We start from the raw sequence: 72,089 nt of genomic DNA, 5'->3' as shown, positions 1-72,089 counted from the left end.
AACGACTCCCACAGAACCTCCATTGAAAGCTGGCAGAAGGCCTCAGACTTCCAAAAAGGCAAGAAAATCTCCACGTAACCAGGTAGGGCAAAGGAAAAAAGAAAAGAAAAAGAGACAAAGGAATCAGGATGGGACCTGCACCTTTGGGAGGGAACTGTGAAGGAGGAAAAGTCTCCACTCACTAGGAAGCCCCCTCACTGGCGGGGATTGGGGGGGAGCTTCAGAGCCTCAGAGGAGAGCGCAGCAACAGGTGTGTGGAGGGCAAAGCAGAGAGACTCCTGCACAGAGGGTCAGTGCTGACCGGCACTACTCAGCCTGAGACGCTTGTCTGCTCGCCCGCTGGGGTGGGTGGTGGCTGAGTGCTGAGACTTGGGCTTCGGAGGTCTGAGGTTGGCTGTGTGAAGACAGCCTGAGGGGGCTTAATGCACCACAGCTGAGGGAGTCTGGGAAGAAACCTCGGCCTGCCAGAGAGGCAAGAGACCACTGTTGGGGGGTGCGCAAGGAGAGGAGCAGGCCTGCCATAGGAGCTTCTATCTCTGTGCACTCACAGGTGGCAGGGCACTGCCTACACAAGCTCCAGGGGCAGGCGTGAGCTGCGGCTGCTATCTTGGACCCCAGAGGCAGGTCTGCTGCTGCCCCTGCCACCAAGGGTCCTGTGAGCAAGAGCAGGCCACTGCCCACACCTTTCCGGGAGCCTGTGCAGCCTGCCACTGCTGAGGGCCCTGCGATCTGGGGCCAAATTCCCCAGGAGAGCGCACAGCACGCCTCAGGCTGTTGCAACTTCCTGCTGGCCTCTGCTGCCACAAGGCAGTCCTCACACATCCCAACTGTGACTGCTGTATCTCTCCCTCTCCCTGGCCTGAGTGAGCAAGTGAGCTCTAATCAGCCACTGCTTTTGCCCCCTCCTGCCTGGGCGGGGAACGGATGCCTGAGGGTGGCCCACATGGAGTGGTGGGGCCAAAACCAAAGCTGAGCCCCAGTGGCAGTGCAACCAAAGAGGAAGGGAAATCTCTCCGTGCAGCCTCAGGAGCAGCTGATTAAATACCCACAATCAGCTTGGTAAACCTTGCATCTGTAGAATATCTGAATAGACAAGTGTTCCCACAATTAAGGCTGTGGACTTTGCAGGTAACTGTGGACTTTGGGGGCAAGGACACGCAGGAGTTGGGACAGTTCAGAGTCTGAGCTGGCCCCTAAGTGCCTACAGCAGGTCCAGAGAACTACCTAGAGGTTTTGGAGGACTTCAGGTGGAGGCAGGGATTCACTGTGGCTCACTGAGGGGGCAAGGACACTGACAGCTGAAGCCCCAGGAAAATGTTATCATTTTTACAATTATTTTTGTTGTTTGGTTTTTTCTGTTGTTGTCCTTTTTCTTTTAGTTTTTACATATTTTTTCTTTTATTTTTTATGCTTTTATTGTTAATATATTTAAAAATTTTTTTCTATTTTTACTTTACTTTTTTGTTATATTGTGTTTTTTCCTTGTTCTTGTTTTTTTTCTTTGCTTGGCTTTGATTTTATCTTTTTTAACCTATAGCTTCTATTTTTACTTTACTTTTATCTTTTGTGTTTTTTCCTTTTATTTTCTTATTTCTTTTATTTTGTTTTTATCTTTTTTTTGATCATTTTTGTGTGTTTGTTTTATGCTTTTTTGACTTTTTTTTAACTTTACTTTCTGTTTTTGATTTGTTTTTTGTCTTTGTTAGTTTCGTTTTTATTGTTTGTTTTCGTTTTCAGGTTCATTTACTGTTTGGTTGCTCTCTTCTTTTTATTTATCTCTCTTTCCCTTTATTCTGTTTTTGTGTGTCTGTGTGTTTCTTTGTGTGTTTTTGTCTGTTTGGTTTTGCTTTTACCATTTGACTTGGGGTTTTGTTTGTCTGTTCGTTTTCTTTCTTTATTCCTTTTTGTTTTTTCAAGCCACGTGGCTTGTGTGGTCTTAGTTCTCTGGCCAGGCTTTGGGCCTGAACCTCAGGTGGGAGAGCAAAGTCGAGGACTCTGGACCACCAGAGAACCCCTGGTCCCAGGGAATATTAATCAGTGAGAGCTCTCCCAGAGGTCTCCATCTCAACACTAAAACCCAGCTCCACCTAAGGGCCAGCAAGCTCCAGTGCTGGATGTCCCACACCAAACAACTAGCAAGACAGGAACACAATCCCACCCATTAGCAGACAGGATGCCTAAAGCCATACTAAGCTCACAGACACCCCAAAACACACCACCTGACGCAGCCCTGTCCATCAGAGGGACAAGATCCAGCTCTACCCACCAGAATGGAGGCACCAGTCCCACCGCCTGGAAGCCTACACAAGCCACTGGACCAGCCTCACCCACTGGAGGCAGACACCAGAAGGAAGAAGAACTATGACCCAGCAGCCTGCAGAAAGGAGACCCCAAACACAGCAAGTTAAACAAAATGAGAAGGCAGAGAAATATGTTGCAGACAAAGGAGCAAGATAAAAACCCACAAGACTAAATAAATGAAGAGCAAATAGATAATCTACCTGAAAAAATATTCAGAGTAATGATAGTAAAGATGATCCGAAATCTCGGAAATAGAATGGAGAAAATACAAAAAATGTTTAACAAGGACATAGAAGAACTAAAGAACAAGCAAACACTGATGAACAACACAATAACTAAAATTAAAAATACTCTAGAAGGAATCAATAGCAAAATAACTGAGGCAGAAGAATGGATAAGTGAGCTGGAAGATAGAATGGTGGAAATAACTGCCATGGAGCAGAATAAAGATAAAAGAATGAAAAGAATTGAGGACAGTCTCAGAGATCTCTGGGACAACATTAAACACACCAATATTCGAATTATAGGGGTGCCAGAAGAAGAAGAGAGAGAGAAAGTGTCTAAGAAAATATTTGAAGAGATTATAGTTGAAAACTTTCCTAACATGGGAAAGGAAATAATCAAGTCCAGGAGGCGCACAGAGTCACATACAGGATAAACTCAAGGAGAAACAGGCTGAGATGCATATTAATCACACTAACAAAAATTAAATACAAAGAAAAGAAAAGACAGTCTCTCAATAAGTGGTGCTGGGAAAACTGGACAGCTACAGGTTAAAGAATGAAATTAGAACAATCCCTAACACCATACACAAAAATAACTCAAAATGCAATAAAGACCTAAATGTAAAACTGGACACTATAAAACTCCTGGAGGAAAACATAGGCAGAACACTCTTTGACATAATTCACAGCAAGATCTTTTTTGACCCACCTCGTAGAATAATGAGAATAAAAACAAAAATAAATAAATGGGACTTAATGAAACTTAAAAGCTTTTGCACAGCAAAGGAAACCATAAACAAGAAGAAAAGACAACCCTCAGAATGGGAGAAAATATTTGCAAACAAAGCAACTGACAAGGGATTAATCTACAAAATATACAAACAGCTCATGTAGCTCAATACCAAAAAAACAAACAACCCAATCAAGAAATGGGTGGAAGAACTAAACAGACATTTCTCCAAAGAAGACATACAGTTGGCCACAGGCACCTGAAAACATCACTAATTATTAGAGAAATGCAAATCAAAACTACAATGAGGTATCACCTCACACCAGTCAGAATGGCCATCATCAAAAAATCTACAAACGACAAATGCTGGAGAGGGTGTGGAGAAAAGGGAACCATCTTGCACTGTTGGTGGGAATGTAAATTCATACAGCCACTGTGGAGAACAGTATGGAGGTTCCTTAATAAACTAAAAATAAAATTACCATATGACCCAGCAATCCCAGTACTGGGCATATAACCTGAGAAAACTATAATTCAAAAAGACACATGAACCCCAATGTTCACTGCAGCACTATTTACAATAGCCAGGTCATGGAAGCAACCTAAATGCCCATCGACTGACTAATGGATAAAGAAGATATGGTACATATATGCAATGGAATATTAGTCAGCCATAAAAAGGAACAAAACTGGGTCACTTGTATAGACATGGATGGACCTAGAGACTGTCATACAGAGCAAAGTAAGTCAGAATGCGAAAAACAAATTTCGTATATTAACGCATATATATGGATTCTAGAAAAATCATACAGATGAACTTGTTTGCAAGGCAGAAATCGAGACACAGATGTTGAGAACAAACGTATGGACACCAAGGAGGGAAAGGGGGGGTGGGATGAATTGGGAGATTGGGACTGACATATTTACACTACTATGTATAAAATAGATAACTAATGAGAACCTGCTGTATGGCACAGGGAACTCTACTCAGTGCTCTGTGGTGACCTAAATGGGAAGAAAATCCAAAAAAGAGGTGATATATGTATACATATAGCTGATTCACTTTGCTGTACAGCAGAAACTAACACAACATTGTAAAACACCTATACCTCCCACAAAAAAAAAAGGAATAGAATGGAAAATGGAGGAGTAGGAAGACCCTGAGCTCATCTCCTCCCACAGGCACAGCAAAATTATAACTATTTACAGAGAGACTATTGATGAGGTTGTTTCCATGTCTTGGCTACTGTAAATAGTGCTGCTATGAACATTGGGGTGCATGTATCTTTTCAAATTAGAGTTTTCATCTTTTCTGGATATATGCCCAGGAGTGGGATTACTGGATCATATGGCAACTCTAATTTTAGTTTTTTAAGGAACTTCCATACTGTTTTGCATAGTGGCTGCACCAATTTACATTCCCACCAATGGTGTAGGAGGGTTCCTTTTAGACTCCACTCTTAAAGTGGACACACAGGATCTCACATACTCTGTGACCCAGGGTGGATCAGACCCACCTGCTGACCTTGGAGAGCCTCCGGAGAAGCAGGAGGCCCCTGGAACTCACCTTGGGGACATAGACACAGGTGGCAGCCATTTTGGGGAACTTGTCCTACTACCTGGGCATTGGTGCTGGCAAGTGCCATTTTGGAATCCTCCCTCTAGCTTATTAGTGCAGGGACCTGGCCCAGCCCACCAGCCTGTTGGCAGCAGTACTGGGATGCCCCAGGCCAAGAAGCTAGCTTGGCAGGGGCGCAGCCCCACCTACCAGCAGGCCTGGTCCTAAAGACGCCCTGAGCCCATAGCCACTTCCATCAGAGGGCCTAAGACCCAGCCCCTCACACCAGTGGCCTGGCACTCGCCCTGGGACCAGCTTCACCCACCAGTGGGCAGGCATCAGCTCCAGGACCCCTTGGGCCCCAGCCCTGTCCACCAGTGGCCTGAAACACCAACTCTGGGAATCTCTAGGGCCCTGATGGCAGATACCTGGGACCCAGCTCTGCCCACAGTGAGCCTGCACTAGGCCCAGGACCAGGTTTCACCCACCAGTAGGCTGATAGCAGCTCCAAGAGACCTTGGACCACTTAGCCAGCTACCCCAGGATCCAGCTCCACTCACCAGCCGGCCAACACTAGATCTGGGACCCCTGGTTCTGTAACCACACACTCCAGAACCCAGCTCTACCTAAGTGGGCCAAGACTAGCCCCTGGCCCTCCTGGGGTCCTGCAGCCAGCAGCCTCATGACAAAACCTGCCCACCAGTGGCTGGCAGCCTCTGCATAAGACAGGACCTGGCAATCAACTGGGGGCCAGTTACGCCTACCAGATCACCCACTGTAGTCAGCCCACAGCAATAGAAGGACCCACACAGCCCAGATAGGGAACATCCCTAAAGAATATAGCTCCAGTGATCAGAAGGGAGTGTGTTGCTGGGACACATAGGATGTCTCCTACAAAAGGCCACTTCTCCAAGGTCAAGAAATGTAGCCAATCTATTGGATACATAGAAATAAAAACAACAAATTAGGCAAAATGAAGGGACAGAGAAATGTGTTCAAAATGAAGGAAAAAGAAAAGCCCAGAAGAACTAAGTGAAGTGGAGATAGGCAATCTACCCTATAAAGAGTTCAAGGTAATGATCAGAGGTATTATCATAAGGACTTCCCTGGTGGTGCAGTGGTTAAGAATCCACCTTCCAATTCAGGGGACATGGGTTCTATTCCTGGTTGGGGAACTAAGTTCTCATAGGCTACAGGGCAACTAAGCCTGCACACCACAACTACGGAGCCTGCAGTCTCTGGAGCCCATACACCACAACTAGAGGGTCTACGCACTGCAACTACTGAGCCCGCGTGCTCTGGAGCCTGCACGCCACAACTAGAGAGAAGCCTGCGTGTTGCAATGGAGAGCTGATGCACCACAGTGAAAGATCCCACGTGCCACAACTAAGATCCCATGTACCACAACTAAGACCTGATGCAGCCAAATAAACACTAAAAAAAAAGAAAAAAGAAATATCATCATAGAACTCAGGAGAAGAATAGATGAACAGAGTGAGCGGTTAGAAGTTTTAACAAAGAGTTAGAAAATGTGAAGAAGAACCAAACAGAGATGAAGAATACAATAACTAAAATGAAAAGTACACTAGATGGAATCAACAGTAGGTTAGATGATACAGAGGAACGGATCAGAGATCTGGAAGACAGAGTAAGGGAAATCAGTGTAGAGGAACAGAAAAAAAGAATAAAGAATAAAAAGAAATGAGGGCAGTTTGACAGACCTCTGGGACAATATCAAGCATACTAACATTCACATTATAGGGGTCTCAGAAGGAGAAGTGAGAGAGCAAGGGGCAGAGAACATATTTGAAGTCATAATAGCTGAAAACTTCCCTAACATGAGAAAGGAAACAGACACACAGGTCCAGGAAGTCCCAAACAGAATCAACCCAAAGAGGAACACACCAAGATGCGCTGTAATTAAAATGTCAAAAATTAAAGATAAAGAGAGAATATTAAAAGCAGCAAGGAAAAGCAGCAAGTTACATTCATGGAAACTTCCATATATCACCTGATTTTTCAGCAGAAACACTGTAGGCCAAAAGGGAGTGGCCCAATATATTTAAAGTGATGAAAGGGAAAAACCTTCAACCAAGAATACTCTACCCAGCAAGGCTTTCAATCAGTTTTAATGGAGAAATCAAAAGTGTTACAGACAAGCAAAAGCTAAAAGAGTTCACACCACACCAGCTTTATAAGAAATGTTAAAGGGACTTCACTAAGTGAAAAAGAAAGGCCACAACTAGAAACATGAAAGTTATGAAAGGAAAAATCTCATTGGTAAAGGCAAATATACAGTAAAGGTAGCAGATCAGCCATGTATAAAGCGAGTAGGAAAGGTAAAAGACAAAAGTAGTAAAATCATCTCTATCTGCAATAAATAGTTAAGGGATACACAAAACAAAAAGATGTAAAATATGATGTCAAAAACAGTAAACGTGAGGAAGGGATAAAAATTCAGGGTTGTTAAAATGTCTTTGAACTTAAGAGATCAGCAACTTAAAACAATCACAGATAGATAAATAGTTATGTACAGTGTGGAGAATATAGTTAATAACTATGTGTATCTTTGAATGGTGACATATTGTAACTAGACTTATCCTGGTGATTATTTTGAAATGTATAGAAATACCAAATCACTATGTTGTGTAATAGGAACTAACACAGTGTTGTAGGTCAAATATACCTCAAAAACAAACAAACAAACTTATAGAAAAAGAGAGCAGATTTGTGGTTACCCGAGACAGTGAGGTGGGGGGAGGGAGAATTGGATGAATTGGTGGTCAAAAAGTACAAACTTCCAGTTATAAGATAAATCAGTATTAGGGATGTAATATATAGCATGATAAATATAATTAACACTGCTGTGTGTTATATGTAAAAGTTGTTAAGATAGTAAATCCTAAGAGTTTTCATCCCTAGGAAAAAAGTTTTTTTCTATTTCTTTAGAAATAGAAAATTTTATATTTTTCTATAAAATAAAATTCTATAAAATAGAATTTTATATCTACATGAGATGATGGATGTTCCCTAAACTTATTGTGGTAATCATCCCATGATGTGTGTAAGTCAAATCATTATGGTGTATACCTTAAACTTATACAGTGCGGTATGTCAATTATATCTCAAAATTGGAGGAAAAAAATAAAATAAAACCTTAAAAAAAAGGGAATAGAATGCCAAATAAGAAAAACTGATAAAATCAGAAAATAAGGAAATGCTCTAGAAAATAAAAATATATGATAACAGAAATAAATAAAAAACAATGGAATTTTTGGAAAATTAAGTTGAGGAACTCAGAAAGCAGAGCAAAAGGCAAAGAGATAAAAATAAAAGAGAAAAGATAAGACAGTTAAAGAATCAGCCCAGCAACCCCAACATCTGAATAATACAAGTTCCAGTAAGAGAGAGTCAAGAAAACAGAGAGAAGAAATTTAAGAAAGAAATAATAAAAATTTTTTCCCTTAGATCTAAAGAACATATGTTTTTCAATTGAAAGGTGTTAAAAAAAAAACAAAATCCAACTGAGTAAATTTGAAGATCTAATTGTCTTTATTCAATGATTCATGAATAGATCGGCATACCATTTAGTAAATAGAAAGGTGTTCTGAGGAGCTGTACAAAATGGAGGGTTCTTATAGGAGTGTTGGGCAAAGAATTTGTCATTAAAAGAAAAGAAAGAATGGTTTTAGGCTGGGTCGCTTTCTTTTGGGAGGAAGGTGAGGGTCTATCATGCAAACTACCTCTTCTTCCTTTGACAGGGGGATGGAGAGAACACATGTGACAGAATACCTCACTGATACTGACCAGAAAATTCCAGACTGGCTAATTAAGATTATGTCCCTGGGGAAGGTCATAACTACAGTTAGGTCAGATATTAAATCTAGGTTTGTGGTCATAGGCTTTAGCACAAGTGACACCATTTTGGGCCTGTGGTTTTCTCTTTCACAAAGGGCCCATCTGATTCCCAGAAATATAAATGAAAAAACACCCACTTCCAGCCACAAGATCATGCATAGAAAAAGAACAGGAATAGAAAAAATATTCTCAAAACTTTCAGAGAGAAGGGGCTTCCCTGGTGATGCAGTGGTTAAGAATCCACCTGCCAATGCAGGGGGGCACGGTTTTGAGCCCTGGTCTGGGAAGATCCCACATGCCGTGGAGCAACTAAGCCCGTGTGCACAACTACTGAGCCTACGCTCTAGAGCCTGCGAGCCACAACTACTGAGCCTGTGTGCCACAACTACTGAGCCTGTGCACCTATAGCCCGTGCTCCACAACAAGAGAAGCCACCATGATGAGAAGCCTGTGCACCACAACAAAAAGTAGCCCCCAATTGCTGCAAAAAGAGAAAGCCCGCGCAGAGCAATGAAGACCCAATGCTGACAAAAATAAGTAAATAAATTTATAACAAACAAAAAAACAAAAACAACAAAAAACCCAACTGACTAGTAAATTGGCTGAATTTGCCAGCTGACACCAGGAGGGGGCAGCAGCCAGCTGACCCAGGGCTTTCTAAATGACTTGACGGAAAACCCTGAACTCACTACTGTGCATTGTGACCTTGCTTTCACTGTTCCCTCCGTTTTTTTTTTTTTTTAATTTTTTAAATTTAATTTTATTTATTTTTTATACAGCAGGTTCTTATTAGTTATCTATTTTATACATATTAGTGTATATATGTCAATCCCAATCTCCCAATTCATCCCATGACCACCCCCCCGCCCCACTTTCCCACCTTGGTGTCCATACGTTTGTTCTCTGCATCTGTGTCTCAATTTCCGCCCAACAAACTGGTTCATCTGTACCATTTCTCTAGGTTCCACATATATGCGTTAATATACGATATTCGTTTTTCTCTTTCTGACTTACTTCACTCTGTATGACAGTCTCTAGATCCATCCACGTCTCTACAAATGACCCAATTTCGTTCCTTTTTATGGCTGACTAATATTCCATTGTATATATGTACCACATCTTCTTTATCCATTCATCTGTTGATGGGCATTTAGGTTGCTTCCATGACCTGGCTATTGTAAATAGTGCTGCAATGAACATTGGAGTGCATGTGTCTTTTTGAATTATGGTTTTCTCTGGGTATATGCCCAGTAGTGGGATTGCTGGGTCATATGGTAATTCTATTTTTAGTTTTTTAAGGAAGCTCCATACTGTTCTCCATAGTGGCTGTATCAGTTTACATTCCCACCAACAGTGCAAGAGGGTTCCCTTTTCTCCACACCCTCTCCAGCATTTGTTGTTTGTAGATTTTCTAATGATACCCATTCTAACTGGTGTGAGGTGACACCTCATTGTAGTTTTGATTTGTATTCCTCTAATAATTAGTGATGTTGAGCAGCTTTTCATGTGCTTCTTGACCATCTGTATATCTTCTTTGGAGAAATGTCTATTTAGGCCTTCTGCCCATTTTTGGATTGGGTTGTTTGTTTTTTTTAATATTGAGCTGCATGAGCTGTTTATATATTTTAGCTGTTTATATATTTAGAGATTAATCCTTTGTCTGTTGATTCATTTGCAAATATTTTCTCCCCTTTTGAGGGTTGCCTTTTCATCTTGTTTGTAGTTTCCTTTGCTTTGCAAAAGCTTTTGTTTCATTAGGTCCCATTTGTTTATTTTTGTTTTTATTTCCATTACTTTAGGAGGTGGATCAAAAAAGATCTTGCTGTGATTTATGTCAAAGAGTGTTCTTCCTATGTTTTCCTCTAAGAGTTTTATAGTGTCTGTCTGGTCACATTTAGGTCTCTAATCCATTTTGAGTTTATTTTTGTGTATGGTGTTTGGGAGTGTTCTAATTTCATTCTTTAACCTGTAGCTGTCCAGTTTTCCCAGCACCACTTACTGAAGAGACTGTCTTTTCTCCATTGTATATCCTTGCCTTCTTTGTCATAGATTAGTTGACCATAGGTACATGGGTTTATCTCTGGGCTTTCTATCCTGTTCCATTGATCTATATTTCTGTTTTTCTGCCAGTACCATACTGTCTTGATTACTGTAGCTTTGTAGTACAGTCTGAAGCCAAAGAGCCTGATTCCTCCAGCTCCGTTTTTTTCCCTCAAGACTGCTTTGGCTATTCAGGGTCTTTTGTGTTTCCATACAAATTTTAAGATTTTTTGTTCTAGTTCTGTAAAAAATGCGACTGGTGACTTGATAGGGATTGCATTGAATCTGTAGATTGCTTTGGGTAGTATAGTCATTTTCACAATACTGATTCTTCCAATCCAAGAACATGGTATATCTCTCCATCTGTTTGTGTCATCTGATTTCTTTCATCAGTATCTTATAGTTTTCTGAGTGCAGGTCTTTTACCTCCATAGGTAGGTTTATTCCTAGGTATTTTACTCTTTTTGTTGCAATGGTGAATGGGATTGTTTCCTTAATTTCTCTTCCTGATATTTCATTGTTAGTGTAGAGGAATTCAAGAGATTTCTGTGCATTAATTTTGTATCCTGCTACTTTACCAAATTCATTGATTATCTCTAGTAATTTTCTGGTGGCATCTTTAGGGTTCTCTATGTATAGTATCATGTCATCTGCAAACAGTGACAGTTTTACTTCTTCTTTTCCATTTTGTATTCCTTTTATTTCTTTTTCTTCTCTGATTGCCATGGCTAGGACTTCCAAAACTATGTTGAATAAGAGTGGCGAGAGTGGACATCCTTGTCTTGTTCCTAATCTTAGAGGAAACGCTGTCAGTTTTTCACCATTGAGGATGATGTTTGCTGTGGGTTTCTCATATATGGCCTTTATTATGTTGAGGTAGGTTCCCTCTATGTCCACTTTCTGGAGAGTTTTTATCTTAAATTGTTGTTGAATTTTGTCAAAAGCTTTTTCTGCATCTATTGAGATGATCATATGGTTTTTATTCTTGTTTGTTAATATGGTGTGTCACATTGATTGATTTGCATATATTGAAGCATCCTTGCATCCCTGGGTTAAATCCCACTTGATCATGCTGTATGACCCTTTTAATGTGTTGTTGGATTCTGTTTGCTAGTATTTTGTTGAGGATTTTTGCATCTATGTTCATCAGTGATATTGGTCTGTAATTTTCTTTTTTTGTAGTATCTTTGTCTGGTTTTGGTATCAGGGTGATGGTGGCCTCATAGAATGAGTTTGGGAGTGTTCCTTCCTCTGCAATTTTTTGGAAGAGTTTGAGAAGGATGGGTTTTAACTCTTCTCTAAATGTTTGATAGAAATCACCTGTGAAGCCATCTGGTCCTGGACTTTCGTTTGTTGGAAGATTTTTAATCACAGTTTCAATTTCATTACTTGTGATTGGTCTGTTCATATTTTCTATTTCTCCCTGGTTCAGTCTTGGGAGGTTATACCTTTCTAAGAATTTGTCCATTTCTTCCAGATTGTCCATTTTATTGGCATAGAGTTTCTTGTAGTAGTCTCTTATGATGTTTTGTATTTCTGTGGTATCCATTGTAACTTCTCCTTTTTCATTTCTAAATTTATTGATTTGAGTCCTCTCCCTCTTTTTCTTATGAGTATGGCTAAAGGTTTATCAATTTTGTTTTTCTTCTCAAAGAACCAGCTTTTAGTTTTACTGATCTTTGCTATTGTTTTCTTTGTTTCTATTTCATTTATTTCTGTTCTGATGTCTATGATTTCTCTCCTTCTACTAACTTTGTGTTTTGTTTGTTCTTCTTTCTCTAGTTCCTTTAGGTGTAAGGTTAGATTATTTATTTGAGACTTTTCTTGTTTCTTGAGGTAGGCTTGTATTGCTATAAACTTCCCTCTTAGAACTGCTTTTGCTGAATACCATAGGTTTTGGATCATCGTGTTTTCATTGTCATTTCTCTCTAGGTATTTTTTTATTTCCTCTTTGATTTCTTCAATGATCTCTTGGTTATTTAGCAACATATTGTTTAGCATCCATGTGTTTGTGTTTTTCACGTTTTTTTCCCTGTAATTGATTTCTAATCTCATAATGTGGTCAGAAAAGATGCTTGATATGATTTCAATTTTCTTAAATTTACTGAGGCTTGATTTGTGACCCAAGATGTGATCTATCCTGGAGAATGTTCTGTGTGCATTTGAGAAGAAAGTGTAATCTGATGCTTTTGTATGGAATGTCCTATAAATATCAATTAAATCTATCTGGTCTATTGTGTCATTTAAAGCTTGTATTTCCCTATTAATTTTCTGTCTGGAAATTTCTGTCTGATCTGTCCATTAGTGTAAGTGAGGTGTTGAAGTCCCCCAGTATTATTGTGTTTCTGTCGATTTCCTCTTTTATAGCTGTTAGCAGTTGCCTTATGTATTGAGGTGCTCCTATGTTGGGTGCTTATATATTTATAATTGTTATAGCTTCTTCTTGGATTGACCCCTTGATCATTATGTAGTGTCCTTCCTTGTCTCTTGTAACATTCTTTATTTTAAAGTCTATTTTATCTGATATGAGTATTGCTACTCCAGCTTTCTTTTGATTTCCATTTGCATGGCATATCGTTTTCCATCCCCTCACTTTCAGTCTGTATGTGTCCCTAGGTCTGAAGGGTCTCTTGTAGACAGCATATATAAGGGTCTTGTTTTTGTATCCATTCATCAAGCCTGTGTCTTTTGGTTGGAGCATTTAATCCATTCACGTTTAAGGTAATTATCGATATGTATGTTCCTATGACCATTTTCTTAATTGTTATGGTTTTCTTTTTTAGGTCCTTTTCTTCTCTTGTGTTTCCCACTTAGAGAAGTTCCTTTAGCATTTGTTGTAGAGCTGGTTTGGTGGTGCTGAATTCTCTTAGCTGTTGCTTGTCTGTAGAGCTTTTGATTTCTCCATCGAATCTGAATGAGATCCTTGCTGGGTAGGGTAATCTTTGTTGTAGGTTCTTCCCTTTCATCACTTTAAGTATATCATGCCACTCCCTTCTGGCTTGTAGAGTTTCTGCTGAGAAATCAGCTGTTAACCTTATGGGAGTTCCCTTGTATGTTATTTGTCGTTTTTCCCCTGTTGCTTTCAGTAATTTTTCTTTGTCTTTAATTTTTGTCAATTTGATTACTATGTGTCTAGGCGTGTTTCTCCTTGGGTTTTTCCTGCCTGGGACTCTCTGCGTTTCCTGGACTTGGGTGGCTATTTCCTTTCCCTTGTTAGGCAAGTTTTCGACTATAATCTCTTCAAATATTTTCTCTGGTCCTTTCTATCTCTCTTCTCCTTCTGGGACCCCTATAATGCGAATGTTGTTGCATTTAATGTTGCCCCAGAGGTTTCCTAGGCTGTCTTCATTTCTTTTCATTCTTTTTATTCTTTTCCACTGCAGTGAATTCTACCATTCTGTCCTCCAGGTCACTTATCTGTTCTTCTGCCTCAGTTATTCTGCTATTGATTCCTTCTAGTGTATTTTTCATTACAGTTATTGTATTGTTCATCTTTGTTTGTTTGTTCTTTAATTCTTCTAGGTGTTTGTTCTTTAATTCTTCTAGGTGTTTGTTAAACATTTCTTGCATCTTTTTGATCTTTGCCTCCATTCTTTTTCCGAGGTCCTGGATCATCTTCACTATCATTATTCTGAATTCTTTTTCTGGAAGGTTGCCTATCTCCACTTCGTTTAGTTGTTTTTCTGGGGTTTTATCTTGTTCCTTCATCTGGTACAAAGTCCTCTGCCTTTTCATTTTGTCTATCTTTCTGTGAATGTGGTTTTCCTTTCACAGGCTGAAGAATTGTAGTTCTTCTTTTTTTTGTGTGTGTGTGTTTTTTTTTTGTTTTTTTTTGTTTTTTTTTATTTTTTATTTTGTAGTTCTTCTTGATTCTGCTGTCTGCCCTGGGGTCGATGAGGCTATCTAAGAGGATTGAGCAAGCTTCCTTTTGGGAGGGGCTGGGGGTGGGTAGAGCTGGCTGTTGCTCTGGTGGGCAGAGCTCAGTAAAACTTTAATTCACTTGTCTGCTGATGGGTGGGGCTGTGTTCCCTCCCTGTTGGTTGTTTGGCCTGAGGCGACCCAACAATGGAGCCTACCTGGGCTCTTTGGTGGGGCTAATGGCGGACTCTGGGAGGTCTCACGCCAAGGAGTACTTCCCAGAAGTTCTGCGGCCAGTGTCCTTGTCCCCATGGTGAGCCACAACCACCCCCCACCTCTGCAGGACACCCTCCAACACTAGCAGGTAGGTCTGCTTCAGTCTCTTATGGGGTCACTGCTCCTGGTGACCCGATGCAGACACTACTTTGTGTGTGCCCTCCAAGAGTGGAATCTCTGTTTCCTCCTGTCCTGTCAAAGTCCTGCAATCATGTCCTGCTAGCCTTCAAAGTCTGATTCTCCAGGAATTCTTCTTCCTGTTTCCAGAGCCCCGGGGGAAACCTGACATGGAGCTCAGAACCTTCACTCCAGTGGGTGGACTTCTGTGGTATAAGTGATCTCCAGTTTGTGAGTCACCCACCCAGCCATTATGGGATTTGATTTTATTGTGATTGCACCCCTCCTACTGTCTCACGGTGGTTTCTCCTTTGTCTTTGGATGTGGGATATATTTTTTGGTGAGTTCCAGTGTCTTCCTGTTGATGATTGTTCAGCAGTTAGTTGTGATTACCGTGCTCTCACAAGAGGAAGTGAGTGCACGTCCTTCTACTCTGCCATCTTGAACAAATCTCCTTTTTATTTTTTTTAATGCATGTAGTAATTTATTGTTTACAGATGAAGAATCTGAATTAGGAACAGAGCAGTTAGAAAAGTTGTTCAAAGCTTCAGGACCAAGGAAAGGAGTACCATGATGGAATTCCAGCTTCACATCATTTCATCTTGGGATATGTTGGGAGTAGCAGTGACTTCTTTGTAATGATACAACCAGCTGACAACAGGTGCAGGTGAACTGCTAACTTGGCACAGCACTTTGGCATTCTCTTCTGTTTGAACTTTTGAGGAGGTACCACTTCTCTGAAAGTGAGTTTTTGGTAAATTTCCAAAACAACGGTAGCTTCCTGTGTCTGTCCTTTGGTATCTGTTGCTTGACAAGATATATCCATGCATCTTCTATATTTGCAATGTAGATGGTTAATCGTGACCTAATACCTTCCTTCTGCACCACTACCCTCTGTGTTGAAATTATCTTCTCTCCTTGAGGATTATACTAATCTGTACTCTCAGGTTCACCAATTGCTGTATGTGTGAAAAATTTAGATTCACCCACACTGAGTTCTACTTTGCTAAGTGGAATTGTCACTTGAAGAACAGCTTTTTTCTTTTCCTTTGTGCTTAGTCTAGTTTCACTTGCTCAGAGGGTGCTGCATGCAGAGGTCTTGCACCCAGAACTTCAGACCAGGGTTTCTTGTTTTCTCTCTGTTTTTCTTTGTCATCTGTGAAATGAAGAGGTTGCATTGAGTGATCCTTAGAGTCTCTTCCAGCTCCATAATTCTGTCTGTAAGGTTTAAATAGGAGAAGTTTGGCTTTGATCTAGGCTCTGGGGACAGAACAGAGAAGTCTTCAGACAAGAATTCCCCATCCTTATGAGGCTTACATTCTGGTGGGGACTTCCAGAGCCCTGTGGCTGCCACAGTGATGTGGAACGTGTGAGGAATGGAGGGTGTGGGCTGGACAGGGCCTCAGACCAGTGCTTGACCAGTAGGCACTTGACCAGAAAACAAGCAATGAAGGAAACAACAAGGGGTTTGCTGGAGAGTGTTAGGTACATCACTTGATCTGTGAACACTGGTCTGCCACCTCTTATGACATGCTTCAATATTTTAATTATTTGATTAACAGCTATCCTCAGATCTTCAATTATTCTTTATACTTAAAGGTAGAGGTTCGGTTCCAAATGGAATGTGCATGATCAGGCAGTGACCTACTTAATACTAGGTAACTTTTGTTGAATGATTATTATGTAATAAATGCTCTGCTAAACCATTTTCCTGTATGATTACCTTTAACCTTTAATCTCACTACAGACCTATGAGGTAGAAACTATTATCTATATTTTCTAGATAAGGAAACTGAGATTCAGAGAAGCTAAGCTCCTTGCTCATGGTTATAGGATCAGGAGGAGATATATAATACTCAGAGCTGTTCTTTCTCTCTCTCTCTTTCTCTCATCCCAGTTTTCAGGGTGGCAAAAGTAATTCAGATTAGTGATTAACCACCTTTGGGAACATGGACTTTTCCTTTCCTTTCTCATTTTTAAATTAAGAATCCTTTATTTTTGTTCCCTGGTGCTCTAAGCCAGTTTACCCCTTGGTTTTTGTTCTGCCTAGTGTCAACCAAAAAATAATGCAGTAGCCTGCAAATAAGAAAAGAGTTTAAGGGACTTCCTTGGTGGTCCAGTCATTAAGACTACACTTCCACTGCAGAACATGCCATGCAGCACAGCCAAAAAAAAAAAAAAAAAAAAGTTTATTTAGGGTCTTAAGAATTGCAATTCAGGAGACATAGATTTGGGTAACCCCAAGAGAGTGTAAGAATGTTCCAGGGAAGAGAAAGAGTCAGGGACTTATAAAGACAAAAAGCCACAAGGTTGTTAAAAGTTGCCTGGTGAAAATTGTGGTTGACTCTGAAGCTATTTTAGGGTAGGGGTCCAATAATGTTATCTTCTAAGGAGTGACATGGCTGGTGCCAGAAGGAGAAAAACTGATCTTTATGGTTGAGTAGGTATTTCTGCCATTGGTGAGGTCTGGTTAACACATAACACATAATGCCGCTGCACAATACACACTATGGGTGGGGGGGAGGAGGCCAAAGGGCAGAGAAAAAGTTTTATGTTTAATTTTTTCTTGTCTTGCCTTAAAATGTGAATTTTTATTTCATCACTGGTTTATTATAAAAGATACATTTCAGGAGCAAACTAATGGAAGAGATGGACAGAGCAAAGTTATGTGGGAAGGAGTGTGAAGCTTCCATGTCCTCTCCAGGCTCACCATTCTCCCAGAACCTCCATGTGTTCACCACCCTGGAAGCTCTCTACCCCCTTGGCTGGGGATTTTTTTTTTGGAGGCTTCATTATGTAGGCATGATTGATTAAATCATTGAACACTGGTGACACAACTTTATCTCCAGCCCCTCTCCCATCCCTGGAGATTGGAGGTGGGTGAGTAGAGGAGTTGGGGGAAGATGGGGCTGAAATTCCAGCCCTGTAATCACATGCTTCGTTTCCCTGGCAACCAGCCAACATCCTGAGGCTATCCAGGAACCTCCTGCCACCAGTCATCTCATTATCAAAAAATCACTTCACTTTGAAGATTTCAAGGGTTTTTGGCACTGTGTGCAAAGAAAGTATAAGACCAACATATATTTTTTATTATATCACAATATCACAGCCTCTTTCATTAGAATGTTAAGTACCCTGATGGCAGAGACCTTTGTTTTGGGCTCATTGCTATATTCTGTGTTCAGCACAGTGCCTGGCACTGAGTGGTGTTCATTAAGCCCTGCTGAATGAGTAAATAATGAAGGCATGCATGAACAAATGAATACCTGTCTAAAATGGTAGACTCCTTTTCTGTATTTCTATATTTGAGAACCCGGTATTTACAGCTCACAAGCCCCAAACCACACAGCTCTGGGGGCTGCAAGTGTTGGACCTTGACGTGAAATGTGACTTCTCACCTAACCAGCTGGTGGTTTCCTTTGCCTGCTGGTTGAGCTCCTGAGGTGAGGTCTCCTTCTGCATCTGGCCTTGGGAAAGATCTTGAGTGTCCAGACTCCAGATCTATTGGTATCCCTGGGCCCAACTTCATCACTGGTGGGAAAAAAAAAGAGGAAGGGGGAGAGTAATTCTAATTGTTTTACCATCTGAACTGGCTCAGAGGAGAGAGGGGGTGGGGGAACGGATGCATTTGAAAGCTAGCAGTTACAATTCTCCCCCTCTTAATCTTCACCCCTTTTGAAGCTCCTCCAACCTCAAGCCGCCCTCTCTGTAATCTTTTCCTCTGATCACCGTGGAGGGGCTTCCTCACCTCTCCCCACCCATCCTCACTCAGAGGAGGCACTTTCCATCCTCCTCCACCTCACCACCAACATGTGGGTCTCAGACTTTCCCTTGCCCCTCACAGTGGGCAACACCTTTGTTTTCCCTCATGGAATGTTTTTTAAAATTTCTTCCACTCTTGAATTTCCCTGGTGGTGCAGTGGTTAAGAATCTGCCTGCCAATGCAGGGGACACAGGTCCGAGCCCTGGTCTTGGAAGATTCCACAAGCCGTGGAGCAACTAAGCCTGTGCGCCACAACTACTGAGCCTGCGCTCTAGAGCCCGTGAGTCACAACTACTGAGCCCGTGTGCCACAACTACTGAAGCCCGCATGCCCAGAGCCCATGCTCTGCAACAAGAGAAGCCACCGCAGTGAGAAGCCCGCACACCGCAGTGAAGAGTAGCCCCGGCTCGCCTCAACTAGAGAAAACCCGTGCGCAGCAACAAAGACCCAACACAGCCAAAAATAAATAAATAAATAAATAAAACAAAATTCTTCCACTCTATTATGTAATACGTGCTTTCTCATTAAAGAACATTTGACGAATGAAGACAAGTAGAAGAAAACCATGCCACCTATCACCCACCCCCCAAAAAACCAGTGTTAATATTTTGATGTTTTTCTCTTCTGATGAAATAAGTTCATATTTTATGGCAAGACAAAAAAAATTTAAACATAAAATTTTTCTTTGCCCATTTTGGCCTCCTCCCTCCCCCTTACTGTGTATTGTGCATCTGCAATAACCAGACCTCCTTAGGAGGTAACATTCCTTTTTAATCTCATAAAGGGTCATAACTCCTTAGGAGATAACCTTCCTTCTTAACCTTGCAAGGGGTCATGACCCATGACTCACTACTTGCTTTGTATGCATAGAGCTGGATTGTGTAAACTGTCAATAATCCATCATTTGACTATAACCGTTTGTCTGAAAACCATATATAACTGTGTCTCGGCCTCTAAGGGGCTGAACAGTCCTCAGAGCTTTCTGAAAGACTGTCTCCCAGGTTATAATCCTCAGGTTGGCTGAAAGAAAATTTTCCATTTCTTCCTTAGATCAACTATTGATTAATTTTTTCACAACAATTTTTTTGCATAGGCGTTTTTAAAAAGCAGTTTTAATTATACAGCATATTAAAATTTACATTCTACTTTTTTCACTTGTGATGTTGTAAGGGAAGAAAAACAATCTTCCACCCTCTACCTTTCTAGGTTCTATAACTGAGACCTTCCCCTTAATCAAAGATTAACAAGAGAATATTCTACCCCAAAATGTGCCACTTTGGCAGGTGGATTATTTTGAGCTGAAGGCAATCAAGACGGAACCAACTCAGAAAAAGCTTTTTACCATCCCCTAAACTGACTAAAAGAATTTAGAAATGGGGTCTGTGCCAGAAAGAGAGCTACTACCAGAGACAACTTTTTCATCTGAGTCACTTATCTGCATGGCAGGGCTCTTCTCATCTTCCTGTGAGTTGTCTTCTACCCCTCTGAAGTCCCAGACCCACATTTCTTTCATTAGCTCAGGATGGTATATAGGCTTTAATTGTCTGACTGCCTTTGAGTCTCATATTCTTATGGGTCTCCTGTATGTATAAAATTGAATTTGTTTTTCTCCTGTTACTCTGTCTTCCATCAATCTAATTATTATACAAGCCAACGAACCTAGATGGTAAAAAAGGGAAATTTTTTCTCCCCTATAATAGATATCTTTTAAGGGCTGAGTCTCCACTTTAATGCTTCTGTTACCTTATTCTGAGTTGACTTTTGGGAAGTTAACCATTTTTTATGTACTGTCTTTTTCCCTAAACATCATGTACCATATGTGAATCTCCAACTACAGGCCAAGCACTTGTTTCATATAATCCCCACATTGCAAGCCCTATAAGGGTTTTAGAGATAAGAAACTAGAAGCTCATGGAACCCAAGTCTTTGGTGAGGGTTACTCTGCTAGTAGGGCCTCAACCCCAGCCCTGACGGTCTCCAAAGCTATGTCCTTTCCTCCACCTACAGTTGGGAAGAGGGGGGACCACCCCTCTCAATCTTTGAGCCCCATCTTCCTCTGCAGTAGATAATGGGTGGTGGAGAGGGCACTGCTTTTGTTCTAGCTTTGGTTGCATACTGAAGTGTGGAACTTCAGGCAAGTTTCCTAGTTTGTCTTGGTTTCAGTTTCAACATCTGTAAACTGGACATACATACCCCAGATGAGCTGGTCCCACAGGAGTCATATGAGGACCCATGGGACAAAATTTACACGAAAGTAACTGGTCCCTAGCAAGGGATTGTAGGTCGGGGGTGTGTGGGGAGAGAGGGGAGTCTTAGAAGACTCACTTGTTGTTGGGAGGTTTAGGCGGGTGCAAAATGCTAGTGCAATCTCAATGACACATTTTCTCCAGTGGAGTCAGGCAAACACCCAGAGAGGTTGTCATCTCAGTTTAGGGAATACCGTAAATTAGTATTTTTTTCCACTTAGAATAATGGGGGACTCACACTCTTGCCTAAAGACCCACCTGGCTTTGGGCTGAAGGAGAAAGAGCAGCGCAGCTCAGAGAACAAAGTATCAAAATTTTGACTAAAGACAGAATCAGTATTACTAATTTTTCCTTTTCCTTCAGTCTCCAATCTGACTTGGCATGGCACTTCTTTATTTAAAATTTTGATATTTTGTCCATCACAGTGATGGGGCAGAGAACAGACCACCCCAAGATGTGCCACTCTGGCATGCAGATTATTTTGAGCTGAAAATTACCAAGGTTAGTCATCAGTTAGATCCATTAAACTTGTAACCTGCCTTCACTGATCGAGCTTGTTTTAATAGTTTTTACAAAAACTTTCATGTTCTCCAAGAGTCATGTAGCCTAAATGATAAGATGTTTGCCTTAATTGTTTTTCAGGAATTTGGAGTTAGCTATGTTCAGTTGGAGCTCGAGCCAGTTAAGACCTCGGGCCCTCCAACTGGGCATGCATGAGTGTCCTCTTGGTTACCTTTTAACAGCAGAGGGTCTAAAACTCCACCCTCAGGACATGCATGCAGGCGTTTTCTGAATATGCATCCTATGAAGAAGCCTGTAGTTTAGTTGCAGTGTGCAGAATGATGATTACCTCACCTTTTTTTTTTTTTTTTAACATCTTTATTGGAGTATAATTGCTTTACAATGGTGTGTTAGTTTCTGCTTTATAACAAAGTGAATCAGTTATACATATACATATGTTCCCATATCTCTTCCCTCTTGTGTTTCCCTCCCTCCCACCCTCCCTCTCCCACCCCTCTAGGTGGTCACAAAGCACAGAGCTGACCTCCCTGTGCTATGCGGTTGCTTCCCACTAGCTATCTATTTTACGTTTGGTAGTGTATATAAGTCCATGCCACTCCCTCACTTTGTCACATCTTACCATTCCCCCTCCCCATATCCTCAAGTCCATGCTCTAGTAGGTCTGTGTCTTTTTTTCTTATTTCCATTCACCTTTTCCCACATTCCCCATGCTTCAGACCACCCTGCTCTCTTACCCCATAAATAACCTGAGCCCCTCACCTTTGGGGAGGTGGATTTGAGATTTGTTCTCCTGTCTCTCCACTTGGCTGTCTCAAGAATAAACCTTTTCTCTGCTGCAAATCTTGGTGTCTCAGGAAGAACCTAGAACTTACCCCTTACTGCCTAAAAGACTTTAAGATAGGAGGCCTGTCCAGGAAGATGCTATCACCATAGATAACTATATAAAGTATTAGGAGTGGCAGACAGTGGTAGAACCTAGCAAAGCCCATTTGGTCAAAGTCCTGTGTCCCATTATCTTTTGATGGCCCAGTAAACATTTGTTTACCAAACATTAACTCTTTTTATCTTCCTGTGAGTTACCTTACTTCCCCTTGAAACTTCAGACCCCTACCTTCTTCTCTTTAGTCCAGAATATATACACACCTCACCTTGTCTTGCTGTCTTTGAAATTCTTCGTACTTATATGGATTCCTACTGTGCATGTAATAAATTTGATTTTCTCCTGTTAATCTGCCTTATGTCATTTTAATTGCTAGCCAAAAGAACTAAGAGGGGAAAGAAGGGAAACACTCCTTCACCCGTAATGGATTTTTTGCATTAATTTTGATTTTTCTAAATATTGCACAAAAATATTATTTACCTTGATGGTTGAGTGTTTTGGTGCTCCCTTAAATTTTGTGCCATGATGAATGCCACACTGGCTTCACCCTAGGCCATGAAGATGTGGTACAGTGTCACAGCTGAGGTGGCATCAGTGTGGGTCACACATCTACTTAGTTGGTAGCTTCTCTTTCTGGCTCCAATGTAGATCACTCTCCCCTCCAAGTGCTGCTATAGCTACACTCCACCCCACCCCACCCCACCCCAAAATTTGTGAGAATTAGAAAAAAAAATCTTCCTCAAGACATGCTTATTTTATTAAAAAAGTAATTGTAGTAATAAATACAGACATTTACAATATTTATATGTGAATCACACTCTATTTGATGTGGTGTCTCAGAAAGGACACATCTGTGAAGGGGAGCAGAATTTGTCACTTCAAAAATATGTCTCTTTGGCATAAGGATTATTTTATTCTGATTACTTTTAAGAAACAACAGACATAGGAAGAGCTCTGAAAATGAGTAGAAGTTACCCTTTTGTAAGAGACATTTACATTTACAAGAGAAATCTCCATTTGCAAGGGTGTCTCCTTCTCTGTACCAGGAGGAGGGGGGTGATTAAATCTCTAAAAACTCATCAACGGAGAAGGCAGTGATTTAAAACTGCAAAACAACCATGTGGTACTGTGCTTTGCCTGATAACCTCCCATAACTGCCCCCACCTCCGTCTTCTTTTGTCTGGAGATGTTGATGGAAGAGGCCATTTCAGGAAGGTTTATTCAGTTTTCCTGGGTATCTCACATGTATATAAGAGGAATACTTGTTATTAAACGTGTTTGTTTTTCTTCTGTTAATCTTTTTATTATGGGGTCTCAACCAAGAACCCAGAAGGGCAGAGAAAAATTATTTTTTCTCATCTACATCTGCACGGTTCCACGTGGAGGCCAGCTGGGCCCTCCTCCAGGTTCCTCAGAGCTGGGGGACTGCCTCCTACTCACATTTGTTTCCCCTCAAATCAGCCTCAGACTGTTCTCTTGGTCCCCTCCCTTTTAGTTTTTTTCTTGAAGGCTTATTATCTCTTACATTGGCCATTTTATATCTGAAGGTTTTTTTTTTCTAGATACTTTCTCTTTCTTTCTCTCTCTCTCTCCATCCCTCTCCCTTCCTCCTTCCCTCACCCCCCTCTCTCATTCTCTCTCTCTCTCTCTCACATGGTTTAAAACAACAATTTTTAAATTTCTCACTATTCTCTGGATTGCCTAGCTGGTTCTTCTGCTTCACGTGGTATTGGCTGAGGTGCCAAGAATGATGGAATATACAAAATGGCTTCCCTCTCATGGCTGGCAGTTGGTGCTAGCTGCTGGCTGGAAGCTCAGCTTGGCTGTCAGCCAGTGGCCTTGCTCTTCTCCCATGTGGGCCTTTCCACACAGAGCAGATATCTTCTCCCTTCACAAACTTTACCACACATTTCTCCACCTTATTTCTAATAATTCATATATTTGGACCCACAAAATGGCAGCTACCCCAGTGGTCCAGCCCACATCACGAATCTAAGCCTAAGTCAGCCTGCACTTATGGGAAACACCTGTCCAGGAACCTAACATCCACTAATCACAATCCTCCAACTCAGCTTTCCCTAGCTCACCTTACCCTAGAAACTAGAACTTATAGGGAAATCCCCACCTCTTAGCCAATCATGCCCTGTTTCTAAGTTGCCTCTTCTAAAACTCTGTAAAACACTCTTGCCCAAAATCCCTCAGGAAGAGTGCTGCACTGCTTGTGAGGCACTGTACTCCAGAAGTTGTTTTCCCTTGAATAAAGGAAACACTTCACACCCCTAGACCTGAGACCTCAGATCCCTTTCCAACATTTCCATTCAAGATGTGTGTCCAGGAAGACATCCAAAGCAACCCTCTCCCTCCACATGTTTCTCATTTCACTAAAAAGGTGAGCTCTATGGGGGCAGGAATCATGTCCGTCTTATTTGCTAGACTCACCTAACAGAGGTTCCTAATAAATATTCATTGAATGAATTAAACAACTTTAAATGTTTGCAAGTCTTCTATAAATAGATTCAAAGTATGTCTTCAGGCGCAGTTCTTCTACTGAGATGGGTTCCTGCATAGGCCTAAGGCCTGGGTTTCTCCCTTGCAGCACAAAAGTGTAAATGAAGCTGGGGCAGTGGTCAATCACACTTCTGAGTTTCCACTCAGCCAAACTGAGTCTTCTACTTGGCTTCTCTGTCTTTGTGCGCTTTGACTCCCAAGTCCTGTGGATTCACACCCGACCCCCCTGGGTGTTGGGAATCAGTGGTCAGGTCTGCTGCCACTGCCCACGGAAGTAGTTCATGAAGGGTCAGTTTCAGGAGAACAGAGAGCACATCTGACGAAAATCACAGTAAGCTCAGCACAGTGTCAGGCACGTCGTTGATGAGTCAGTAAATAAATCCATTTCTGACTGCTGTCTTCTGCTTCTGCGGGGAACATCAGCTGCCTGCTCTGAAGTTCTTGCCCTCTTGGCAACCAAACCCTTGGTATATTCCTCATCTCCAAACCCTGGAATGGGAGCTGTCATTCAAATGTGTGAAACTGCATTTACATTTCAACAGAGATGCTTCTAAGCCCTTGCTTTGAGTTGGCTGATAAATTCCCAATCACATTTCCAGGAGGGATTCTGGATTTGAAGAGATTTCTCAGCAGTGGGTAGGATTAAGAACTCTCTCTTTTTTTTTTTGGCCTCACCACACTGCTTGTGGGATTTTAGTTCCCCAACCAGGGATTGAACCCCGGCCCTCAGCAGTGAAAGCACAGAGCCCTAACCACTGGACCACCAGGAAATTCCCGGATTAGGAACTCTTAAGTCTGAAGGAGCCTAAGGGATACTTTATTCTGGAAGGAAGTCAGTGTCCTTCATTCTTCCTTGATGTTTTTGGTCAAGTCAGTGAATTCTTTTGACCATTTTCTTTGGAACACATGGCTGCTTAGATGACATTCTCATGGGTAAATTGCCTTGGTGTGTCTGGCAACGTGGGCAGTGAGTGGGATTTCTCCACCTGCTGGGCAGACATAAGGATGCAGAACACTGGAGAGGAGCAGAACTATGGACCCCCCCTCAGGAGACCCCACCATCCCAGACACTCTTCATTGCCAAGGGTACCCAACCCAAACCTCTCGCTATGCTTGCTCCCATTGTTTAATCATTTTGACTTTAGAAAAACTACTCCTCAAGCCTAACCCACATTTATCTTGTTGAATGCTTAATGAACTCAACTTTCCTTCTAATAATCTATCCAAACCAACCTTTCCTATTACTAGGCAAAGTGCTTTACCCATCCTCATTTTTCTGATGTGGTTGGGAGAGGAGACAGGAAGGTATCCCTGCTTCTGCCAAGCGTGATCTGTGAAGGAATAAGCTTTAAAAGCTTACTACGTTAGTAGCTTGACTGGGGAGAAGTTGCAAATCACATGTAACAGAGCTAGACCATGGAAAAGAAGAGGAACACTCTCCTGCCTCCAGTTTGCTAGTGGCTCAGAAACAAGCCAGAGTTGTCTCCCCAGCCATCCCTTTCTCCCAGGCACAGCCTAAGCCATGGAACTTTTCCCATGCCCTCAGTCAGGATCCTGCTGATTTTCCCTATTGATCCCGCCTGGAACCTCTCTCCTACTCTATTTGTTCCACATTACCCCCATTTTCACTCTTAAAACACAATTCTCTTCTATTCCCCACATACTTGTGTAACCTTAAGCAAAGGGAATGGGTATCCTGGTGTGCCTTTTAGTAACAGGGAAAATGAGATCCCTGGGGCCCAAGAAATTCTAGCTAAACTTGAAAAAGGAAGAAGGATGGGACAGCTAAGATAAAACTCAGCTCTAAAGCTTCTTACCTTTGGGGGTATTTTCACAGTGGAACAAAGTGTATTTACTGCATTTTCCTCTGGTATAGTGCTCTGTTAAAAAACAAAAAACAAACAAAAGAAATCATCACCAACCCCCTGGGTCACATAGACAAGGCCAAAGAGACAACCAGAATCCAGAGAAGGGAAAACAGAGGTGGGAGGAGAGGGTGAGAGAGAAGAGAGGGTTCTGGAGCCAGAATGGGGGAGTGGGAAGTGCTCTTGTCAGTGACTGCTATTGTAATTATTAATGACATTTTTCAAGAAGCAATTGTGGGCTTCCTTGGTAGTGCAGTGGTTAAGAATCTGCCTGCCAATGCAGGAGACGTGGGTTTGAGCCCTGGTCTGGGAAGATTCCACATGCCACGGAGCAACTAAGCCCGTGCACCACGACTACTGAGCCTGTGCTCTAGAGCCCGCAAGCCGCAACCACTGAAACCCACGTGCCTAGAACCCGTGCTCCTCAACAAGTGAAGTCACTACAACGAGAAGACCGTGAACCACAACGAAGAGTAGCCCCCGCTCACCACAACTAGAGAAAGCCCACGCACAGCAACGAGGACCCAATGCAGCCAAAAATAAATAAATTTTAAAAAAGAAGAAATTGCATTATTTTAAAACTGTATCTTGTTTAAATTACTTAATAAATATATAAGATATATTAAGTCCTATGAGCTATGAGCCTCCTAAGGTGATTAAAGGATAATTTGAAATCATATTTTCAATGTTGGAAATAAACTTTTCCATCAGTCAAAAGAGCTTATGGAGCAAATCAGAAATGATGACTAAAGGGACAAAACAAAACAAAACAACGACAGCAATAACAAAAGCTCCTTCCAGGCTGGAGAAAAATATCCTGGGTCAGTGAAATTTATTTCACTGGACAGTCACTGGACAGTCTTGTGGTCTCCAGGGAATGTGTCTTGAGCAGGGGAAGAGGGAGTATGGTGATAAAGTGATCAATTTTGACAGAAGCCGGGCTGAGTGAAGCACAAAGAGGTCGCCCCTGTGAGGAAGGAAGGAGCTCTCAGGACACCAACAACTTCGAAGAGGAAACATAATATCTCCTCTTGGAAAAGTTGTGGATAAGTGTAAGAAGATGCATCCTGATCAGGAGACACTGAAGGCTGGAGTAAAACTAAGATTTTTTTTTTTTTAAGTTAATTAATTAATTAATTAATTTTTGGCTGTGTTGGGTCTTCGTTTCTGTACGAGGGCTTTCTCTAGTTGCGGCAAGCGGGGGCCACTCTTCATCGCGGTGCGGTGCGCGGGCCTCTCACGATCGCGGCCTCTCTTGTTGCGGAGCATAGGCCCCAGACGCGCAGGCTCAGTAGTTGTGGCTCACGGGCCTAGTTTCTCCGCGGCATGTGGGATCTTCCCAGACCAGGGCTCGAACCCGTGTCCCCTGCATTGGCAGGCAGATTCTCAACCACTGCGCCACCAGGGAAGCCCAAAACTAAGATTTTTGAAGCTCCAAAGTGCTTTTATTTCTTCATTAAGTGGGCCAATGTGGAAAGGACACTATGACCCCTAAGGAGCAAGCCTAGCCTTGGCTGCAATGATTTTTGCCAGTGGACATTTTGAAGCTGTCTACGTAGTTCCTGTCTCCAAATTGTCTCTTGTTATTTGTATTTCTTTAAACCTTAGTCTTAAGATTTTCTTTTCAAAGAGTTTTCTTTGAATTAACCTTGTGTTCGTTCACTGCAGCTTGGCGACCCACACTTGGGAAGCCTTGAGTGAGGGCCCAGAGCCACCATGGACCCTCTGAGCCCCCTCCTGGTGGTTCCTTGAGTTGCCTCAGAGGAAATGGCATCTCTAAAGCCAGTTTTCTGACACCATAACTCAAACATCATGTCAAAGTCACATTTCTCTACCCGCCATCCTATGCAAAAGGAATTGGGTCTGTTGAGTGGCCATTTTGAACAGTGGAGGGGAAGGAGTGATCCCGTAGATCACAGTGTGAACGTTACTGGCTAGGTCAGAACCAGATGCTCCAGGGGCCACCAGTTCCTGCACAAGAGAGAATCCATAAATACTTGGGGGAGACACAGGTACATTGGGTTTAAAGGGTTATACATTTTCATTTCCCATGTTGCCCAAATCCATGAAAAAATCTCAAGTAAAACAAGGAGGGCCTCAGAGAGGAGAATCAGGCCCCAGGAAAGATGGGAAAGAACTCACATTAAAGTAAGAGATTATGTCATACTCCGAGGTCTCTTCAAAAGCGGGGGAGTAGTTAAGAGTTTCTGGATGAAGGTTCAGTCCCTTCTTCTCTTCAATGAACTCTGAAACCAAGATGGGAGAGAATCAGAGCTGGCTCCTCCTTCCACTGGCCACCCTCATTGGCCCACCATCTGGATGACCCACTTAGGGTGGCCAACCATCTTGATTTCCCTGTAACTCAAGGGTTTTCCAGGACATGAGACTTTCAGTGCTAAACCCAGGAACCCCAAGATGAACTGGTCACCCTCATCACTTCACTTCCCAATTTCTGGACAAAGGCAACCAAAAGAGGAAGCAGAGGAGATCAGAAGTGCTTTTACAGTGTTTCCAGGAGGGAGAGAATATCTCAAAGTCTGCAGTTCATACCCAACCAGCGCTTAGGTCCCTCCCCAATACCCTGAGTGGACAGTATCAGTGGGAACCCGAGAAGACAAATCAGCAGGGTTTAGGGACACAGAGCATGGAGTACAGCCTGGAAAAAGACAGAGAAAGGCTTCTCCAGGAGTAATGTATCTAGACTGAGGTGGGGAGTAGAGAGAAGTCTCTGGAGTTGATCCAATGGAGAGAACAGGGATGGATTGGGGGCTCTGACAGGGATGGGCTGAATGGACGGTGCTGGTTTGTGGACCTCAGAGTTGGAGGCCATGGCCTCCCAGTCAGGGGAGCAGAGTCAGCAGTGTGTGACCTGTGTCAGCAGGAGGGATACACTAGTAAGTCCCTCTGGGGGGAAGGAGAAGGGCAGGCACTGGAGAAGGAACTAGGAGAACCCTGGCCTTAGGAGAGAAGTTAAGAACTCAGGTATTCTCTCCACTCCAGAACTAAGGAGTACAGATGGATGGTGCTGTCCTTTAGGGCAGAGATGATGGCTTCTTCATTTCTGCATCCTTAGTGCCTAGCACCAAGCTTGGCACACAATCCAACATACTGTTGAATGAATGAGGGAGAAAATGCATAATTGAGGGTGAAGACAAAAATAGTTTATGCTGTACCTTTTCTTCTTTCTCTTCGTATGATGAAAATAATTAGCACCAGTGCAATGAAACAGAGCAGGATGAGTGACAACAGGAGTTTGAGGATCACAGAGGTAGCCAGGCCACCAGCAGCACCTTTAAAGAGAGAATAGGTGGAGGCACAGGGCAAGGAGAAGAGTCAGCTAGGGAAAATGACCCAACTTTTGGAGCAATTGTAACCTTCCTCCCAGTCTGATGACTTCCCCAGGGCTTCCAGTTTTCAGAAAGGGCTTGTTCCCATGGGGGACCAGGAGCTGAAGAAGATATAGGTCCTAAGACCAGTGGCTCCTGGAGAGAGAAGAGAGACAGTCACCTTCACAGAGGTTCCAGGCAAAGATGGGATTTGAGGAATTGCTGCTGATGGGGTTTCTGGCCATGCAGATGAAGGTCATGTCCCTTTTCTCCTGCCTCCAGGATATGGGGAGGATGGAGCCACTATGAGACTCATTGGTCGCCTGTCCCAGGGACTTCCAGCTGTAAGTTACATCCTCTCCTCCCTGTTCCATGGAACATGTCAGATTGGTTACACATGTGCCATTCTTATTGTTCTGCAGACCTATGATGACTTTGGGCTTTGACAGGTGCTCTGTAAAAGAGAAATAGACAACCAAGTGTGGAAACTATGCCCATAGCCCTCCTTTTTTCTGCATTATTCTTGTAAACCTTGGACCTGAATCTCCCTGGTGTGCTACAGAGTGGAGAGGAAACAGTAGTTCAGAGCAGAATTCTCATTCTTATCTGGGGAAGAGAACTATCTAGGTCAGATTGCCCACAGCCATAAAACAACAACAATCGTAATAGAAATATTTACAGTGCAACAAGAATGAGCTGCCATTTACTAAGCACAGACATATGGCAAGCACTGTGTTAAAAGCATTTTAGATGTTCATTAGTTTTATCTTTTTTGGAGGCTCCCTATTCCCCTGTCCTCAGGCTTCCTTGAAGAGACTCACTTTACTCTCTAGGAGAGAACAAAGGTATTGGAGCAACACTTCTGGTTCCCCTCTCTACCTTGTGCTCATTCTTTCAGAGGATGAGCAATTGTTTCATTGCTGAGATGGTGAGTCTGACATCCCTCAACTACATTTCTCTATTTACATGTTTGAGCTGTTATGATTGTTGTGTAAATGTGGTTTGCTCTCCCCCCACCCCCCCACCCCACTAGTTTGCCTGCAGAATGCATGTCTTCCATTCTTTTCAACTATATCTATATGGAGGACACATCTGGATTAAGGTGCATGGTCTACCTCCTACAAGCAAACCTGCAGGCCCATCTCCTGGTGTCCCTGATATTGCAGCTCAGTGAGAGAGGCAGCTATTCTTGTAGCTGGTTGAGTAATTGTTTCATAAGTTCATTTTCCCTGAATAGGCACCAAAGTCTAGACTTGGGAGAAAGTATTTTTATTATCCAGCTTTACCAGAAAAAACAAAGCTGATATTTTTATCTTCCTTTCTAATTCTTGTGTCTATTTCTCATTTGGTTAGAATATTCAGGGTAAGAGGTGTGATTGATAGTTATACCTGATAATCTTTCTAAGATAGGTATCACTTTACTCCCCATTACAGATATGGAAATGAAGTTTCAAAGAGATCAAGTAACTTGTCTAAGGCCATGTAACTAGTAAGTAGAGAAGCCAACATTTGACCTGCGTGATTGTCACTTCTCATAACGCCTATCTGCTGCACCACAATCCTTCTTACAGAATCTCTAAGAGGGGACTTCAAGGGTTGACTGTATCTACTTCATCCATGCACGAGTTCCCTCTTCCACTTTATTGCCAAGGGTTTATCCAGCCTTTGTTTGAACAGCTCCAATATCAGGGAGTTCACCATTTTAAGAAGGCAGTCATCCACCTTTGGAACTGATTCTGCTCACCATAGACACGCAGCTCATACTCCTGGGTGAGGGGATCCTGGAGGGTTGAGCTGTGTATCTCCACACGGTAGACACCTGAGTCATTCTTCTTCAGTTTGCTGAGCCTCAGGGAGTAGCCTTCATGTGGGAAATTCACCCTTTCCTTGTTACGATGTTGGGTCACTATGATAACGGCTTTTTTGTCTGCCAACTTTGGCTGTATGGTGACGAGAGTGGTTGTGTTGAAGACCCAGATAATGCTGTCAATTGGATCTACTGAGAGATTCAGTGGGAAAGTCACAGACCCACCAAGGGCACCAACTAGCTTCTTCAGTACTCCAGAGGCTGCTGGCCCTGCAGAAACAGAGAACCATGAAATAAACCTGAGTTCCTGCCCTTGCCACCAATTACTCACTCCCTTTAGGTCCCGGAAAGGTCCCAAGAAACCCTCTCAGTCTAACCCAACCAGTCCTGGGAAACCCTTTGGAACCTCACTCACACAAAGGCACTGAGGTCAGAACTCTCTGCCTGAAAGGGGTGACTACAGGCGAACCCACCCCATTCCCAGAGATCTCTGGCTGAAAAGACCAAGCTCTGAGGTAGACCATGACGTCGGCTGCATCCTTGACAAGTTCCTGTGGGGTGACAAGTGGGAAGGTTACTGTCCAAGCTCCATTTAGGACTCCCAGATTGCTCCTGGGAGAGCTGATTGTGTTGCAGATGAAGAAGGTAGCAGTCTATCTGAGCTGGGGCAGAAGTTCTCAAGCACAAACCAGGGCACCGGGAGGCAAGCTCTAAGTTTTTTTTTTTTTTTTTTTTTTTAGAAATTTCATGTAATGTCTGAAACATTTATATTAACATATTTCCATACATATTTCCATACAAATACAAATATAAGATTTTTAGAAATTTCATGTAATGTCTGAAACATTTATATTAACATATTTCCATACAAATAACCCAATGAAAGTTTAGTATTAGTCGTTTTGTTTGTTTTTTTATACTGCAAGTTCTTATTAGGCATCAGTTTCATACACATCAGTGTATACATGTCAATCCCAATTGCCCAATCCAGCACACCAAGCTCTAAGTTTTTAAAGATAGTGGTAGCTTAGAAGTTTGAGGATGATTTATCTTTCTATTTTATGGTAGATGGGAGTGAATTCAAGATCATCCCCAAATGAGGTTCTCATTCACTTGAATTCCAATATCCTTCCTTGAGTGGAAAGGAAAAGGGTGAGTGACTGGGAGCTCTGGAATATGCCCAGGCTACCTGTGATGTTTACCCTGAGCTATCAGGAATTGTAGTAGGGCTTTACTGCTCCCTGCCTCCCAAATTTCTGTTTCACTGCAATCTTAATTCACCTCAGAAAGCATGACTTGCAAACAACCATCACTGATTTTGTGGCTCCAGGTGAAAAACAGTTAAGAATGTCTGCTGGAAAAGCTTCCAGAAGTGGTCAACTGAGCAGCAACCTAATAAATAGCTCATGGGCCAAACCTGGCCTGCCCCCTGTTTTTGAAAATAAAGTTTTATTGGAACACAGCCATGTTCTTTCCATTGCACATTGTCTATGGCTGCTTTTCCACTACTAAGGCTGAGTTGGATAGTTGTGACAGAGATCATACTGCCTGCAAAGCTTAAAATTTTAGTATTTGGCCCTTTACAGCAAAAGTTTGTTAACTGGATTTGATTAAAAAAAAACAAACCTGAGATTCAAAAAAACCTAAGTAACTTTTCCAAGGGCACAAAGCTAGCAGCTGATAATTTGAGGATTTAACCCAGTGTCACTGCAGCCCTGGAGCCTGGACTCTTTCCACTATGGCTCAATTTGAGGGTCCCTTGGCATTTGTGCCAGCTCCAGCCCTTTCCATTAGTCCCCTTCTTCAGTTCCCTCAAGGGCTCAGGTGTCAAATCTGAAGCCTTGGGGTCTCATGGAATCCCGATTTACCATTCAAGTCCTTTGGTGACCTTCCTTCAAGTACAAGCTGCTCTACCAGTGCCCCCAGATTAAGGGAATCTGGTGCTACCAAATGTTGACCTAGCCCCTTGATAACAGGTCTTGGATCTTGACCAAATTTTTTGCTAAATTTATCTCTAAAAGTACTGGTTTCTCTTCCTGAGTAAATTCCTTTTAGGAGCTGATTCCTGTTTTCAAACATTTGTCCCCTATCATTTATATATATGCATATATACTTTGGATCACTCAAGCCTTTATCAAGTCATCCTGTTAAGTAAGCTGAGTTTCCAAAAAGCTGCCCTCCCTGCTTTTCTAATACTAAGGGAGGATGGTTTCTCATTACTCTCTCTTTGATCATCTCATGGGGTGTCAAAACATTTCCAGTAAATGTTATAGACAAAACCAGTTTTATTTGAATTTTTGATTTATCAATTAATGTATTCATTCTTTTACTTCAACCATGAGATGGAAGGGGTGAATATTTTGCAGTCAAATAAAGATTGGATATCACTTGCCCACAAGTAGGTGCAATTCTTGGATTAGGGCATCTTTGAGTATTTTAATTTGCATGTGAGGTTTGGGGGACATGTATATGTCAAGGAGGTGACAAAATTGTAAGGATGTGGCTTTAGTGTTTTAGCATGTGTGCATGCACTTAAGCCATGAATAATTAATTGTTCTTTTCACATCTTTGTAAACATGGTGCTATCTTCCTAGGGTACATTTTAAGAAATGTTAATTGTGTGGAGATATAAGAAAATATCTCCAAATGCATTGTTCCTTGTTAGAGTGAAACTGGAGGACAATACAGTGCAAATTGCCAACATGAACCTAGATGGAGGATATTGTTCTATCTTTATTGTATCTTCAGGGTGAGGAGAAGAGTCATAAAAGAAGAAAGTAGTTCCATGCCATTCCCTAAATGTGAGCTCAGACGTTAGGGGGCTGGGTTGGTTAAGTCCTAACCAGTTTTGTTTCCTCTTCCCAGTTGACTGTGAAAGGGGATCCAGAAACAAGACACTTCTCTTCTCAGCTTCTAAGACTGAACTGAAGCTCCCCTTTCTCTGATGGCTTCTCCACCTGTGGTGTGTGACCCTATAGGGTTTTACCATGTCTAGGTAGGTCATGCTCTGCTCATTCAGTCATTCCTTCCTTTAACAAGAATTTGTTTGGTTCCATACTTGTGCCTGGCACTCTGTAGGAGCTGAGGGTATAACTGGGGAGCAAGATAGTCATGATCCTTGCACTCATGGAGTTGGGAGAGAGTCATTAAATAAGTAACAACATGTGCTGTGAAAGGGGAAATGACAGTACTTAGGGAACACATGATGGGGGTGGGGGATGTAACATGACCTGTGTGATCAGAAGGCCCTAGAGAATGAGTAGCTACTAGCACCTATCTACAAGGCCAGGGAGGATTGGGCCCCATGAGACTCATCTACCCTCCCACCTGGATTAATGTGGTGAATGTTGTAACTTGCCTCCTCTGTATCCATTTCACTCCTTCCTCATTTTTTAGCAGCCATATGGTTTGGTAACTCAACTCAAGTGGTAGCCTTCCTCTGCATAATAATTAGTTCAGGGGTATCACATGTCCCAGGTTGATTGTATCTGAGAGAAGCCCAGGGCTTTTGTTCCTAGGCCAGCAAAAGTTGATGCTGTGGGAAGATATGAAGCCTTGGACTGCCACCCACTTACTACCACCAGACAAGCAGTCAGGGCTCCTCCTTCAGCTTATCCCCAGTTTATGTCCTAACTCACGCTTTTATTGGTGTTTTATCCTTTTCTGTGTCCATCTAAACCTTATTTAAGACCCATAAATCCTAGTTCAAAGCCCTTCCCTGAGGAAGTCTTCAACTCTTTCTCACACCTACCCTCTGAAATTCCACCATGAATGTCACTTCATTTTCCACTTTATATTCCCCATGAGGAGCTATTCCCCTGGGTGGTGACTGGACATACCATTTTGCTGTGAGTCAGCGGATCATTGATCTACAGGCATTAGGTTCCAGATCACCTGGTGATGGGGTCTGGAGTCTCATCCAGGGACGGGTGGAGATGACCTCTTCTCCCAGGCAACATGCAGCAGTGTAAAAACGTTAGAGGTCTGGCCTAACTGGGGGTCAGGAGACCTGGGTTCCATTCTGGTTCCTCTGTAATAATAACTCCAGCAATGAATACTTGGTTTAATGGGTATTCTCGTTCTTGATCCTCAAGTCAACTCCATGTGATAAACGTTAAGCTGCACTTTATAGATGAAGACATTGGGGCTCCAAGATGCTGAGTGACTTTCCCAAGGCCCCAAACTGGAAAGTGGCAGATGTGACATGAGAAGCTAGTGCGTTCCCCCATCTCCTCTAGAGGCCTGCATTCTTTCCGCTGCTACCTCCCACTACCACTTTGAATTTCAGTGTTCTCACCTCTCATAGGAGAAAAAGAATAACCTTTATTCACCAGGATTTAGGGAAGGATGAAGGGTCAATACAGATGTGAAAATATTTTGAGAAGTACAGAGCAGTCTGAGACACGGTGGGAGGCAAGAGGGAACGACAGGCAGTAGTGCTATAAGGGACAGGCTTTGAGAAAGCTTCCCACTTTTTGGTCTCATTTCTGCAAGAATAGCTAAAAGTGAGATTTCCCAAAACTTCTTTGGATGGCTTCTCAGTAAGGTAAGCTTCTTAGAAGGTGGTCTGGACCCTAACACCTATACATCAGTCACTGGCTAATTCACAGCAAAAGATAAGTCCAATCACCACGCAGGGAGATAATTCCTATGGCAAACATCCCCACCAACCTACTTTTGGAGGTTGAGGGAGCTGGGACAGGAGACCCTTTGCTTTCTGCCCTGGCCAAGTCTCAGGTATTTTTGGCACCAGGAGATTCAGCCCTAAGATGCTCTTCATAACAAGAACGGACAACAGCTCTTCCCTTTTGCCACCTGCCTTTCCTTTTGGCTGTCACCTCCTCCCCTTAACCTGTTCCCCCAAGGCTCATGTGTTGAGTGGAGGGAGGGAGCCAAATTAGGAGGAAGGGACACCATCAGTACAGCCAGAATCAAGGGATGGTGACCTAGGAGGAAGACCTCGGCATAGCGGAGTGTGTAAAGCCCACCTCCTGCTTGCCAGCCCAGTCCCCGAGCACCTCTTCCAGTACTGGGTGCCTCTATCAGAATGCACCAGCGTGTCATGCCACCCTCACCATGGAAACCAAGGACCAGAGCATCTCAAAGCTAGGAGGAATTTTAGGGACTACTTAGTCCAATCCTATTTTATAGATGAAGAGCCTGGTGCTCTGAAGGTTATAGTGATGTGTGCCAAGTGAGTGGAAGGTCAGGATTAGTAACAAGGGCTCCTAAGGCAGGGTTTCCCAAGCTGTGCCCCTGCTACCTTTGAGGTCTGTGGCAGTGCCTTAGTGTATTTCTTGGGAGCTTAGATGGAGGTCAAGGGGGTAAGGGATGGAGTGGAGGCTATGGAACTCCCCCCTCCATCAGGGAGGCTTCAATTCTATGCATCAGAGTTGTTTGTTTCTGTGTAAGTTTTCTTTTTATAAAAGGAAACCACTGCTTAAAAAAGAAAAAAACGACTTTGGAAATTACTGCTCTTTACCCAAATTCCCCTTAATTAATGTACTTGGAAAGGGCATTCACAATCAGTACCATGTAAGATGTACATAGAACAGAGGCTGGCAAGCCTCCCAATTCACCAACTACCTTTTCCAACACTCCAGTTCTAACCTGCAACATTCATATTCAAGTTTCCTACTGTTCTGCCCCTCACTCATCTCCGAAACCGCTCCCTCTTGTTGTCTTTTCTGGTCTTTTCAACACCTCCCCAATACCTCCTCACCCACTTTTTCTGATTTCCTTTATAAACTGTCTCCTCAACCCTACGTATCCTATAATCATCATAAATTGTGCCATTTTCCAGATGAGAATACTGAGGCGGGCAAGAGTTCTTCCTTGGTTCCCTCTGAATTTGGCACAGGGTTTATTTTTGTTTGGTGCAGACTTCACATCCTGGAAATGGAGTTCCCTACACTTCTTGGGCATTTCCAGTGCATACCTTGGCCTCATGTACTGGGAGAGGGAAGGAATCTCTGGGGAAGATTCATCTCAATACACATTTATTGAGCAACTTACTTTTCTGAGGGTAATACAATATTAGAGCCGTTAGTCTGGTGTGATGAAATGAGCACTAGCTTTGGAAACTCAGTCTCTGTTCTACCTCTTAATAGCTGTGTAATCTTGCCTAAGACACTTGACCTCTCAGAGCCTATTTTGGGGATAATAATATCTATCTTATAGACTTGTGAGGAGATTGTATGAAAAATGCCTTGGACGTAACAGGAGCTTAATAAATGGTGATTATTATTATATTGTTTTGCATTTGATATCTTATTTAAAACATCACAATAATTTGCAAGTTAAGTTTCATTTTCTGTTACATACTTGTAAAGACCGAGGTTCAAAGGCTAAGAAACTTATCCACAATAATATAGCTACTAAGTCAAACCCAGGAGTTCTTCTCCAGGGCCAGCACTCTGCTTTCACAGTCCTGCCCACTGGAGGCTCTACGACAATCTCAAGATTGTCTTTCAGTCACGGAAGGTATATCACAGCCTCCTGGAGCAGGGTGCACACTTGCAACTTGCACCTTGCTGCCCCAGGTCATGTTTCAGGTGGGCACCTGGGTTTGAAAAGTCCTGCCATTGTCCTCCCCCATTTCACCATCCCCAAGTTCCACTTCTGATCACCATTTCCGTTCAGGGAGTGGTTTTTAAAGTAAGGGTCAGTTCCAGGACCAGGTGCTTCCTAAAATTGCAAACTTTTAACGAACTCACAGAGGGTGAGAGTCTGTTGATGCTGAACAGTTCAAGAGGCCAGGTTGCAGGGAGGAAAGGATTGGGAGCCCTGACTTACTATGAGGGCTTGGGCAGGTCTCTTCTGGCAGGCCTGGGGCACACATAAATGAACCAGCCACACCAAATCCTCAGAGGGAGACCTCATGGTGGTTCTCCATGAGTTTGATGACCAGAGAGATATTCCTAACTTATGGGGTTCCTGGTCCTTTCTGAGAGCCCTGAAGATAGTAACATCTTGAAAGACTAGAATACCTGTGACAGGCATAGAAAAGTCCTCAGTCCTTCATGGCATTAAATATAAAGTGCCTACCTATGAGTTGGTTTTCTAAGTAGAGACTGATTGGGTTACTTGGGTTAAGAAAGAAAATTCAAATGTTCTCTGCCATCAGTATGATTGTTAAATGCATAATAATTTAAAATATTTTTCTAAATAATACATATTTATATTTACATAAATATAAAACATAGAAGTATATGTATAAATGTTATAAATATATTTAAATTAAACTATTTTAAATATATATTTCTAAGTAAATAAATATACACCTGTACCATCTCATTTTGTTTTAAAAATTACCCTCAAAATGAGGGAGGGCTGAGGTCCGAGGAAGATGACATTCTTCATCTATTTCATGGCAGAATCCAGATTAGGACACAGGTTTTTCTGATACCCAACACCACTTCTTTCAGCCCTCCCTTCCCTGGGACAGTCAGAAGGACAGTCAACTCCCAAAGTCATTCCTTCTCCTCTCCCTCCAGTCTCTTCCTGCCCTCTGTGAGCCAGAGACCACAGGATATAAAAAGCAATATTAGAAGAGGGAGCAGAGCCTCCTAAGTTGAGCCAGAGGCCCAGAGTGGAGCCAGGAGTCTGGAGCTACATGCAGGGTGAGGTAGGCAGTCAGTAAAACAGGAGGATCTTGCTGGACTCACCTGTGAGCTGGCAGAGGAGAAAGATGAAGGCGAAGCATGCTGGGGAAGCAAGCATATTGCTCTTTGGATATCAGTCACTAAAATGAACCCACTTCCCTCTTGTAGTCACCCTCTTATATCTCTTCCCCTGCTGGGATTTTAAGTAGGTGGGGTCATGAGATTGAGAATGAGTCATCTCAATTTTCTCCATATGGCCAGCTTTTTCTGTTATACCATGTGACCTTTCAGAGGTTCAGAATAGAGAACATGGAAGGAAATAGAAGGTTATACGGAGAACAAAAAGGTGGCACTGGGGATAATAATAATATCTATTGAGCTTTGTTAAGTACCAGGAGTACCTGCATTTTTTAATTTATTCTTCATAGCAGCCCTGTGAGTGAAATACTACCATAATGCCTAGTTTACAGATGAGAAAATGAAGGCTTAGAGTATAGTACAGCAAAATTAAGAAGTTCTTTTAATCAAAAGAAACCATTATAATAGTAAAAAGGCAAGCCATGTAGTGGGAGAACATATACATAATACATTTAATCCACAAGAGCCTTATATCCATAATATATGGTTGTCCAATTGTTCCAGCACCATTTGTTGAAAAGACTGTCCTTTCTATATTGAATTGCTTTTAATTTTAAAATTAATTTTTATTGGAGTATAGTTGCTTTACAATGTTGTGTTAGTTCCTACTGTACAGCAAAATGAATCAGCTATACATATACATATATTCCCTCTTTTTTGGATTTCCTTCCCATTTAGGTTACCACAGTGCATTAAGTAGAGTTCCCTGTGCTATACAGTATGTTTTCATTAGTTGTCTATTTTGAATTGCTTTTATACCTCTGTCAAAACGCAGTTGATCATACTTGTGTGGGTATATTCTGGGCTACCTAGTCTGTTCCATTGATTTATATAATGTAATTATTGATATATTATGGCTTAAGTCTGCCATTTTATTGTTTGTTTTCTTCTTGTTTCTTCTGTTTTTTTATTCCTCCGTTTTACTTTCCTGGGCATTCTGTAGGTTACTTGAATATTTTTTAAATAATTCCATTTTGATTTATCTATAGTGTATCTTGAGTGTATCTCTTTGAATAGATTTTTAAATGGCTGCTCAAGGCATTACATTAAACATACGTAACTTATGGTTTACTGATGTTGGCTTTTTACCAGTTCAACTAGCATGTAGAAACATTACCCTTGCAAGATTCCTTTACCATCACTCCTTAATAACTTATCAACTATATCCTCTCCACATATTGAGAACCATATCAGGTAATGTTATAATTTTTGCTTCAATTGTCAAATATAACTTAGAAAACTCAAGAGGAGAAGGATAGGGAATTCCCTGGTGGTCCAGTGGTTAGGACTCAGTACTTTCACTTCCAGGGCCTGGGTTCAATCCCTGGTGGGGGAACTAAAATCCTGCAAGCCGCCTGGTGCAGCCAATAAAAAGAAAGAAATGAGGAGAAGGATAGTCCATGATATTTAACCCATATTTTTACTCTTTCCATTGCTCTTTCTTTATTCCTGATGTTCCAAGTTTCCTTCTTTTTTCTTTCTGTTTCAAGATATTCCTTTAGCCATTCTTTTAGGGTAGGTCTGCTGGTGACAAATACTTTTAGTTTTCCTTCACAATGAGGATGTTTTGATTTCACCTTCATTTCCTAGGTATAGAATTCTATTTTTTTTTCACAAATAAGATCTTTTATTTATCACCATTAGAAGTCTGATTTTTAGGGCTTCCCTGGTGGCGCAGTGGTTGAGAATCTGCCTGCTAATGCAGGGGACACGGGTTCGAGCCCTGGTCTGGGAGGATCCCACATGCCGCGGAGCAACTGGGCCCGTGAGCCACAACTGCTGAGCCTGCGCGTCTGGAGCCTGTGCTCTGCAACAGGAGAGGCCCGCGCACCGCGATGAAGAGTGGCCCCCGCTTGCCGCAACTAGAGAAAGCCCTCGCGCAGAAACGAAGACCCAACACAGCCAAAAATAAATAAATAAATAAATAAATTAAAAAAAAAAAAAAAAAAAAAAAAGAAGTCTGATTTTTAAATAGATTCTTGGACTGGTGGCTCGTATCCATCAGTTCATTCAACTTTAGCACCTGCTGCATTCCCAGTAGCTTTTCCAGAACTACTACCTTCACTATGTAGCTCCATGAGTTTTCCCAATTCAAACTTGGGTTTCTTCAGCATTTTTACTTTTCTAACAAAGACATCATGGAGTGGATAAATAGATTGGAAGGCCTTTTCTGTCTTTCCCAATGCTGCCTGGAATGAATTTATTTACCCTCTTTCAAGTCAATTGTCTGCACCTCTTGGGTCATGATTTTCATCATCTTCTTGCGGATCTGGAGGAGGACCTTCTGGTATTGGGCATAAGAGGTCTTCCGAATCTGATTGTTGTGTTTTTTAGTAAAACCCATACAGAATAGACGAAGCAAATAACCATAGGTAGTCTTGACATCAATGTGAGCTTCAATCATGGTCTGCCATTTTTTGACCATGGAGCACATTTTGTCATGGGTAAGATCCATGCCATGGAAATTAGTCAGGCAGTTTTTGTCCTGAACATCCTCAGTAATTAGCATGAATTTTCTAAATGCAACTTCATCATTCTGCAGATCAGCAAAGCTCACTTCAAAAATATGACCCTTGAGGCCATCAGATGCGATTTTCCTTGCTTGAGTTCTCATGACTAGTGTTTTCCCAATATTTCTTATATTGAACATAGCTGGTGCTTTCACATCATACCAATCTTTCTTAGAAAATGGGTCAACCACTTTCTTCTTGGCTCCCTTTTTACCACCCTTTGTAAGGCGCTTGTTCTTGCTGACCCTGGGTATAGAATTCTAGATTGACAGTTCTTTTCTTTCAGCACTTGAAAAATGTTATGCTACTCCTCTTACCCGCATTGGTTTCTGATGAGAAATCAGCAGTCATTTAAATTGTTTTCTCCTGTAGTTAATATGTTGTTTCTCTCTGTTATGAAGATATTTTTTCTTTTTTGTTAGTTTTCAGCTGGATGATTATTATGTGTCTTGGTATATATTTCTTTGAGTTTCTTTGGGGTTCATTCAGTTTCTTGAATCTGTAGATTTATGTTTTTGCCAAGTTTGGAGAAATTTCAATACTTTTTGAATAGTTTTTCTCTTTTTAGCCCAGCATTCTTATTTTTTCTCCTCTCATTCTGAGACTTTGATAACAAGAATGTTAGATTTTCTATTATTGCCCCCATAGAGCTCTGAGTCTCTGTTAATTTTTTTCAGTCTATTTTCTTTCTGTTGTTCAGATTGGGCATTTTCTATTTTCTATCTTCAAGTACACTGATTCTTTCCTTTATAATCTCCGTTTTGCTATTAAGCCCATCAAGTGACTTTTAAATTTCATTTACTGCATTATTCACTTCTAAAACTTCCCTTTGTTCCTTCTTCATATATTCTGTTCTCTTGTTGAGACTTTCTAGTGGTTTTGTCTTTTTTCATTTCCAGGGTTTTATAATTACTTGTTGAAGTATTTTTATGATGGCTGCTTTAAAATCCTTGCCAGATAATTCCAACATCTGTCATCTTGGTTTTGATTCCTATTGATTGCCTTTTCTTCATTCAAGTTGATATTTTCCTGGTTTTTGGTATGATGAGTGATTTTTGACACTGTGATGGTGGGGTAGGTGATGTTTTTACCACTGGGTGGTTGTGAAAATCCAAATTCTCCCTTGTCCTTGCTCAATAACACCCCAAGCAAGAGAGGGAAGTACTGCCTCATTACTTCAGGGTGGGAATGGAAGTTCAGTCTTCCCACTCAGCCTCTTCTGATGTCACCCCAGTTGGGAAGAGGAGGGATTCCTCCTTACTGCCAAGAGAGATGGAGGTCTAGGCCTTCCTCTTGGCCTTGCTGATGGTGTGGGGTCCCACATTTTTCCAATGGCATTTGGCCAGAATAAGGTGATTATTGCCTAAAGGCTTCTGTCTTGCTAGGCCATCTCTTTTCTCATCCTTTGCCAAGAGAGAGAAGAGTTCTCTTGGGATTGGCATTTCTGGGTTACAGACTTGTTTAACACACAGCCCAAGATATATACATGACAAAAAGGAAACCCAGGGAACTAACCACGATGTCATTCCTTGGATCTTGAGGTCCCTAACCAGCACTTCTTCTTTCCACCTTTTAGAATCTTCTTGTGTTTGTGTTTTATATATAATGTCCAGGGTTTTTATCTGTTCTTGGAAAAGTAGAGAGAAGTGTGCCCACTTCATCTTCTCTGTAATGAGTTGTCTGATCATGTGTTTTTATAGCCTTTCTAATATATCTATCTATCTATCTTTCTCTCATTGAAATAATGGTGGAATCTTTAAAAATGACTCCTTGTTAATTGGTAAGATCTCAGAAGATTTAATAAAAACTTGGTAAAATTCAGTACTCACTCATAATTGCAAAAATTTGTAGAAAACTACAGCAAACATCATATTTAGGTAGTGAGCCTTTAGAAGCAATACTATCAAAGTCAGGAATAAGGCAAGAATTTCTCCAGTTACTGCTACTATTTATTAATTAACTGGTGTCTTGGCCAAAGCAATGAGACAAGAAAATAAAAATGTATGTGGATTAGAAAAGGAGACACAAATTATATTTTTAGATCACATTACTGCTGATGTAGAAAATCCAAAGGAATATGAAGGCAAATTATGAGAACAAATAAAGGAGTGAACAGGACTCCAGCAAACAACCGTATCGTATGCGAGATATTTTTCTAACTTGACTCACAGGTTAACACTTGTTTACTAATCTTGACATAGTTCAAGATTACCTCCTAGTAAGTCCTCAGTAAACATTAGCTATTATTTTAATTATAATTCATTTAAAATAGCTTCTAATCAGTTATAAAGAGCCAGGCCTTGGGCTGTAAGCATAAACAGATGAAGTCCCAGTCTTTTTTTTTTTTAAGTCTTTATTGAATTTTTTACAATATTGCTTATGTTTTTATGTTTTGGTTTTTTGGCCGGGAGGCATATGGAATCTTAGCTCCCTGACCAGGGATCGAACCCACACCCCCTGCATTGGAAGGCAAAGTCTTAACCACTGGACCGCCAGGGAAGTCCCCTAGTCCCAGTCTTTACGTGAGGAATGCTGGTGAGCCATATGCCTGCTGTGCGTCTCCACTTGCCCTCTGCCCTCTGCATTGATGTTCCAGCTCCCTCCCCACTGCAGAAAAGCCACCTGACCCCTTCAGGTAGACCACAGCACTCCTAACTGATACCTCATCTCTGATTCCCTGACTCTTTGCTGCTATCTGCTGGCACAGATATGTGTGCCATGTGCCAGGCTTAGGTAAGAGGGATGGGAGAGGTAGGTGGGAGACTGAGGGTGTGTGTAAGTTGACAAACATGGAGATGTCTGCTATGTCTAGTCTCTGTTTTCACAGAGCTCATGCCACCAATTGTAAATTCTGACATTATAATCATATACAGTAGTCCCTTGGTATCCATGGGAGATTGAGTCTAGGACTGCCCACTCCATACCAAAATACCCTGGATGCTCAAGTCCTTTACAATCACCCTCTGTATCTGTGGGTTCTAGAAACATGGATATGGAAGGCTGACTGTAATGTAAATCTTTTTCAAAAAAAGGAGGAGGGGATTTGGTAGAAAGCTCAACATATTTCAGTTACTTAGCAGCTGTGCAAATTAGTATAAACAGATTTACAAATCACTTTGGGAGACATTTTGTGGAAATTTAGGGTGATTTTTATATAAAATACTATATTTTGATGTAAAGAAGGTAGACTGTGTTAGCACATTAAGATGAAAATCACATCAAATTGATACTAAGACTAGAAAGCACACTGGAAGAACTTGCTACCATGTGCCCCTGACAAGCTGTGACCAGCTCTGATCTCATGTAAGTAGTCAGTATTGACTCCACAGCTAAATTGGGCAAATGAATGCAGTTACAGTTAGTAAAAACTCACAAAAGAACACACAGGTATTGTGATTAGCAAGTGTATAGAAAAATTCAGTGTTAGAAGAGACAGGAGTAGAATGAGCAAGATGGTGGTGTAGGATTTTTTAGTGCCTGTCCCCTCCTAGAAACATCAATTTGAACAACTCCAGTGGCTCCAGGCAGCTTCTGTGACAACAGGCTCCTGGTGGACTCCAGTGAACCCAGCCTCCTGGACCACCCCAGAGCAAGGCAGCTCCCTTAGCTCATGACTACTGTGGCCCCAGCTCCCAAACAGCTCCCATGAATCTAAGCTCCTATGAACCCAGACTCCAGCTGGGCCCATGCTACCACACCCCAAGCTGCCAGCCTGCCCCAGTGCCAGGCTGGCCCCTGCAGACCTAGACTTTAGATAATTTCTTACAGACCCAGGCTCCTGGTCTGCCCCAGTGCCAGATGACTTCTCTCAGACCCAACCTTCAGGCCAGCAGCTGTGGCCTCAGGCTCCAGGATCACCCTAGGTCCAGGCCAATCCCCATGTCCCCAGCCTCCAGGCTGGCTCCCACAAAACCAGGTTCCTGGCCCAACCCAGCACCTGGCTGGTCCCTTTAGACCCAGATGTCAGGCTCATCTCACTGGTACCTGGAGCCTTGGTTGACCCCTGTGGTCCTAGAAGACAGGTCTTCCCATTTGGACACAGATCCCAGGCTCCCCACCACAGACTTATGCATCAGACCCACCCAAGTGAACCCAGGCTCCAGGCCCAACCCATGGACCTAGGCACAAATGAACCCAAGCACCAGGCCTGCCAGTCTGCTGACCCAGGCACCATACTTGCCAGTCCAAGGACACAAGAAGCAAGCCCACTCAGGATCTCTGGATCTCTGGATGGGCTGACTGGTAAAGGGTTTTGCCTGCTGAAGCTAGTCTTTAAAGACTGGAAGAGGTGCCTACTTCCTCAAATGTGCAGACACCAATTCAAGGCCACAAGGATCATGAATAATCAAGGAAACATGACACCATCAAAGGAAACTAATAAAGCTCCAATGGCTGACCCTAAATAAATGGAGATTTATAAAGTATTTGACAAAGAATTCAGAATAATCTTCTTAAATTCAGTGAACTCTAAGAAAACACATATAGACAACTAAATAAAATTAGGAAAACAGTGCAGGAACAAAATGAAAAGTTCAACAAAGAAATAGAAACCATTAAAAAAAAAACACCAAAAAAAAAACCCAAAACAGAAATCCTATGTTGCAGAATACAGTAACTAAACTGAAAGAGTCCATAGAGAGCTTCAACAACAGACTCAACCAAATAGAAGAATTAGTGAACTAGAAGACAGGTCCTTTGAATCATTCTCTCAGAGAAGAAAAAACAATGAAAAAGAGCGAAGAAAGCCTATGTGAATTATGGGCTAACATTAAAATAAAAAATCTACATATGATTGGAGACCCAGAAGGAGAAGAGGAGGAAAAAGGGGCAGAAAGCTTACTTAAAGAAATAATGGCTGAGCAAGATCCTTTTTGACCCACCTCCTAGAGAAATGGAAATAAAAACAAAAATAAACAAATGGGACCTAATGAAACTTAAAAGCTTTTGCACAGCAAAGGAAACCATAAACAAGATGAAAAGACAACCCTCAGAATGGGAGAAAATGTTTGCAAATGAAGCAACTGACAAAGGATTAATCTCCAAAATTTACAAGCAGCTCATGTAGCTCAATGTCAAAAAAACAAACAACCCAATCCAAAAATGGGCAGAAGACCTAAATAGACATTTCTCCAAAGAAGATATACAGATTGCCAACAAACACATGAAAGAATGTTGAACATCACTAATCATTAGAGAAATGCAGATCAAGACTACAATGAGGTATCACCTGACACAGATCAGAATGGCCATCTTCAAAAAATCTGGAAACAATAAATGCTGGAGAGGGTGTGGAGAAAAGGGAACCCTCTTGCACTGTTGGTGGGAATGTAAATTGATACAGCCACTATGGAGAACAGTATGGAAGTTCCTTAAAAAACTAAAAATAGAACTACCATATGACCCAGCAATCCCACTACTGGGCATATACCCTGAGAAAACCATAATTCAAAGAGTCATGTACCCCAATGTTCATTGCAGCTCTATTTACAATAGCCAGGACATGGAAGCAACCTAAGTGTCGATCGACAGATGAATGGGTAAAGAAGATGTGGCACATATATACAATGGAATATTACTCGGCCATAAAAAGAAAAGAAATTGGGCTTCCCTGGTGGCGCAGTGGTTGGGAGTCTGCCTGCTAATGCAGGGGACGCGGGTTCGAGCCCTGGTCTGGGAAGATCCCACGTGCCGCGGAGCGGCTGGGCCCGTGAGCCACAATTGCTGAGCCTGCGCGTCTGGAGCCTGTGCTCCGCAACAGGAGAGGCTGCGATGGTGAGAGGCCCGCGCACCGTGATGGAGAGTGGCCCCCACTTGCCGCAGCTGGAGAAAGCCCTCGCACAGAAACGAAGACCCAACACAGCCATAAATAAATAAATAAATAAATTAAAAAAAAAAAAAAAAAAGAAAAGAAATTGAGTTATTTGTAGTGAGGTGGATGGACCTAGAGTCTGTCATACAGTGTGAAGGAAGTCAGAAAGAGAAAAACAAATACTGTATGCTAACACATATATATGGAATCTAAAAAAAAAAAAAAAAAAAAAAGGTTCTGGAGAACCTAGGAGCAAGACAGGAATAAAGACGCAGATGTACAGAATGGACTTGAGGACACGGGGAGGGGAGGGGGAAGGGTAAGCTGGGATGAAGTGAGATAGTGGCATGGACATATATACACTACCAAACATAAAATAGATAGCTAGTGGGAAGCAGCCACATAGCACAGGGAGATCAGTCTGTTGTGTTGTGTCCACCTAGAGGGGTGGGATAGGGAGGGTGGGAGGGAAACACAAGAAGGAGGAGTAATGGGGATATATGTATATGTATAGCTGATTCACTTTGTTATAAAGCAGAAACTAACACACCATTGTAAAGCAATTATACTCAAAGATGTTAAAAAAAAATAAGAAAGTTCTAAAAAAAAAAAAACAAAAAACAAACAAAAAGAAATAATGGCTGAGAATTTCCCAAATCTGGAAAAAGATTTTGACATCCAAGTTCATGGAGCTAATAAGTCATGGACATGTTGGTCATTTATATGTCTTCTTTGGGAAAAATGCCTATTCATGTCCTCTGTCCATTTTTAAATCATATTTCTTTCTATTGAGTTGCATGAGTTCCATATATATATATTTTATTGAAGTATAGTTGATTTACAATGTTGTGTTACTTTCTGCTGTAAAGCAAAGTGAATCAGTTATACATATACAGATATCTACTCTTTATTAGATTCTTTTCCCATGTAGGTCATCACATAGTATTGAGTAGAGTTCCCTGTGCTATACAGTGGGTCCTTATTAGTTATCTATTTTATATATAGTGGTGTGTATATGTCAATCCCAATTTCCCAATTTAACCCTCCCCCCTTTTCTCCCGGTAACCATAAGATTGTTTTCTACTTCTGTGACTCTATTTGTTTTGTAAATTAGTTCGTTTGTACCATTTTTTTAGATTCCACATATAAGCGATATCATATGATATTTGTTCTTCTCTGACTTACTTACTTCATACTTTATTCAGTATGACAATCTTTGGTCCATCCACGTTGCTGCAAGTGGAACGATTTCATTCTTTTTTAGGGCTGAGTAATATTCTATTGTATGTATGTACCACATCTTCTCTATCCTTTCCCCTGTCAATAATCATTTATGTTGCTTCCATATCTGGGCTATTGTAAATAGTGCTGCAATGAACATTGGGGTGCAGGTTGCATGAGTTTCTTATATATTTTAGATGTTAACCCTTTATCAGATGGTTTGCAAATACTTTCTCCAATTCAGTAGGTCACCTTTTCTATTGTTTCTTTTGCTGTGCAGAAACTTTTTAGTTTGAGGTAGCTCCACTTGTTTATTTTTGCTTTTGTTGTTTGTTCTATTGGTGTCATATTCAAAAAACCATTACCAACACCAGTGTCAAGGAGTTTTTCAGCTATGTTTTCTTCTAGGAGTATCACAGTTTTGGGTCTTACACTTAAATCTTTAATCCATTTTGATAGTTTTTGTGACTGGTATAAGATAGGGATCTAATTTCATTCTTTTGCATGTAAATAACCAGTTTTCCCAGCACCATTTATTGAAGACTATACTATTCCCATTGAGTATTCTTGGCGCCCTTGTCAAATATTAGTTGACTGTATATACATGTGTTTATTCCTGGACTCTCAATTCTGTTCCACTGGTCTATGTGTCTGTCTTTATGCCAGTACCACACTGTTTTGATTACTATAGCTTTGAAATAAAGTTTCAAATCAGAACATGTGATGCCTCCAGCCTTATTCTCCTTTCTCAGGATTGCTATGGCTACTTTTGGTCTTTTGTGGTTCCATATAAATTTTTCTATTTCTATGAAAAATGCCATTGGAATTTTGATAGAGTTTGTACTGAATCTATAGATGGCTTTGGGTAGTATGAATATTTTAACAATATTAAATCTTCCAATTCATGAACACAGGACATTTTTTCATTTATTTGTGTCTTCAATTTCTTTCATCAAAGCCTTGTGATTTTTTTAAAAAAGTATTTGTTTATTTATTTATTTTTATGGCTGTGTTGGGTCTTCATTTCTGTATGAGGGCTTTCTCTAGTTGTGGCAAGCGGGGGCCACTCTGCATCGCGGTGCGTGGGCCTCTCACTATCGTGGCCTCTCTTGTTGCGGAGCACAGGCTCCAGATGTGCAGGCTCAGTAATTGTGGTTCACGGGCCCAGCTGCTCCGCGGCACGTGGGATCTTCCCAGACCAGGGCTCGAACCCGTGTCCCCTGCATTGGCAGGCAGATTCTCAACCACTGCACTACCAGGGAAGCCCAAAGCCTTGTGGTTTTCAGTTTACAAAATTTTCAAATCCTTGGTTAAATTTATTCCTAAATAGTTTATTATGTTTGATGCTATTACAAATAAGATTGTTTTCTTTATTTTTCAGCTAGTTCATTGTTAATATATAAAAACAACTCATGATTTTCCCTTGACAAGCAAACCAAAAATATACCAATAACACAGATCCTGTTGTGTTCATAACCATCAAGTGAATAGCTCAAACTATTTCTCAGAAAGATATATGTATTGATCCCTACAATAAAATCTTGTGGTTAGTTAAAAAAATGCAGTTGATTTTTGTATGTTGATTTTGTATCCTACAACTTTATTAAATTCCTTTATTAGTTCTAACAGTTTTTTGGTGGAGTCTTTATGACTATTTAGACAAGTTTACTTCTTGCTTTCTAATTGGATGCCTTTATTTCTTCTTCTTGTTTAACGGCTCTGGCTAGGACTTTCAGCTCTACGTCGAATGAGAGTGGGCACATTTGTGCCCACTTTCTTAACGTTAGAAAGAAAACTTTCAACCTTTCACCACTGAGTATATCGTTAGCTATGGTTTTGTCATATAAGGCCTTTATTATGTTGAGGTACATTCCTTTTACACCCCATTTGCTGAATTTTTATTATAAAAGATGCTGAATTTTTTTAAATGCTTTTTCTGCATCTATTAAGATGATCATATGATTTTTATCTTTCATTCTATTAATATGGCTTATCACATTTATTTATTTGCCTGTGTTGAAATCCCAGGGATAAATTCTGCTTGATCACGATGTATAATCCTTTTAATATGTTGCTGAATTTAGTGTGCTAGTATTTTGTTGAGAATCTTTGCATCTATATTCATCAAGGATATTGGCCTGTAGTTTTCTTTTCCTGTAGTTCCTTATTTGGCTTTGGTATCAGGGTAATGCTAGCATAATAAAATTAGTTTAGGGATGTTCTCTCCTCTTCAGTTTTTTTGGAAGAGTTTGAGAAGGATTGGTGTTAATTCTTTTTTAAATGTTTGGTAGAATTCACCAGTGAAACCATCTGGTCCTGACTTTTTCTTTGTTGAGAAGTTTTTGATTACTGATTCAATCTCCTTTCTTGTCATTGGTCTGTTCAAATTTTCTATCTCTTCTTTATTCAGTCTTGACAGGTTGCACATTTCTGGGAATTGATCCATTTCTTCTGGGTTATCTAGTTTGTTGGCATATAGTAGTTCATGGTAGTCTCTTGTGATGTTTTGTATTTCTGTGGTGTGAGTTGTAATGTCTCCTCCTTCATTTCTGTTTTTATTTATTTGAGTCTTCTCTCTTTTTTTCTTAGTCTAGATAAAGGTTTGTCAATTTTATCTTAAAAGGAGATGGCATGTTTACTGGAACATGCAAGAAATTTACCTCCTGAGAATATAACAGCACAATCAGAGTTATAAACTGTTCTACTCAAATAATGGGAGCAGTGGAGGGTGACTAGAGAATAGTGTGATAAATGAATGGAATTTAATGCCTTCCAGAACATTCACAGAAAAGTAGAAAACCACTGTTTTCTCCAAAAGGGGAGAAGATCTTGGTACTTCAGTCTACACTTTCTCAACCTCCAGAAAGTCTCTGTGTGAAGGTTAGCCAACTGTGAAGTTAGGGGCAGTCCCTAAGAACTCCCTCACTTCTGACACTAATTACAAGTTCAGGGGCTTCCCAAAACCACACTCTATTTTGATAACTCACTAGAATTCACCTCACATGTGAAAGGTTCGAGATTTGTAACCAGGTTGAAATACCAGGCTCTCCAGGCAGTTCTGGAGAGCAGCAAAATGAACCTTACCCTCACAGGCCCCTGTGAACAAGAACAGAGTTGGCCCAGGGGATTAGTGTACACCGCAGGGCTTGGGTTTGAATCCTGGTTCTGCCACTTGGCCACTGTGTGAGCTCTTTGCTGTGCTGACCTCTCTGGGTCTCTCTCTCCATTTGTTAAAAAAAAAATTCACCAAAATCTTTATACTCATGGTTATGATTTATTATAGGGAAAGGTTACAGATTAAAATAAGCCAAAGGAAGGGATGCTTGTGGCAGAGTCCAGGAGGGTTTTAAACATGGATCTTCCAATTGTCCTCTTCCCATGGAGTCATGAACAGCATTAACTCTTCCTGGCAGTGATGAATGACAATATACCTAAAGTATTGTCAGTCAGGGATGCTTACTCCAGTCTTGGTGTCCAGAGTCAGTGTTGGTGTTTCATCATTCAGGCTCCAATATTGCTGATCTCAATTTTCAGCCCTTCAGGAAGTTGAGTTGATATATATGACCCAAAGTCCCCACGTTGAATCACATTTTTGATGTGGCTCAAATCCCCTAACCTAAATCACGTTGTTACTATCTGGCAGGTGCAAGCTCCCCTGGCAAACAAAGACACTCTTATCAGGCTTGACATTCCAAGGGTTTAGAGATTACCTCTCAAACTTAGAGGAAAACCATCTTTGGCTGAGCTTGTTTATTAGAGAGATAAAGCTGTGTAGACCAGACAAGAGTGAGGGAAGAGTGAGGCCTGCCTTGAGAGTCACTCTCCTGTGAGGGAACTATACATCCAGGAAGTAAATGGTGGTGATTTCCACAGTCAGATAGCTGGATAGGGGAGAACCACCAGCACCACCAGACCTGAAAATTCTACTTTCTGCTGCAAAAATGTCATAAAAGACTTGAATAACATCTACAGAGTTGAGGAAGGTGCAGATGATGACCCAAGAACTCTATTGCCACTTCAAGTCATCATTTAGTACAAGGGAAAAGAAGGAACATTCTCAGATGCACAAAAAAATATGCCACCCTTGTGAAGTTTTAACTGAATGAGCTACAGTCAATGCATGTTTAGACTGGTATGCCAATTGCTTATACTGATATCAACTTTATCTTCTTGATATTAGAAAAATTCCATCATAAATAACATGACAGGGGATAGATGAAGCCACAGGGAAAGAGTAAATCATTCAGGGACCATATGTGAGAAGAGAAAGGATGAAGGACACAATTCTGGGAACTGCCAGTAATAAAAATGAACACAAGAAATAGAATCAGAGAGGTAGAAATGAAACAGGAGTGGAGTTTGGGATTAGCAGATGCAAACTATTATATATAGAATGGATAAACAACAAGGTCCTACTGTATAGCACAGGGAACTATATTTAATATCCTGTGATAAACCATAATGGAAAAAAATATTAAAAAGGATATATATAACTGAATCACCTTGCTGTACAGCAGAAATTAAGACAACATTGTAAATTAACTATATTTCTATAAAATAAAAATTAAAAAATAGGAGTCTCTCATGTGTATTTGTCTACAATATTTTTCTTCAACAATATATAACAGATTTCTTTTGGATCAATACCTTCTGTTTTGTCTCATTCTGTATTACAGATTCATATTGTTCCACAGTATGTTTATACCATAATTTATTCACCCAACCTCCTATTGATTGGTATTTGTAAATTATTTCCAACTTCTTTCATTGTGAATTATGTTGTAATGAACATTGTTTTACGTCTCACTTATCCTTGTGCAATTGTGCCAGTATGTGTGTATACAGATTGTTACAAGTAGAACAGAGTACCAAGGGTATCAAACAGTTAAAATTTTGACAGGTAACAATAAATTTTTCTCCAAAAAGTCCGCACCAATTTATACTTCCATAAACAGTGTATGTATCTGGTTTCCTCTAATTTTGTCATCACTGGAATCTATCAATTATTTTTTTCCAATTTGATAGGCAATATTATCAATAGCTGTTTAATTTACATTTCTCTGATTCCTAGAATGAATGTGCATTTTTCATGTTTATTAAGCATTTTCTTATTCTTATTCTATAAATTGCCTGTTTATATACGTTGCAATGAACACATCCCTGTAACATTATTGTATTTCATTTCTGCAGTATTTGACATTGTTAATATCCCAGTTCTTCAAATTCTCTAATTTCCTATTGACTTCCTTTAAAATGCTTTAATTTTCTTCCTACTTTTCTAGTGAGTTGTTGTCAATCTCCTCTGTGTATGTCTCTTCCGTTACAATTCTTTAAATGTTAGTATTGCCAGGATGCTATAGACTGGATGTTTGTGTGTCCCTCCCTTTCCAACACCCTAAGTCTTCTGTTGAAACTTAATCTCCAGTGTGATAGCATTAGAAGGTGGGACCTTTGGGAGATGATTAGCTCAGGAGGGTGGAGCCCTCATGAATGGGATTAGTGGTCTTTTTTCCCTTCTAGTTTCATTGAAATATAATTGACATACAGCACTGTGTAAGTTTAAGGTGTACACCATAATGATTTGAATTTCATACATCATGAATGATTATTACAACAAGTTTAGGGAACACCCATCATCTCATAAAGAAACAAAATTAAAGAAATAGAAAAATTTTTTTTCTAGTGATGAGAACTCTTAGGATTTACTCTTTTAGCAATTTTCATATTTAAGGTACAGCAGTGGTCATTATATTTATCATGTTGAACATTACATTCCTAGTACTTATTTATCTTATAACTGGTAGTTTGTAGCTTTTGACCACCTTCATCCAATTCCTCTCCCCACAACCCCAGCCTCTGGTAACCACAAATGCGATCTTTTTCTATGATTTGTTTGTTTATTTTTGAAGCGTAATTGACCTACAACACTGTGTTAGTTCCTGTGCCACAACATAGCAATTTGGTATTTCTATACATTTCAAAATGATCACCACGTTAAGTCTAGTTATGATGTCATCATGCAAAGATATTAGTTATTGACTATATTCCCCCCATTGTACATAACTATCTATCTGTATCTATCTGTTAATACACACACACACATATAGTTATTTTAAATTGCTGATCTCTTAAATTCAAATGCATTTGACAACCCTGCATTTTCACTCCCCCCAACACACTAACTGTTCTTGATGTCATATTTTACATATTTTTGTTTTGTGTATCCCTTAATTACATACTGCAGATATACACGATTTTACTACCTTTGTCTTTTACCCTCCCTCCTAACTTTATACATGGCTGATTTACTGTATATTTGCCTTTACTAATGAGATTTTTCCTTTCACAATTTTCGTGTTTCTAGTTGTGGCCTTTCTTTTTCACTTAGAGAAGTCCCTTTAACATTTCTTGTAAAGCTGGTGTGGTGTGAACTCTTTTAGCTTTTGCTTGTCTGTAACACTTTTGATTTCTCCATCAAATCTGATTTAAAGCCTTGCTGGGTAGAGTGTTCTTGGTTGTGGTTTTTCCCTTTCATCACTTTAAATATATTGGGCCACTCCATTTTGGCCTACAGAGTTTCTGCTGAAAAGTCAGCTGATAGCCTTATGGGAGATCCCTTGTATGAAACTTGTTCTCTGCCCCTTGCTCTCTCACTTCTCCTTCTGAGACCCTTATAATGTGAATGTTAGTATGCTTGATGTTGTCCCAGAGGTCTCTTAAACTGCCCTCATTTCTTTTTATTCTTTATTCTTTTTTTCTGTTCCTTTACACTGATTTCCCTTACTCTGTCTTCCAGCCTGCTGATCCATTCCTCTGAATCATCTAATCTACTGTTGATTACTTCTGGTGTATTTTTCATTTCAATGATTGTATTCTTCATCTCTGGTCTTCTTCATATTTTCTAACTGTTAAAAACTTCTAACTTCTCATTCTGTTCATCCAGTCTTCTTCTGAGTTACTTGAACATCTTTACGATCATTAACTTGAACTCTCTATAGGGTAGATTGCCTATCTCCACTTCACTTAGTTCTGCTTCTGGGGTTTTATCTTATTCCTTCATTTGGAAGATATTCCTCTGTTACCTCATTTTGCTTAATTTGCTGTTTTTATTTCTATGTATCTGTAGGTTGGTTATGTTTCCTGTGCTTGGAGAAGTGACCTTTTGGAGGAGACCTCCTATGCCTCCCAACAGCGTATTCCCCTCTGGTCACCAGAGCTCTATGCTCTAGGGTTGCCCCCTATTTGGGCTGTGTGGGTCCTTCTGTTGTGGCAGGCTGACTATTGTGGGCAATCTGGTAGATGTCGCTGGCCCCCAGTCCAGTTGGTTGCCAGGTCCTGCCTTGTGTGGAAGCTGCTGGCCACTGGTTGTCAGGGCTGAGTCATGAGGCTGCTAGCTGAAGGACCCCAGGGGGTTTTGGGTCTAGTGCTGGCCCACTGGTAGGCAGAGCCAGGTCTGGCATGGGTGGTTGTGAGGCCAGGGGTTCCAAATCTATTGTCAGTCTACTGGTGAGCAGGGCCAGTTCCTGACACAACTGGCTGTGGGGTCTAAGTTGTCCCAAGACTAGTGTTGGCCTATGATGAGTGGGGCTGATCCTAAGGCAGCTGAGTGAGGGGTCCAAGGTGTCTTGAAGCTGGGGTTGGCCTGCTAGGGCCAAGGCCAGCAGGTCGTGGGGCTGCTGCCTACCCACTGGTGGATGAGGATGGTCCTGGGGCTAGTACTAGTTCATTGGTGGGCACAGTCAGGTCCCAGGGCCTCTGACTGCATGACCCTGGTGTTCCCAGGGCTAGTGTTGGTGCACTGGTGTATGAGGTGTGGTCCTGAGCCCTCTGATGGGCAGGGTCTGGTCCTGGGATGGCTGTGGGCTCAGGAGGCCTTAAGGCAGAAGCCCTGCTAGCAGCTGGGACTGTGTTCTCGACCAGCTTGCTGCTTGGCTTGAGGCATCCCAGTACTGGTGCTGAAAGACTGGTGGGCTGGGCCAGGTCCCTGCACTAATAAGCTAGAGGGAGGATTCCAAAATGGTGCTTGCCAGCACCAGTTCCCACATGGTAGAACGAGTTCCTCAGAATGGCTGCCTCCAGTGTCTATGTCCCCAGGGTGAGCTGCAGTTGCCTCCTGCTTCTCCATGAGGCTCCCCAAGATCAGCAGGTGGGTCTGATCCAGGCTCCTTTCAAATTACTGCCTCTTTCATGGGTCCCTCAGTACAGGGAATTTTGTGTCACCTTTTAAGACTGGAATGTCTACTTCCCATAACCCTCTCACACCCCTGAAAGTAAGCCCCATTGGCTTTCAAAGTCAAACATCCTGGGGGTTCATATTTCTGGTGCAGGACCCCAGGCAGAGGAGCCCAATGTGGGGCTCAGACCCCTTGCTCTTTGGGAAGAACCTCTACAATTATAATAGTCCTCCCACCTTGGGTTATGGGTCTTGACTATACCGTGTCTTCACTCTTCTACCTGTCTCCTTGTGGCTCCTTCTTTATATCGTTAGTTGTAGGAGATCTTTTCTGCTAGTCTTCCAGATTTTCTCATCAATAGTTGCTCTGTAAATAGTTATAATTTTGTTATGCCCATGAGCTCAGGGTCTTCCAACTCCACTCTCTTGGCCCTGTCCTAGATTAATACTTTTTAAAAAGAGACCTCAGAGAGCTCCCTCCTCTTTTCTACCATGTAAGAACACAGTGTGAAGATGCCCATCTATGAACCAGTAAGTGGACTCTCACTAGACACTGAGTCTGTTGGTTCCCTTGTCTTGGATTTCTCAGCCTCCTGAACTGTGAGCAAAAAAAACGTGTGTTGTTTAAGCCATATAGATAATGGTATTTTTGACATAGAGGTTGGCATGGACTAAGCCACAGGGGATGCTCCTCCTCAACCCCCTTTTCACTTTACATTTTCTTTCCAAGAAAGATCCTTTTAGCACATGGTATGACTTCAACCACAATTTGTGTGCTGCTTATACATGTAACGGGTATGTAGCTCAGGTGACTCTTTTTAGTCCCACATCCATATATTCAACTCTGTCATAGACATCTTAATCTTAACGTATCCCAAACTGAACTTATCATCTCTCATGTCCCAACTTGTCTCTTCTCTTATCTTGGGTTTGATCACCCAAGTCAGCAACCAGACTCTTCCTTTTCCCTCTCCTTCAACTCGCGTATAAAACCAGGTATCAAGTTTTGCTGAATCTGACTTGTTCCGTTTATCCACCCCCCTCCCTGCCCCACTTCAACTAAGGCCTTCATTATTGCTTAGCTGGATTCTTCCAATAGCCTTGGAATATCTCCTTGTTTCTAGTCTCATTCTCCTCTTCATCAGTTTTGTTTCTAACCTGTGAATTGAAATATAACATTCCTCTGCCCCAAATCCTTTCTTTACATCTCCTTGAAAGGCTACAGGATAAAATCCAAACTCCTAATCTTGGACACTAAAACCTTAGCACTATGGACCATGTTTTCTTTCCTTTTCTTTCAACCACATTAAAATATCCTCAGTTTCTTGAACTAGCTAAATTCTCTGGCTTCTCAGATATTACCCTTGTTCATCCTCATTATATAACATACTTCCCCTGTTCTTCAAAGGAACCACACCTATTAACTTCTCTCCCAGCAGCCTCCTCTGATAACACAGAGTTATATTATGCAGTCATTCTAAGTGACCCCATAGTTTCACAACCACATTTTAATGCTTTGCTTCTCTAGCTGGTTCCTCCATGAGACTGAGAGTTGCTTAAGAGGAGACAAGAATGTAACTTTTATTTCTACATCCTCAGATGTAGCTCAAGAAATATCCAATAAATAGAAGGAAGAAGGAGAAGAGCAAAGGAGAATCTGGCATTTACCTCCACTAAAATAATGCTCACCAAGATCAACGTTACCAGTGACCACACAATTACTAAATGCATTGGACATACTTTTTGCTAATCTGGATATAGTTTTGAAAATCTTTTCCTTGTTTCTTTGTTTTGTTTTTTGAGACATTGCTTTCTCTTAGACTCCTGTCTATCAGGTGGATCCTTCTCATTTTCCTCTTCAGGATCCTTTTCTTCTGCTTGTTTCTTAAATATTAAGCTTACCTCCTACCTCAGGATAGTGTGCTGGTTCTCCAGTTCTTTTAGTTTCACTGGAGACCGAGGTCCAAGCTGGAGCTTACTCAGACACCTGCAGAGTTGTACTGCCACCTACTGGAACCAGCAAGAGACCAGCCAGCAAAAGTAGAGTCCCTCATCCTAGGGTGTTGTAAATAGGTTTTGCTATTCTCTGCTGGCTAAGACCTCAAATGTTTCAGCAAAACACTGGGCAACAGGGAGATTGGTTCAAGATGGCAGAGTAGAAGGATGTGCTTTCACTCCCTCTTGCAAGAGCACCAGAATCATAACTAACTGCTGAACAATCATCAACAGGAAAACACTGGAACTCACCAAAAAAGATACCCCATATCCAAAGACAAAGGAGAAGCCACAATGAGATGGTAGGTGGGGCGCAATCACAATAAAATCAAATTCCCTAACTGCGGGATGGGTGACTCACAAACTGGAGAACACTTATACCACAGAAGTCCACCCACTGGAATGAAGGCTCTGAGCCCCATGTCAGGCTTCCTAACCTGGGGGTCTGGCAATGGGAGGAGGAATTCCTAGAGAATCAGACTTTGAAGGCTAGCGGTATTTGATTGCAGGACTTTGAGAGGACTGGGGGAAACAAAGACTCCACGTTTGGAAGGCACGCAAAAAGTAGTGTGCACATTGGACACAGGGGAAGGAGCAGTGACCCCATAGGAGACTGAACCAGACCGACCTGTTAGTGTTGGAGGGTCTCCTGCAGAGGTGGGGGATGGCTGTGTCTCACCATGAGGCCAAGGACACTGGCAGCAGAAGTTCTTGGAAGTACTCCTTGGAGTGAGACCTCCCAGAGTCCGCCATTAGCCGCACCAAAGAACCTTGGTAGGCTCCAGTGTTGGGTTGCCTCAGGCCAAACAACCAACAGGGAGGGAACCCAAACCCACCCATCAACAGTAAGGTGGATTGAAGATTTACTGAGCTCTGCCCACCAGAGCAACAGTCAGTTCTACCCGCCACCAGTCCCTCCCATCAGGAAAATTGCACAAGCCTCTTAGATAGCCTCATCCACCAGAAGGCAGACAGCAGAAGCAAGAACTACAATCTTGCAGCCTGTGGAACGAAAACCACATTCACAGAAAGATAAACAAGATGAAAAGGCAGAGGGCTAGGTACCAGATGAAGGAACAAGATAAAACCCCAGAAAAACAACTAAATGAGGTGCAGATAGGCAACCTTCCAGAAAAAGAATTCAGAATAACGATAGTGAAGATGATCCAGTACCTTGGGAAAAAAATGGAGGCAAACATCGAGAAGATAAAAGAAATGTTTAACAAAGACATAGAGGATTTAAGGAACAAACAAACAGAGATGAACAATACAATAACTGAAATGAAAACTAAACTAGAAGGAATCAATAGCAGAATAACTGAGGCAGAAGAATGGATAAGTGACCTGGAAGACAGAATGGTGGAATTCACTGCTGCAGAACAGAATAAAGAAAAAACAATGAAAAGAAATGAAGACAGCCTAAGAGACCTCTGCAACAACACTAAACACAACAGCATTCGCATTATAGGGATCCCACAAAGAGAAGAGAGAGAAAGGACAAGAGAAAATACTTGAAGAGATTATAGTCGAAAACTTCCCTAACATGGGAAAGGAAAGAGCCACCCAAGTCCAGGAAGTGCAGAAAGTCCCATACAGGATAAACCCAAGGAGATACACGCCGAGACACACGGTAATCAAATGGGCAAAAATTAAAGACAAAGAAAAATTATTGAAAGCAGCAAGGGAAAAACGACAAATAACATACAAGGGAACTCCCATAAGGTTAACAGCTGATTTCTCAGCTGAAGCTCTACAAGCCAGAAGGCAGTGGCATGATATACTTAAAGTGATGAAAGGGAAGAACCTACAACCAAGATTACTCTACCCGGCAAGGATCTCATTCAGATTCGATGGAGAAATCAAAAGCTTTACAGACAAGCAAAAGCTAAGAGAATTCACCACCACCCAAACAGCTCTACAACAAATGCTAAAGGAACTTCTCTAAGTGGGAAACACAAGAGAAGAAAAGGACCTAAAAAACAAACCCAAAGCAATTAAGAAAATGGTCATAGGAACATACATATTGATAATTACCTTAAAAGTGAATGGATTAAATGCTCTAACCAAAAGACACAGGCTTGATGAATGGATACAAAAACAAGACCCATATGGGTCTACAAGAGACCCACTTCAGACCTAGGGACACATACAGACTGAAAGTGAGGGGATGGAAAAAGATATTCCATGCAAATGGAAATCAAAAGAAAGCTGGAGTAGCTATACTCATATCAGATAAAATAGACTTTAAAACAAAGAATGTTACAAGAGACAGGGAAGGACACTACATAATGATCAAGGGATCAATCCAAGGAGAAGGTATAACAATTATAAATATATATGCACCTAACATAGGAACACCTCAATACATAAGTCAACTGCTAACAGCTATAAAAGAGGAAATCAACAGTAACACAATATAGTGGGGGACTTTAACACCTTACTTACACCAATGGACAGATCATCCAAAATGAAAATAAATAAGGAAACAGAAGCTTTAAATGACACAAAAGACCAAATAGATTTAATTGGTATTTATAGGGCATTCTATTCAAAAGCAGCAGATTATACTTTCTTCTCAAGTGCGCACGGAACATTTTCCAGGACAGATCACATCTTGGGTCACAAATAAAGCCTCAATAAATTTAAGAAAATTGAAATCACATCAAGCATCTTTTCTGACCGCAACACTATGAGATTAGAAATGAATTACAGGGGAAAAAACGTAAAAAACACAAACACATGGAGGCTAAACAATACGTTGCTAAATAACCAAGAGATCACTGAAGAAATAAAAGAGGAAATCAAAAACTACCTAGAGACAAATGACAATGAAAACATGACGATCCAAAACCTATGGGATGCAGCAAAAGCAGATCTAAGAGGGAAGTTTATAGCTATAAAAGCCTACCTCAAGAAACAAGAAAAATCTCAAATAAACAATCTAACCTTACACCTAAAGGAACTAGAGAAAGAAGAACAAACAAAACCCAAAGTTAGCAGAAGGAAAGAAATCACAAAGATCAGAGCAGAAATAAATGAAATAGAAACAAGGAAAACAATAGCAAAGATCAATAAAACTAAAAGCTGATTCTTTGAGAAGATAAACAAAACTGATAAACCATTAGCCAGACTCATCAAGAAAAAGAGGGAGAGGATTCAAATCAATAAATTTAGAAATGCAAAAGGAGAAGTTATAACAGACACCGCAGAAATACAAAGCATCCTAAGAGACTACTACAAGCAACTCTATGCCAATAAAATGGACAACCTGGAAGAAATGGACAAATTCTAAGAAAGGTATAACCTTCCAAGAGTGAACCAGGAAGAAATAGAAAATATGAACAGACCAATCACAAGTAATGAAATTGAAACTGTGATTAAAAATCTTCCAACAAACAAAAGTCCAGGACCAGATGGCTTCACAGGTGAATTCTATCAAACATTTAGAGAAGAACTAACACCCATCCTTCTCAAACTCTTCCCAAAAATTGCAGAGGAAGGAACACTCCCAAACTCATTCTATGAGGCCACAATCACCCTGATACCAAAAGCAGACAAAGATACTACAAAAAAAAGAAAATTATAGACCAATATGACTCATGAATATAGATGCAAAAATCCTCAACAAAATACTAGCAAACAGAATCCAGCAAAACATTAAAAGGATCATACACCATGGTCAACTGGGATTTATCCCAGGGATGCAAGGATTCTTCAATATACGCAAATCAATCAATGTGATACACCATGTTACCAAAGTGAAGAATAAAAACAATATGATCATCTCAATAGATGCAGAAAAAGCTTTTGACAAAATTCAACACCGATTTATGATAAAAACTCTCCAGAAAGTGGACATAGAGGGAACCGACCTCAACATAATAAAGGCCATATATGACAAACCCACAGCAAACATCATTCTCAATGGTGAAAAACTGAAAGCGTTTCCTCTAAGATCAGGAACAAGACAAGGATGTCCACTCTCACCACTATTATTCAACATAGTTTTGGACGTTCTAGCCATGGCAATCAGAGAAGAAAAAGAAATAAAAGGAATACAAATTGGAAAAGAAGAAATAAAACTGTCACTGTTTGCAGATAACATGATACTATACATAGAGAACCCTAAAGATGCCACCAGAAAATTATTATAGATAATCAATGAGTTTGGTAAAGTAGCAGGATACAAAATTAATGCACAGAAATCTCTTGCATTCCTCTACAATAACAATGAAAGATCAGAAAGAGAAATTAAGGAAACACTCCCATTTACCATTGCAACAAAAAGAATAAAATAGCTAGGAATAAACCTACCTAAGGAGACAAAAGACCTGTATGCAGAAAAGTATAGACACCGGTAAAAGAAATTAAAGATGATACCAACAGATGGAGAGATATACCATGTTCTTGGATTGGAAGAATCAATATTGTGAAAATGACTCTACTACCCAAAGCAATCTGCAGATTCAATGCAATCCCTATCAAATTACAGATGGCAGTTTTTATGGAACTAGAACAAAATATCTTAAAATTTGTATGGAGACACAAAAGACCCCAAATAGCCAAAACAGTGTTGAGGGAAAAAAACGGAGCTGGAGGAATCAGACTCCCTGACTTCAGAGTGTATTACAAAGCTACAGTAATCAAGACAATATGGTACTGGCACAAAAACAGAAATGTAGATCAATGGAACAGGATAGAAAGCCCAGAGATAAACTGACGCTCCTATGTCAACTAATCTATGAGAAAGGAGGTAAGGATATTCAATGGAAAAAAGATAGTCTCTTCAATAAGTGGTGCTGGGAAAACTGGACAGCTACACGTAAAAGAATGAAATTAGAACACTCCCTAACACCATACACAAAGATAAACTCAAAATGGATTAAAGACCTAAATGTAAGGCCAGACACTATAAAACTCTTATGGGAAAACATAGGCAGAACACTCTATGACATACATCACAGCAAGTTCCTTTTTGACCCACCTGCTAGAGAAATGGAAATAAAAACAAAAATAAACAAATGGGACCTAATGAAACTTAAAAGCTTTTGCACAGCAAAGGAAACCATAAACAAGATGAAAAGACAACCCTCAGAATGGGAGAAAATATTTGCAAATGAAGTAACTGACAAAGGATTAATCTCCCAAATATGTAAACAGCTCATGCGGCTCAATATTAAAAAAACAAACAACCCAATCCAAAAATGGGCAGAAGACCTAAGTAGACAGTTCTGCAAAGAAGACATACAGATGGCCAGGAAGCACATGAAAAGCTGCTCAACATCACTAATTATTAGAGAAATGCAAATCAAAAGTACAGTGAGGTACCACCTCACACCAGTTAGAATGGGCATCATCAGAAAATCTACAAATGCTGGAGAGAGTGTGGAGAAACGGGAACCCTCTTGAACTGTTGGTGGGAGTTTAAATTGATAGAGCCACTAGGGAGAACAGTATGGAAGTTCCTTAAAAAACTAAAAATAGAATTACCATATGACCCAGCAATCCCAGTACTGGGCATGTACCCTGAGAAAACCATAATTCAAAAAGACACATGCACCTCAATGTTCACTGCAGCGCTATTTACAATAGCCAGGTCATGGAAGCAACCTAAATGCCCATCGACAGACGAATGGATAAAGAAGATGTGGTACATATATACAATGGAATATTACTCAGCCATAAAAAGGAACGAAATTCCGTCATTTGTAGAGACATGGCTAGATCTAGAGACTGTCATACAGAGTGAAATAAGTCAGAAAGAGAAAAACAAATATTGTATATTAACACATATATGTGGAACCTACAAAAATGGTACAGATGAAACGGTTTGCAGGGCAGAAATTGAGACACAGATGTAGAGAACAAACCTATGGACACCAAGGGGGGAAAGCAGTGGGGTGGTGGTGGTTGTGTGATGAACTGGGAGATTAGGATTGACATATATACACTAATATGTATAAAATGGATAACTAATTCTAATAACCTGCTGTATAAAAAAATAAGTAAAATAAAATTCAAAAATTAAAATAAAAAAAAGATCAAGAGAAAAAACAAAAACAAAAAACAAAAGAAACCCACTGGGCAGCAGCCCTTTTGAAAAATCCTCAGAGTATTCAGTCTGAGCAAATCCCATGACCTTGACTTCCATCCTTTACCCTGTTCTGTCATTTGACTCCGCCTACTCCTCCTCAGCTTCTTTTTCATGGTTCACTTTAAAGTCTTCCTTAGTTAACTCCACTTCAACCTTGCTCATTCTACTCCTGTCTCATCTTATCTTCTAGTCCAAATGTTTACTGTAGTGTAGTTGGGGGAAGAGCTGAATGAAAACTGGGCTTGACTGGAGCTGAAGCATGACCTCAGGCAAGTCTGACCCTGAGTTTCAGTTCGGAAATTCAGGTATTAATACCTGTCCTCACCTCACAGGGCTCCAACATGATCAAGTGTCATATACAATTTCTGGTATTTAGCCGACTCCATTTCCCCATGCTGATCCTTTGGAGAGAGTAACTACTTCCAAGACAAGAGTTCAGAGATTGAGGAGAGCAGTGTTTTTATTTGTCATCTCAATGTTGAGAATCAGAAATGTCCCCAATTTGGAAATAGCTACTAATATGCTGTATCAGGGACTGTGGCTACCTTATGGGTCTCCAAATTGTCCTGGGTGGGCAAATAATTCATTTAGATACAAGAGGGATGGGCCTGAAATTTCTTAGACCACAAGCATGTGGAATCCATTCATTTGGGTCAAATAACCTTGCTTTTCTACTAATGTTCAGTGGATAGGCCAATGTAAAGGTTCATACAGTGAATTTATCATAAGGGAGGAAGAGCCTGGGGGTGAGAGACCAGTATTCAAACTGTGTAGATCTGATTTCCCACACTTTGTGCTCTCAACCTACCCACACATGATCTACTCCTCACATGATTTAAAGTTGGCTCAGGCCAGAAATCCCCTTGGGTGGGTACCTGCAAATTTTAGCCTCTGGATTAATCAGGGTGATTCCTAACTGGGAAACCAAACTCAGATATTCTCTATCAGGGGTCTTTAATCTTTTCTGAGCACTGACATCTCTGAAAACCAGTAGAAGCTATGGATCCTCTCACCAGAAAACAAAACTAACACACATTCAAACAAAATGGTTCGTTTCCGTTGTGCTCTCATTAAAAAAAAAAAAAAAAAAAAATGGGGTTTCCTGTTTCTGGTGCCCAGGCCCCACCCACGAGTTGCTGGATGGAGAGAATTCAGTGCTTTTTTTTTCTAATCTTAAGACACGAGTTCAAGAGAGTCCTCGGTCCCTTCCTAGCTTGGTTCTGGCCTGTCTCCAGAGTTCCTGGGAAGTTCTGGAGAGTAGCATGTGCTCCAGAAGGTGGGAACTGTCTCTGGCTCTGGAACTTCTACTGCTGCCTCATTTGTTCCTGGCAACCAGCGTACAAGGTACTTTCCAGAAATTGTCTGCCTCTAATTGTGCACTGAAAGCCCTGTCAGACGGAAAAGGGAATATGGGGTGTGGCTTCACCTGGAAGTGGAGTAGCGGGTCCGGGCAGCAGTGGTAAGTTGGGGAGCCTTCCTTAGCCTGGAGAATCAGACTCCATCTCTTTCCCGAAGGGGCCGTGACAAAATTAGGACCTTGGTGAGATGGGGAAGTAGGCCCCTCATATTTAGTGCTGTGGTTTGTCCTCTGTAAAGTCTCCTTGCATTGTGAATAACAGGAAGCTACTCTGATAGCCGCCACATTTTATGCTCAGGTGTGTTGTGCTCCTTGAGGCATTCTTTGAGACCTTTGTCTTTGCAAGGAGTTGTGTCGTGAGCAAAGGTAAATGATGCTGTCATTGTCCCAGAGAGAGACAAAACTGTGGGAAAGGAAACTTGTCTAGGGTCTCTGAGTGAGAGTCTGAGCAGAGAACTCAGTATCAGAGGAACCTCCAAACATCTGATTAAGAGTTCAGGTTTGTTCTTCTGCCATGGGCTTGTTCTGGTCCCTTCGTGTGCTAATTTTCCTTTCCCTGTTACAGCTGCCCAGCCCTCCAGAACCTGTCTGAGAATTGAGAGCTAAGTTATTGTCTTTCTCACTATTCCCCCTAATAAATACTCAGGTCTTTTTCATTTGAGGGGCTTTAATGCTCACCACTATGGAAAAAAATGAGTAAAAGTGAATGTTCTTATGGGAAACAAATATAACATCATAGAATTATGACAGTATGTAACTTTTAGGGAGACGAGATAGCAATGCTTAAAGGAAACCCTGTTGGCCAATTATGCAAGGCCTCTCAGGGTGGTAATACATTGGATCTGGTTTATGACTGGTTTAGGAGAGGAAGAAATTTTTCTCTACCCTTCTAGGTTCTTCTGGCTGGTCTAAGAATTAAATTGACATGAGACATATTAACAAGAGAAAATCAGAGTTTAATATTGCGTACATGGGAGAAACCCAGAAAACCTGAGTAACTTGCCATAATGGCTGAAGTCCTCACCTTAAATATCATCCTCAGCTAAAGACAAAAGAGGATGTTGAAGGTGACAGTTCTGGGAGGTTATCAGGAAGAGCACAGTAAACAAGGGTAAGGTTGTTAGGCAGATTTAAGTTAGCGCCTTCTCCAGTGATAAGAGTTTCTAGAGATTTGGTCTCCCTCTCTGTCCTCTTCCAGTACAGAGAGGGAGACACCCTTACAAATGAAAATTTCCCTTACAAATATAAATGTTTCTTACAAAAGGGTAACTCCTACATGGTTTTCAGAATGTTTACCACGTCTTCTCTTTCTTTAGAAAATAACCAGCTTAAAACAATTAATATGCCAAAGAAACATATATTAGGGTGGCAAATTCTGCTCCCTTAGGCTGTATGAGCCTAGAGACATGATGTCTTCAGGGCACTCATGGCTGTGTGGGCTCCATGGGACTGACTGTACTCATAGGACACTGATATGACCTTGGGAGTGGGGACTGGCATGAAGTATTCATCCAATTGTTGGGAAAGATAAAGATGCCAAGAGAACTGGAATATTTCAGGACTTTTCTAGACTTAGGTCAATGTGTCTAAATCTTTTTATGTCTAGATTATGCCTACAGATGGTCCTTTTATCCCCAATTTATGACCCCCTCACTCCATAACCACATTTCATCTAAATTTAACTTTGCTGTTTGCCTTGAAGGAGGTTCTGTCTCCCTTACCTCTAGGTCTATATAAATGCCTTTCCTTCTGCCTAAAATTTCCTTCACTCTCTTCTCTCCAGCTCCTCCCTTAGCATTCCATTTTCATGTGACTTCCTCCTGGAAACCTCAGGCTCCAGGTTATGGTTGGTGAACTGCTTGATTGTCTGTTTCCTTGAGCCCCGTGAGGACAGGGACCTTGTCCAGTGCTAAACCTGGCACAGTGCCTAGAACATGGCATGGGCTCAATAAATAATTATTAATCCTATGAATGAATGACATCAAAGGACTTCCTTTCAGGTTATCTGTCCAGATCTTCCTAGGGGTATAGTAATTCTCTCCTCCCCAGTAAGGGATGCTCTTGTGATGAAATTTAAGAAGTAGTTTTAAATCTTCTCCTTAATCCCTCCTCAGACTTGAGTTTCTCAGCTCTCTGACCTCAGGGCCCCCTCATCACTAGTAGGCATCTTCCCTGTCTCCCTTCAGTACAACAGAGTGTGGTGGAAACAGCTTGAACTGGGAATCGGAAGACCTATGTTCTGTGTTCCATGCCATGGGACTTTCTATAAATTGTGAAAGCTTCCTGAGCCTCAATTTTCTCCACTCTGTTATGGGTATAACAATATGCTCACCATTTTTTCAAGGGGTTATTGTTAAGATCAAAAGAAATAAAGAATGTGAAATTGCTCTGTGATTGTGACCACATACAATTTGAGGTAGATAAGAGCTGAGAAGAACATAAGGAAACTCCAAAGCCCAACACGCTCTCCTGAGCCACAGACCTGAATTTCTAACTGCTTTTAAAACATCTCCAGACTCTCCAAACACATTTCCAAAATCTAACTCCCCATCTTTGTTCCAGCTATCTACTGCTGCATAACAAGCCACCACAACACTGGGACTTCCTCACCTTCCATTTAGTTATTGCAATCTGGCCGATTAAACTCATTAGACTTCCCATCTCAGGAAATGGCACTCTCTCTGTTCATCTTGTCCCCCATGACACACATCTGGAATCTTGATATCTATTGACAAATTACTTCCTTGAAAGGTTTGTACAGGTTTGTTAAATATTTGATCTCATTAGAGAGCTCCAGGTAACTCTATATCAATATCTTTAAGACTCATCTCTTTCAGTTCTTCAAAGTTTTACTAGAAATCACATGACTTGTTTTTAGAGTAATCAGAATTTCTCCTTTAGGACCTCTTTCTCCTTCCTGGGTAGACTCTTTTTGTATGAAATTACAACTTCCTTTGATCTGATTTTTCCCCCTGTTTTAGTTTTGCTTCTCTACAGACAAGAAACATGGTTAAGCACAGGAAAGATCTGCTTCATTTTCTGTTATAAACTACAGGTAAACACCGTTACTTTATCCTAAGCATCCACACACATAACCAACTACTTCTTCTTGATAGAATTAAATCAAAATAGTACTTTTCTTTAAGTAGTTTTCTACTTCTAAAACATGGAATTGTTAGGAAGGCAAATCAAGATTTTTTCAATTTACTTTAAAAATTGAAAAAATACATAAATATATTATATATAAGAAAAATATAAGTGAATCTATCTATCTGAATTTATTAGACAATCCTCTGTAAAGACTAACCACCCCTTGATATCCTAAATTGTACTACAATGGCTGGGCATTAATTTTTGCAATCTATATCAGTAATATTAATGCATCTTTCTTCAACTTGTGATTGGATTAAAGAATGCTTCTAGAAGACTAGAATATTTTTTTGTTCCCTTTTTTTATGGTTAATCAAGTATTCTTTCTACTGTTTCTATCTTTAGGTTCATGTTGCTTTTTAAGCCTACCCTTTCATTAGATATTTCATAACAAAACTCAACATTCTTTTATTAAATTAATTTTTATTTTATTTGGAGTGTAGTTGATTTACAATATTGTGGTTAGTTTCAGGTGTACAGCAAAGTGATCATTTATACGTAAACATATATTCATTCTTTTTCAGATTCTTTTCCCCAAACTCACTTTTCCTTTGCTATTCTCAGGCATGAGTCTCAGCCCATGAGAGGTTGCTGGGTTTATATTTCAAGGTTTCCCTTAGCTGCTTTTTATTGATTTGTTGATACTGAAACCATGAATGCTCTATTCAACACTCTTTTATGTTGTTTCTTTTGAGAGTTTCTGGGCAGCTTCTCCATTGCTCCTCTGCTGTCTATGTCCTAATAGTCATCTTTTATTCATTTATTCAGGACCCAACCATAAGACAGGGCTGCTGCACTGTCCCAGTTTGGGCACATTATGATACTTAAGAAACACTGTTCATTGGTCATAAGTAATTAAATAGTAACTCCAATTTCTACTTGAATTCTCTCAAAGGATGTTAAGGGGAATCCAATTTATAAGCTATAGTAATACTTCTACCATATCCTCTCCTGTCCTCTTCAGTCTTCTCAAACCATCCCACTCCTGTGCTGCCCAGAGATTCTCACTCTTTTGAGCCTTAATACTATAGCACCCCGATTTCCTAAACCAACCTGAGTGGCCCCTGTTTATCTTCTCTTTTCCTCTCTGCCTTTTCAGTCCAAACCAACCTTAAGAAGTAAGCAAAAAAAAAGCTAAGTGGTAGTAAAAATAAGAAAAATGTGACTAGTAGGAGGTCATGAGGAGATGACTGGGAACACTTATGTATGCATTTGTGTCCCTGCCATTCATTCATTCATTCATTCATTCTTTCATTCTATACTAAACAACAAATGTGAGCCAAGTATTGTGGGGATTCAAAATTGAGTAAGACATGGTTTTTGCCTTTGAGAAGTTCACAATCTTAGTGACTATGTGTCTGTTATAGTTTTTCCCTCCCCCTCACATTTTAGTTTGAAGTTCTTTTGAAGCATGTTGGGGATACCCTGGACAAACAAGATCTCATTGTTATAAAGCAGACTCCATTCTCACCAGGAGAAATGATGTGTATTATAACTGGGTCTGGATCATGACTTGAGTCTATATGCTCTGTATTCTTCATTCCTCATTTGGTTCATCTTCATTCCTCCTTCCCCAAGGAAGCTTCAGGTAAGTTCTCTGGTCTTACCATGTTGCTGGGGCCTCTTTCTTATCATCACATGTCCTAGCCAAAGACTTGGTTTTGTTTTTCTTTTGTGCATGCTGATGTCTTTTACTTTTAGACCTAGCCTACAAGTGAAAGCTTCTTCAGGAGCTGCTACAGTTTTTTGGATTTTTGGCCCCTACTTCAACATTCTTCACTCTTCCAGATTCACATATAGGCATTCATTCCTAAAAAATATATCATTAGTCTAGTCCTTATTTTACCACTGTTTTGGTACAATAAAGTAAGTTCAACAGGTAGTTGTTAAACATCTCAATACTTAATGCATAGTACTAGATGTTATGGATACAAAATTAACGTAGGTAATAATAATAAAACAATACATGGCATTTATTGAATACTTACTAATCTTCCAAGTATTATTCTACGTACTTTATGTGTATTGATTATTTGTATTAATTTAATTGTATTCTAAGCATTTATTTGTGTAACTCTGGGTCAGGGTTCTTTAGAGAAAAAGAACCAATAGGATATATATAAATATATAGAAAGAGATTTATTATGAGGCCCATGCAG

At 41.0% G+C, this 72,089-nt stretch overlaps 2 protein-coding genes and 1 pseudogene across 4 annotated transcripts in view; 1 reads left to right on the top strand and 2 right to left on the bottom strand.

Moving 5' to 3' along the window:
• Nucleotides 1–24,020: 24,020 nt before the first annotated feature.
• On the bottom strand, nt 24,021–39,614 carry SLAMF7 (SLAM family member 7). Of its 3 annotated transcripts, none has more exons than XM_036866379.1 (7): nt 39,547–39,614; nt 31,817–32,149; nt 30,254–30,526; nt 29,920–30,036; nt 28,889–28,992; nt 26,699–26,761; nt 24,021–25,870 (listed from the first exon to the last, which is right to left on the bottom strand). In XM_036866379.1, exons 1-7 carry the CDS (start codon nt 39,599–39,601, stop codon nt 25,796–25,798), a joined length of 1,020 nt encoding a protein of 339 aa, XP_036722274.1. In that variant the 5' UTR covers nt 39,602–39,614; the 3' UTR covers nt 24,021–25,795. The 3 variants fall into 3 exon arrangements, with proteins under 3 accessions (XP_036722274.1, XP_036722284.1, XP_036722295.1); XM_036866389.1 differs by having other exon boundaries at nt 24,021–25,867; XM_036866400.1 differs by lacking the exon at nt 28,889–28,992 and having other exon boundaries at nt 24,021–25,867.
• A 1,974-nt stretch (nt 39,615–41,588) lies between these two features.
• LOC118903856 lies at nt 41,589–42,364 on the bottom strand (annotated as a pseudogene).
• A 24,254-nt stretch (nt 42,365–66,618) lies between these two features.
• The window catches only part of CD48 (CD48 molecule), a 14,568-nt gene continuing 9,097 nt past the window's right edge, over nt 66,619–72,089 (top strand). Inside the window, exon 1 of the mRNA XM_036869495.1 lies at nt 66,619–66,767. Coding sequence (XP_036725390.1) covers nt 66,686–66,767 — 82 coding nt within the window. The 5' untranslated portion in view covers nt 66,619–66,685. The remainder of the gene's footprint in view (nt 66,768–72,089) is intronic.

The sequence above is a fragment of the Balaenoptera musculus genome, chromosome 1, assembly GCF_009873245.2.
Source record: "Balaenoptera musculus isolate JJ_BM4_2016_0621 chromosome 1, mBalMus1.pri.v3, whole genome shotgun sequence".
In the NCBI taxonomy this organism is placed as follows: domain Eukaryota; kingdom Metazoa; phylum Chordata; class Mammalia; order Artiodactyla; family Balaenopteridae; genus Balaenoptera; species Balaenoptera musculus.
Note: the sequence above shows the minus strand (reverse complement) of the source record. Positions and strands in the feature narration are given on the sequence as shown.

Excerpts from the sequence above, each read along its gene's own strand:
- SLAMF7 (XM_036866379.1), bottom strand. The coding sequence starts at position 39,601 with ATGCTTGCTTCCCCAGCATGCTTCGCCTTCATCTTTCTCCTCTGCCAG. Across the intron at positions 26,762-28,888 it reads ACATAATCTCTTACTTTAAT|AGCACTATACCAGAGGAAAA; the intron begins GTGAGTTCTTTC and ends GTTTTTTAACAG. Across the intron at positions 25,871-26,698 it reads CTGTGAAAATACCCCCAAAG|CAGGTGGAGAAATCCCACTC; the intron begins GTAAGAAGCTTT and ends ATGTCTGCCCAG.